The sequence below is a fragment of the Kogia breviceps genome, chromosome 7, assembly GCF_026419965.1.
Source record: "Kogia breviceps isolate mKogBre1 chromosome 7, mKogBre1 haplotype 1, whole genome shotgun sequence".
NCBI lineage: Eukaryota > Metazoa > Chordata > Mammalia > Artiodactyla > Physeteridae > Kogia > Kogia breviceps.
In genome coordinates this window covers 77,663,131-77,724,893 of record NC_081316.1, presented here as the reverse complement: position 1 = coordinate 77,724,893, position 61,763 = coordinate 77,663,131, and the positions used below count along the sequence as shown (strand labels likewise).

The window sequence follows — 61,763 nt, the reverse complement described above, 5'->3', positions numbered from 1 at the left end:
CTCCCTCTAACACCCCACCCCGAATCTCCCTGTCCACATGACAGCCATTCAGCTAATAACAGCAATAATCATAATCGTATCTAACGTTAATTGAGGGGCTACTATGTGCCACACACAGTACGAGGGACCTATTATGCACCACCTCATTTAGTCTTCCTAATATCCCTGTGAGGTAAGTGAGATTTTGAGGCACAGACATGTGACGTAACCTAGGCAAGGTCACTGATGAAAGTAACAGCACCAGACACCAAACCCCACTTGGCCAGACACCACTTTTGACAACTCTACTCTCCAGACAGGAACACCATGGCCCGGAGGCTGTTCTTCTGTGGTTAACAAGCTCAGTTGCTGAGAACTCCCGGGTGGTCCAGTGGTTAGGACTCTGTGCTTCCACTGCAGGGGCTCAGGTTCGATACCTGGTCAGGGAACTGAGATCCTGCAAGCCGCTTGGTGTGGCAAAACAAACAAACAAACAAAACCTCCCCATAAAAACAAAACAAAACAAACAAACAAACAAACAAGCTCAGTTGCTGCAGATGCTCCTCATCTAGCAAGGTCTCCCTTCTCCCTGCCGTCCTGGACCTCCTTTCCAATGTCCAAAGCACAGAGGTGGTCTGGCCAGGAGAGAGCAGTGTGAACCCATAACCTTCCACATTTTAGACACTATATTGTGTTAATGCAGCCTAGCTGGCAATAAGTTCTTAGCAAGGGGTCCCATTCATCCCAACACCTCCTATCCTCCAAGTTTCAGATTCATCGTTTTGAAAAGGAGCCAAAAAGAATAAAGACACCAGAAATAGGGCGGGCCCCAAGTATGTACTTCCAGCAGCTTAATGAAGCCATCAAGGACATAGGGGTTTCCATTCCTCCATTCTGCCTTCCTGCGTGTCAGCTTCATTCTAAGGCTGGTTCCTTTGCGGTCATAAGATGCTTCCAGTGGCAAACAGAGCTTCCTGAAGACAACTTGTATACCTGCCCACTCTGGGCCAATTATAGGGGCCAGGTGTACTCTTTTGATTTAGACTGATCATCTGTGGGGTGGAGGTTGGGAGTCAACCAAACGTCCACCATATAGGGTGTCTCAGGGAGCTGCTCCCTTGTTCCTGTGGGAGAGAAAAAGATGTTCAAGCTTTGGCTCTACTTCAGTCTCTCAACCAGACATACGCTGCCTCTTCCTGGATTTACCTAAGAGGAATTCACCACTGCAACAAAGCTGATTCTCACCAGAGGAATGCATATTCCTCCTAATAACCTGATTTTTATTTCTCTCCAATAATTATGACCTGGAATTATTGTACTAAGGAAGTGTCTGACTCATTTCTGATCCTGCTTTCACAGGCTCCTCCATTCACGTAAAATGCTCCCCACTGAGTCATTTGGGATATTGGCACCGTTCTCAATTCCTTTCTCTGTAAGCCCCTAATGTCTTCCCTGGTAATAGGGGGTTGTACTGAGGAGGTGGCCACAGTCCATCTCAACTCATAAAATATTGTCTACCCAGTATGAACACCGTTCCTTTGGCTATTTTATTCTCTGTGCTTGCAGAAGCCCTAGGAGCAGAACATGGGTAAAAGTCCTTGGGAGGAGATATGGGAAGCTGGGTTTTCTGAAAAGGGAAAAAGCAGACCTGAGAGGCTATGGCAGGTAGAGCATTTCACCTCTGCATCCCTAGGAGGCTTCTAGTATATGGTTTTTGAATGGGTATAAAAATAAAAAATCCCAGCAGGGGCCCATGAGAAGCAAGTTATGCAAAACTCATTTCTCACCTGGGCAATTGAAACTGCAGGTGTCCCCACCCCTGGTGTCTGCTCCCCCTGATTCACCCTTTATATCACCCAGAGTGATCTTTCAAAGAGTACAAATCTGATCATGTCCTTGTTCCATTTACAAAGCTGTGACATTTCCCTGTTGCTTCAAGGATAAAGGCCCATCTCCCCTGCCTGGCATGAGGGCCCCTGCAAGCAGCCTGGCCACTCTGCCCTGGGGCCTCGGTGTTCTGTATTGCAGGCACACCAAGCTCCTGGACACCCTCCACCCAAGCCCACTCTCTCCCACTTCTGGGCCTTTACCTACTGCCTGCCGTGCTCATCCTCCCTTGTTTGATGGTTCAAGTGTCCTTTCCTCAGAAACCCTCCTGTTTCCCAGGCTGAGTTAGTCACCTTCTCTCCCTTCTTTCTGAAGCTCTATCGTGACACCGACAACTCTGAGTTATGACTTTTATCCCTGGCTGGCTCCTGACTCCCCTCCTTTCTGTGAGAGTTTCTGAGGGCAGGGACTTTGCTCTATTTCTTTTGTATCTCTTGCCTTATCCTACATTAGATGCTCAACATGTATTGGATAGATAGGAAAGTGGATGGAAGGAGGAATGGAAAGAGGGAAGGATGGATGCAGGAGTTAAACCAACCTCACTCTTTTCTGCCTATGTCACTAGACAGCTATCAGGGATGATTTGTGAGGTCTGTACTTCAGATAAATTCCTTCACAACCTCATCCGTGCCTGTGATGGAAAATTGTGTGACATGGTACTACTCAGCTCTTTGAAGAACTGCCCCCAAAGAGCACCAAATAATGGCAGCCTGATAGGAGGTGCCTGGTGACCAGCCACAGAACTCTGTCCTAGGCCACGTCATGCCCAAGTTTTAGCCAAGAGAGTGATCATCTCTGCTTGCAATTAGCATTATTACCCCTCGGGAGAGGCAGTGTTTAAAAATAACACCCCATGGTGCTGAGCTCTGCCACCTGTTGAACACTTCTGGTCTATCAGACCTCAGAGTCCTCCCCAGTAAAGGGCACCCCCTGACCCGAATCATGAGCCTTGTTCCCCAAGCCAGACACCATCCAGTATCTCTGTGAACTGTAGCTCTCTACTTCTAGCCTACTTCCCTATGTGCCATGTGTCCTGCTCAGGAACCTACTATAGCTCTCTATTGCCTTGTACATAAAGGCAAAAACTCTTCTGAATTTCTTGTCTCCCATGTCAACTCCAAACGCATTCTACCTCCCCATGTCCCGTCTTCTGTCTCAACCAGTCAACTTCCCCCTGTATCTGTAAGGGCTTCCCTCATATTTCTAGCTATTCTTTCTGTAAGAAGCAACTCTGTATCCACCTCGTCTCAGGTATTTTTTTTTAGCCACACCCCCTCTTCAGAGTTCTCACAACTTGAAACTCATTCATTCATCCTCAGCGTGGATGGCTTATATTGATGATGTATGCCTGAGGAACCACAGAGCAGGCGTCCTGCCCCAAGATACAGAAGAGCTGACTTCTAGTCCCTCCTCTGCGCCACTTGGCCACATTACAATGTCTTTTATTTCCTCACCTGTAAAATGCGCATATGAACCTGTGCTCTCCCAGGGAGGTTGTTAGACAAATACAGCAATGGAGGGGACATGGATTTAATAAGCAGAGGCATTTCCATTATGGGGAGTTGTCATTTGCACTGTTGGGTGGATAAGTTCCCAGAGGGTATAGGCCTGTGACCTCAGGAAGGTAGACGGTCCACAGGGAACAAGGGCCTCTAAAGTCTCTTCAGGCCTAAGGGCATTATTTTGCTGGACAAAGGGGCTACTGGTGAGCAGTGGGGGTAGGTAGAAATGTGAGCATTCCTTTAGGGAATAAAGGCAACCAGAAGTTGCCTTTATAAGTAATGGGGATCTGCTCATCATCCAGGTGGGGTCAGGAGCCCGGAATTTACACGTTTTGTGGGACTCTGGGATCTGTGCCTCTTCCTCTGTGTGGAGCTTTTATCCTTGCCTGTTTTCCTGAAAAAATCAGAAGGCGAAGCTTGAAGGTGTACAGGACTGGTACAGTAGAGGATGGGGGGTTAGGAATACGATGCTTCACTCTTCAAAGTGCTGCTGGTGGTGAGGGTCACAAGAGACAAAGCCAGTGGTGGAAGGTAGAGTCTGACCCCTGCTTGGCCTGAGGCAGGGCTTGCACTGTGGAGGCTTGGGGGTCCCCAGCAGGACAGGCCATGACACTTTTTTTCTTATATTCCCACTTTAACAGGTTATGGGCTAAACGTTGGTGGACATCTACTGCCGGTGGTGCTGGGAAGAGAGCATGCAGTGACAGCCTACCACCACATGTTCTTTGACAGGGGACTCAAGGGCTCCCAGAATGTGGGAGGGGAGGGACCTCTAGGATTATGTAACAAATCCCCCAGTGAACACAGGGGAGCAGAGCCAGATGGAGTTGGGAGCCCAAGTTAGAGGCCCTAAATTAAGGAAACAATGTTAGGGCATCCCCATATATGATTTAAAATAAATATAATATCTAAAGTGCAGAAGAAAATTGTATTTTTGAAATGAAACAAACTTACATATATGACAAAATTAAGATTGCCCCTTGGGACTTCCCTGGCGGTCCAGTGGTTAGGACTCTGTGCTTCCACTGCAGGGGGCCCAGGTTTAATCCCTGGTCGGGGAACTAATCCCGCAAGCCACGTGGCATGGCCAAAAAAAAAAAAAAAAAAAGATTGCCCTTTTTTAGTTTGCTTTTCCACCTTGCAGGTCCCAGACATGAGGCAGAGGGGAAGAAGACAGGTCACAATGAAGGGCCCTGTTGGCATCATTTCCTGGAGTTAGAGGGGCCTAAACAGGGGCCTCCCTTAGAATCTAGCTGCTTCTGGAGGCAGTGAGCTCCTGTCTTCCTGACGAAGCCCACATCGTAATACTTGGAGGTGCTTTCCACCACGCCTTCCACTCTGCGGCTGATTGAGGACCAAAGGGCTTGGCCTCAAAAAGTTCAGGACCACGGAGAGCTCCAGGAGCTCCACAGCCCTAATCCCATTCTCCCTTCTACAGGGCCTGTTCAAGCCTTGCCTTTAAGTAGGGAAATTTTGAAGCTCCAGAGGGGATGATAGCCACAATTCAGCACTGGTTTTCCCTTTACCCCTCCTCCTCAACACCTTCTCTTCATCCAACCCTACCAGTTCGGGCCCATCCTGCCCAGTCTCCTCCAAGCTCAGCCTTCCTGAACTCACTGGGGCATCTGCCTGGAGGGAGAGGATCCTCTGATGATGCTTCCGCTGAGTCCCTGCCCAACAGCCTGGAGGCTTCTGTAAAAAGCCACAGCCTGAGGCTGGGTGGGAGGACAAGGAGCGGGCCCCTCTTCAGATGGGAAGTGGTAGTAATTAGCCTTAACAGGGAGGGAAGGATAGCCCGTTTCATTACAGGAAAATGAGATTTTTTAATCCCATTTTAAGGGCCATGTCAGCTCTAAAATGGCCTGTGGTGGGGCCTCAGAGCGGTTAGTAATCAGCTCTCTTGTTTCTAATGAAAGCAGAGGGGCGGGAGGAGGGGTCACTTAATGAACACAGGGATTAGCTTCCAAACAGGCCCTAAATAAGAAGACAGGTGCAGGGCAGGGCGTGAAGGCCAGGCCAGGCCAGGCCAGCTGGGCCCCAGGCTGAGGGGCAGCCAGCTTGTGGGAAGTTGGAGAAGGGGGTCCAGGGTCTCCTGAGCCTCACGGAGCCAGGGTCCACCACAGCCGAACTTTATGCCAAGTCCCCCTCAGTTCTTCACTGTGAGAGGGTAGGGGTGGATGGTCGCCTGGTGTCCCCAGACTAGAAGAAGCAAGGGGCTCTGGTGTTAGCTGGATTCTGGAAATCCATGGCCCTGCATGAAAGGCCAGGATGAAGGAGGAGGGGTGTCCACAGGAGCCAGACAAAACAACCCTTCCTCCGGGGGGCACCTGATGGGGTGCACTGTTGTCAGCAGCAGGGGTCCCCAGCCTCATCTCTGTGATGCACAGCTAAGAGAAACCCACCTGCCCTGGCCCCTCTCTGGGCCAGGAACCCTGAGGCTGAGCCTCAACCTGGACCTCCTGCCCTCAGAACAGACCAGCCAGGCTGAGGGTGGTGAGGTCTGGAGAAGAGGAAAAGGAGGATTGGTCATGCTGGTCCCATTGTCCTGTGGCCCTCTGTGCATTGCCAATTCCTGCTTTTACAGCAAATCTTTTCCCCTGGAAAACTGGTCATGCAGAGTCTGCAGAGAAATCTACTTTCTTGATGCCTCCTCTGTGCAGGGCAGTAATTCCAAGTGTTCAGAACAAGCGGGCTAGAATTCCCCAGAAGCCATGGATCCAGCCAACATGTCCCAAGTTAGTGGTGTTATGGGGCAGGGAGACCTGTGATGGCAGCCAAGAACCCAAGCCCAGTTTCTTGGTATTTTAAGGAAAACTATTTCTTGTTAACCTGGAAAACAAAGGGAGAGAAGCAGCAAGCAGGCATCAGGGCTGAGTGATGCTTTCTCTCCTGCATGCACTGTGTGCCCAAGTAGGATCCTTGGCTGGAATGCAGGTCTCAGGATGCAGGAGACAGAGCCCTGGGCCAGGCTGAGGGCCAGGAGGTCAGCCTTCCAGACCAAGCTGGCTACAGCGTGCCCTAGCCATTGCTTCCTCTCTGGTCCTCAATTTCCCCAAAGTGAGACCTTTGTTTAAGATGGTCCATAAGAATGGGCCAGAAAAGGTCATTCCTTCCCACTCTGTCTAAAGTAGGCCTCCCTCTAGCTACTCAGAACTATATTTAGCTTGTTATTGATCTATTTGTTTATCATCTGTCTCTCCCACTAGGCTATAAACTACACACAGAGAAGGACCCTGTCTGCCTTCTCCACTGGTATTTCCATTCCTCTGCACCCAGCACCATGCCTGGAATGTAGCAGACACTTGATTCATGTCTGCTCACTGGCTGGCAGGCTGGTTCCCTGACTGAATGAATAATGATGCACTGGGGATGGCCTCCCTGAGAAACCTCCAGCTCGAGGATTGGATGACTGAGAAACCTCCAGCTCAGGGACTGGATGACTGAGAAACCTCCAGCTCGGGGATTGGATGACTGAGAAACCTCCAGCTCGGGGATTGGATGACTGAGAAACCTCCAGTTCGGGGATTGGATGACTGAGAAACCTCCAGCTCGGGGATTGGATGACTGAGAAACCTCCAGCTCGGGGATTGGATGACTGAAAAACCTCCAGCTTGGGGATTGGATGACTGAGAAACCTCCAGCCCGGGGATTGGATGACTGAGAAACCTCCAGCCCGGGGGCTGGATGAGCTGCCTGGAATCCCACCGCTGCTCCACCCTGCACTGACTCTGACTCCATCATCTGGGATTGCTCATCCCACTCAGCACCCAGCATAGGCCAGGACCAGTGACAGGCTCAGTTAGGATGTGCAATAAGGGACAGAAGTGCCCAAGGGCCCTCCTTACCCAAGAAACAAGTTGTCAGTTGGGAGATGGTTTGTAGTGAGAAACAGGGGTGGGGCAGGGGGGTCCAGGGGCTCTGCTGTCATGGGTAAAAGCTACTGTGCACTCCTAGATCCTTCCACTGCACAGGGCTGCCTCTAGGTGTCCATTTCACATGAGAATTACCTGTATGGAATCTGGAGTTAGAACAGGTCTGAATTCAGATCGAGGTTCTATTACTTACTAGAATGGCTCTTTGAGCCTCAGTTTCTTCAACGGTGAAATGGGGATGATGATAATAATAGCACCCATAGCAACGGGGGTGATAAAAATAGCACTTCCCTAATAGAGTTACAGAGTGGCTCAAGTGGGTTAGGCGTGTTTTTACTTATGAAAGCCCACTGAGTTTGTCCCACAACTGGTCCCAGGGTGCAGTGCCCTTTCCAGAAAGCACACACTGATGCCCAGGAACAGCCTGTGGGGTGCAGTTAGAGGCTGCTGTGGGGAGCCCAGGCCTCCTGTGGGAGGGTCCCAGGCCTCAGAACAAGTGGACCTAGACCTGGCTGTATATAGTGAATGTTCCAGCAGTGACTACATGTTCTGGTGTTTACCATGAGCCAGTCGCAGTTGTGAGTATGTGCTGTCCATGTGACGACTCAGCTAATGTTCAAGGCAGCCCTGAGAAGTAGGTACCATCAACACACCCCTTGTAAGGATGAGAAAACTCCTCATCTGCAAGATGGGAGCTGAGTAAGCTGACCAAGGCTGTACAGCTGCCAAGCAGAGGAGCTATGATCAGAACCCACGGAATCTGGCTCCTGAGCCACATGCCACCACCATGCCACACTGTCCTTTGCCACCACCCCACGCCTTCCCTGCAGTTAGAAGATTCTTCCAAGACTCTTTGCCCACTCTATCTCCCTTCTCTCCTGCCCTCTGTCTCATCTCTGCCATGTCCCCTTTCTCCTCCTTTTCCTCACTCTCTCCTTTCCTCCTTCCCTGCCCCCTCTCTCATTTCCTCCCTCACCTCTCCCTGTCTCTGTGTTCCTCTGTCTCAGGTAAGTGGTCCCTGATCTGTGCTGGCAGATGGGGAGCGAGGCGGGAGAAGGGGAGCCTGGGTCATTTGGGGGAAGCCTTTGGCCCCCTGTGGGGAGAGCCCCTGTGGTCCCCAAGTGCAGCAGGAGACCAGGTAGAAGGGGAGGTGTGGCCTGGGAACTGCCTCAGTCCCTTTAGCACCTCAGACTCTGGAAGACAGCAGTGCACCTGCCGTCCAGAACTATAGGGAACTCTGGCCACCACAGGGCTTCCCACCGCTCACAGAGCAGACCCAGGAGGTGTGAGTCTGTAAGTCAAGCTGAGGGACGAGGCCCTGGCCCAGCTCTCCTCTGGAATCTGATTGTGCCTGCAAAGAAGGCAGGGGAATGGGGGGATGCAGACCCCCAACCTGGGCGCCACAGGCAGCCAAAGGGCACCTGAGCCCCCGAGGGACTCACGCTATCCCTGCAAAGGCCATAATCTCTGCCAAACCCAGTGCCCGTGGGATAGACTTGGGACTGGGCTGCTTGTCTTGGGCTCTGAGCACGTGAGTTCAGAGAATCGGGGTCTTGGCAGCACCTACTGGAAGCCTTGGGTAGGTGTGCAGCCTGGGGTCTGGAGAGAGGGAGAAACCAGTGTTTTGGGGAACCCAGCAGCACAGAGGGTTTCCATCAGTTCTCAGAAAGACGGACGCTGCCCCAGAATGAAAACCATATTGCAGAGTCCAAAATATTTGAATCCAGGTCTTTTTTCCCCCACTGGAAATAGGTTTTAAAAGCGAATTTCTCTCCCTCCTTTCTGAGGCCTGGCCCAGCTTCTCCCTCTTCCTGCCACAGCAGTTTCATAGTAAAGGGCCTCTCACCTCTGCCCCGCACCCCTGATGAATGCCCTGAGCCCCTAGAGAGGGTCATGAGGGTCTAACCCAGGTAGAAGGAGCCCCAGCGAGGGACATCCCCTGATCCAAGAAGGGGGTGCAGGTGGTGAAAGGGAGAAACCATATGGTGGAAAGAAGTGTGGTGTGAAACTTATTATGTGAGCACTGGACCCAGCCCCGAGGGGAGAGTTGCTGAGTGTGGCCTCACTGGAGCCTCGGGGCTCAACATGGCAGCAGAAACAGAGAGGTGTCGCTAGGTTGCGGGCAGACCCACTGGTTGGAGGGGCTATTGCTGGGTGACGGAAAATGGTCCCAACGGGAGGGAGCTCAGGAACAATCTACTCTGGAGGTACCAAGAGTCTGAAGAGATCTGGACACCCTTCAACCTCGTGTGTGGGGGTAGGAGGTTGCTGCCTTTGCTGGGATAAAGCAGTATGAGAGTCTGCCGCAGGGGCCAGGAGCAGAGATGAAGTTTGCTCATGAGGTGCTGATGAACCAGCACTCTTTTCTGGATTTTAGCTGTGTGTGCACGTGTTTGTGTGTGTGTGTGTGTGTGTGTGTGTGTGTGTGTGTGTGTGTGTGTTTGGTTCATCTGATTGTTTTTTCATGATAAACCAGTCTTGATCAAGTATCTTTCTGGAGCAACTTACCTTCGTATCAGCTCATCTTTATTCATTCATTTTTAGCTAATTATAGTTTGGGAGGTAACATATAGCTAAATATTGACTTGCAGACTGACAGAATTCTCTCACTGGGATTTTCACCAAGAGTGATGCACAGTCACAGCTACAAAGCATCTTTCCTTAACCTACCCTCACCTGGTGGCAGCATCCGCAGATGGGTGGTGCTAGGGATCACTCAGTGCCAGATTTAGTCTGGCCTTGACTATCTCTGACAGCTTTAAGGGAGAGAGCAGTTATCTCCATGTAGAGATGAGATTTCCCAGGCAGGAATTTCACGTGGATTCTACCTGTGGCTCCTACATGTCTCATGATGTGAAGCATGGTTTCTGGGACCAGGCCCAGGAGAAGAGGACCCACATGAGATTCCATGATGGGCCCTGCAGCAGTGTCAAGGTTAGAACCAAACTTCTTTCCAAACACAGCCTATGTGGTCCAGCTTCAGACCAAGGAGCAGGGGCATAAGCAGGTGTCATGTTCCGTGGGTCCCAGGCCCCTTGTTAGAGTATCTCTGACACCAGGGCACTAAGGAAAGCAGGTGGGGAGATGGGGTCCCAGGGGCTGGCTGGGGATGGAGGGGATTTGTGCATAGCTAGTACAAGGCTTTCCACATCCCCACTACCCACAAGCCCCAGGCTGAGGCTTGAGCTGCTACAGCCTCTAATGGTTCACGTTCAGTGCTCCCTGGCTTCCTCAACTTCAATCCTCTGTGGTGAGCTACGGCCTCAAGGAGAACCAGGTCAGGACCATTCATGCCCTACACTTAAACAAGTTTCTCATACACAGTGGCTGGGGAGGCGGGGGAGGTCAGGCTTTTCCTGGGTTTCCTCTGGGGGTTGCAAATCCTCTCCAGGTGCATAATCCCCGGCCCCCAGTAGCCATTCCAGCCCCAGCTTGGTTGCCCTGCTACAGAGAGAGATTGGTCTCCTCTCTGGCTGTCTCCACCGCCCCGCCCCCCCCATTGGTTCTACACCTGCTGAGGCAACGCCTGTGTGGCCTCTTCCTGGGGGCAGCTGTGGACTGCTATGGGTCTTCCTGTGCAAAGGGTTTCCTACTCAGGACCTCATGATATCCAGGATGGTGACCCCCAGCTCATGTAAGCACAGCACTTCACAGTGTAGATCTCAGCCTTGTGGCTGTCCCAGGAAACAGATCATCCCCATTTCCTGGATGAGGATGGTGAGGCAGCAGTAAGTGGAGCCATGATGCTGTACTTGGAACGTTCCATGCCATGTTAGACTGAGGAGGCACCCTGTCAAGGTACGGGGCAAGCAGAGTGGGGCTGGGGTCATCTTAGAAGGCCAGCTCTGCTCTTGGGGGCTTTCAAAGCCCGGCTGCCTGACTGAGTCGATCTCATTGTGAGTGAATTAATTGTTGTGCAACCTAGAGTGTGAGACACGTTAATTACATAATTACTGCAAAATGACACATTATTTCATGGCTACAATACGGTAACTCTGTTGGAAACAATTGTAATTGCCCAGAAACTGCATTTGAGTGTCTCTGTTATCTCTCGATAACCATGTAATTAACTTGTTACAACTTTATCTGCAGCAGACTCCGAAGTTAGGACTTGGGTCCTTGGGATGGGCACAGCCATCCTAGACATAAGGGCCCAGGGAGGGTCTGGCATTGAGGGCTCTGCTACAGTCCAGGGAAATAATGTTCATGTTGAGCGAGAAAAAAACCCCCTCATTACAGACTCCAGCCTCAAGCTCATGTGCTCAAACCCATTCACAATCTCACATGGTCACACACAGACGACAGCTCCCTGGTCTCACCAGACTCACTCAAATATACCCACTGTAGCCTCTCTTTTCTCTCACGTACACGGGTGCAGCTCCTTCATAGGTGGAAGCCCGGAAGTAGAGAACTCCTATGCCAAGATCCCTGGCCCTAAAGATCCCTTCTCACAGACTGGGCCACTGGCCACAAAATCATACCTTGGGGACGTAGCCTCCTCCAAGCGCCCATAAGAGCTCAGCCATCCTCCCGCTTCGCTCAAGAGGAGGAGCAGGCCAGGGGGCAGGTGATGTGAGATGGCAGTGCATCCCCGCTTCGCCCAGGCAGCCAGTTCCCTGCCCAGGAGCAGGCAGAGGTTGAGGCTGCAGGCTGACTCCCATCTGGGCTCTGGTCTGTGGCCAGGATAAAAACTGTCCCTGGGGAAGGGGGAGTGAGTGGCCTGATGGTCAGGGGAGCCCGTCCATATAGCCTTCTCTGTTCAGGCTTTGGACCCAAGGAGCCTCTCTTTTTAATACTGTTCAGGGATACCTTTTCAGTTCCAGGCTATGTGCTCGGCACTATGGCTTCAGCCATGACCCAGACAGCATCCCTGCTGCCCTGGGTGAGCCTAGCTCAGCCGCTGGATGTCTGGCTGTCTTCCGGTCTGAGTACCTGCCGGCTTTCTGTCTGTCCCTACCTATCTCTGCCTACACATCCATCTACTTGTGTGTCCATCTCTCCCGCTTGCCAGTACACGTATGTGTCCGACTGTGCGTCTGTTGACTGGTCTGACTCTGCAGTCGTCACAAACGGTCCCATGTCTGCTGGAGGGAACCAGCCTGTCCCAGGTCTCCCCATGGTGTTCATGCTCACCTTGACGTGCTCTGTTTGTTTTCCCGGCTTTCCCCCTTCTCCTCAAGGGCACGGACCGTGTCCAGTCCATGATTCATCCTTGTGTCTGGTACTTGCAGCGCAGGGCTGAGACAGACAGATTTGCCGACTGAATGAACGAAAACCTCCCGCCTGCGTGGGCTGAGTTAACAGGGAAACAAAAGTGTTCTCACTCATCCAGGGGGGCAGAAAGGCAGGCCCCAGGTTGGGCCCAGGCTGTAAGGAAGAGACAGCAAATGCTGTCCGTCCCCATGAAGGTTAAGAGGGGTTTAAGAATGGTGCTCCCATGGCAGGGAGCTCAGGATGTGGGGGTCCCACCATGGAGGTAGACCAGAGCTGGGTCCCTGTCTGGGCAGCCTGGGGGGTTTCAATGGTGGATGTAACACGGGAGCCCAGGGAAGGGAGGTTTTCCTCTTGGGGGCCAGGGTATATGCTCTACCAGGGGAGGGGGAGGACAGCCTAGCCCCAGCTTCTGGCTGAGGGGGTGCTTGGGGTTGTCCCCTCCCCTCCAGCTTGTTCCCGCTAAAGCCCACCTGGAGCCGCCCTGCCGGCAACGGCATACACTAGAGCCCCGTGTCCTGCTCCAGGGCCCCCTCCCCACCAAGGACCAAGGGGAGGGTCTTGTTTTCCTCCCAAGCCAAGGGGAGGGGCCCCAGGTCTGTGTCAGTCATGTGATCAATGCAGAATAACCTCCCCGGAAACATTCATAAGTTTAATCCACGCCAGTAATAAAATCGCATTACATTTCTCATAAAATAAATGTTCCCATTTATATACAGAAGACAGACTGTACAGGCCCAGCCTGGCCCCAGGAGGGGTCACACACAGACGGGCGGCGGCGGAGGAAGGGCCCTTCCTCCCATCGAGGACAGAGGAGCTCTAATCGGCGGGAGAGTGGCTGGCCAGCCAGGCGGGTGGGCAGGCGGGCAGACGGGCCGGGAGGCCAGGTGGCGGGCGTTACGGAACCTGGGACTCAAAGGTGCCATTGAGTTGCCCCTCCTCATAGTCCATCTGACACAAGATCATGTTGTTCTTCAGGAAGAATTTGTCTCCCACACAAAATCTGGAAAATCCAAGCAGGAGAGAGAGGCCATGGAGGGGTCCCAGTGGGTGGTGGAGGCTCCAGACAGGACCCCACCCGGCCCAGGAAGTGGACGTGTGGGAAGTGAGGTCCCGGGGAGTCTGCCCCTCGAGCTTTCCAGAGGGGGTCCCTGCAAGTCCCATGCAAACCCGGTCAGTCCAGAGGGGATCCCTGAAAGTCTCTCGGCTGGGCCCTGCAGCCTGGGGTGTAAGACAGACAGATAAGCCCGGGCCACAGCCCTTCCACATAGTCAGAGCTCCTGCGGAGGTGGGAGCAGGGGTAGGGTCGGAGGGGAGGTGTAGAAATGATGCACCTCAGTGCCAGAGAGGGAGAAAGAGAGGAGGAACAAAGAAATAGGAAAAGACCAACCGAGGAGAGGGAAGGAGAGAGGCAGAGATGGAGCAGGAGGAAGGGATAAAATGGCTGACTTTTCCAACCCTCTGTTCCCCTCCCCCAGCTTAAGGAAATGGCTCAGTGAAGGGCACTCTTCCTCTAAACAGAATCTGTGGGTTTCCGGGAACATCCTTCCAGGAGGAGGTGACCCTGTCCCACCATCTTCCCTCTAACCCAAAGAAGGCCCTGCTTTGCCTCTCTGCCCCTGCCAGTCCTCCTCAAGCACTGGAGGACTCGGCCCTTCCCCCAAAGACGTGCCCAGGGTGCCTGAGGCCTGTAGTGGGACCCCCGGGTCACAGGCTCAGTCCCAGCAGATCCCACTTCAACCACCAGGTGGCGCTGAGACTTCATCGAGCCCTCCTGGCAGCAGGTCTGGGCAGAGCCCCAGCCAAACCAGCATTCCCTGCAGGTCCCTCCGGACCTCACCCTCTGGGAACACTTGTATGAACTCCTTCCTCACCTGGGGGCTCCTGAGAAAAGGGCCTGCCTTCTGCGGCCCGGCCCCCAGCCAGGGTTGAAGAGCTCTGGCTCCTTAGGTCCCTAGGGTCTCCCATAGGGCTCGGGACACAAAGTAGGGGCCAAAAGACCAGAAACAAGGCTGGGCTGGAACCAGAATCACAGAAGTGAGTGACTATTCCCCAAGAGGATTTCACCCTCCAGGTCTGGGAACACTTTTTCGCTGGAATGTCCATGCATGCTCCTGCATGTAGCACACACACATGGCACAGGACATGCATACCGAACCCTTGTGCACACACATTTAAAACATGCATGCACAGGCATACTCATTTATTATACACACACACACACACACACACACACACACACACACACACACACACACACACACACACACACACCCCCCGTACATGGACATTTAAAAATACATGCATGGGACTCCTCTGGTGGCGCAGTGGTTAAGAATCCGCCTGCCAATGCAGGGGACACAGGTTCAAGCCCTGGTCTGGGAAGATCCCGTATGCCGTGGAGCAACTAAGCCTGTGTGCCGCAACTACTGAGTCTGCACTCTAGAGCACGCAAGCCACAACTACTGAGCCCACATGCCACAACTGCTGAAGCCCGTGTGCCTAGAGCCAGTGCTCTGCAATGAAGAGTAGCTACCACAATGAGAAGCCTGCGCACCGCAACAAAGAGTAGCCCCCACTCGCCACAACTACAGAAAGCCTGCACACAGCAATGAAGACCCAATGTAGCCAAAAATAAATAAATAAATATATATAAAAAAATAAAAAATAAAAATACATGCATGGACACTACACACCCTGCACACAGCTCATGCATGGCCCCGTCCATTACATTTGCAAAGAGCTGTACCCCACAAGCATGTACATGCGGTATTGGAGGGCACACATTTGGCTACAGGGCTCAGGCATACATAAAACACACGCATGAACATACATGCTCACAACAACATGCACACACAGAACCCGCATTTGCATGCATGCCTCCATGGCACTCCTGGTCTGTCAGCTGGGGTCTGCTGAGTGTGTTGAGTCTGTTACAGGCCAGCACTCACCTCTGGTTGCAGAGCTGGCAGGCGAAGCAGTCGAGGTGATATACATTGTCCCGGGCCCGCATCACCATCTCAAAGGCTGGAATCAGCTTGCTGCAGGCGGCGCAGTTTCCTGTGGTGCCGAAGAGCCTGCAGAGGGAAGGGTGCAGAGGGCTCAGGCACCTGTTGGGGTGGTGTGGGGGGCAGGGGAGTTGCCTCCACCCAGGGCCCCACCTGCCCTCCCCCTGGTTCATTCAGCAGGTGGGCCTGGGCAGGAGGGAAGGAGCACAGATGACAGTGTCTAGATTCTGCTAAGAGAGAAGGCTTCAGAGAAATTGGCACATTCACCCAGGAAGGAGACTCTGGGGACCCAGGTGTTGGCTGACACTGCCCGTCCCACGGCTTCACTGACAATGCCCCCTTCCCAGGCTTCCACTGGGGTCCCTCAAGCACCTGAGGTCACCAGAAGAACACTGGGCTGGGCCCTGAGCAAGGACTCCAAACTCACACAATCCTGAATTTAGAGACAGTCTGTTGATCATGGGCTGTGTGTCCTCAGGCAAGTTACTGAGTCTCTCTGAGCCTCATTTATTTCAATGGTAAAATGGGGACCATAATACTTTCTTCACAAGCTTGTTGTGAAAACTGTAACCTCTCAGTCACAGCTCCTTTAGTAAACGCTTATGTAGCGTTTGCTATGTGCCAGGCACTGACTGTTCTCAGGGCTCTCCAAAGACCAACTCATTTACTCTTGACAACAACCCCATGGGGTGGTCTTTTTCTGCTACCAACTCATGGTGTGACTTGCCTAACTCCCTTTTCTTGAACCTCAGTTTATCCTGCTTTAAAATGGGAAGGCTGGACTAGATGATCCTGTTCAAAAGTGCTTCTAAAATAGGACTGATGCCAAAAGGAAGTTCCAAGGCCATCTGGCACAACGCCTCTTTGGGGCAGGCACCCCTCCTCTTAGCTGCTGGTTGCAAAGCTCTAAGGACAGGGAACTCACTCCTTCCCCATGTAGGCCAGTCCTTGGCTGAATGTTCCAGGGGTCTGAGCCAGCCAGGCCTCTGCTCTGCAGACTGGCAGAGCAAGCCCCAAGTGAGGCAAGGGGGCTGAGAGGCGGGCGGGAGGCCCTCTAATCCCTGATTTGTCCAGCTCAAGCTCGGGCGCCTGCAGATGAGCTTGGCTCCATTATTCATCAGCCTGAGCTGCCTGGTGGCTCAGATTAAGGCAGACAAAGGCTGGGCCAACAGCATCTGCTTGCCAAGAGGGGCCTTTCTAGCCACCAGTCCAATGAGAAGCGACTGCAGAGAGGCAGGCTCTGGACAGCCATTCTCTGGGGCTGAGCAGCTCAAGGAAGCCCCATACCCACGCCCACCACGGCCCACTGGCCCACCAGGCCCCGAAGTCTTTCCTGAGCCTCTGCCAGAGTCCAGGAGAATACCTTCAGGCTCCAGTAGCTGGCAGGGCCCAGGATGCTTGTGGATGCATCAGCTCTGTAGATGAGCCCATCCTGTACTGTGTGGTCTTCCCTCTCCAGCTCCTGTGGACTCGTCAGATGGTCTGCCACCTCCCCTCAACCTGGTAGGTTCAGCCCCCAGGTGATGTCCTAAACCTCCAGACTTGGAGACCCTTTCCAGGTTGTCGAGGGGTGAGTCCCCAGAAGCATCCTTAACCCCTCCTCCTGGCCTCAGCATCTCTCCTCCAGCCCCAGTCAGGAGCACTGAGTCACACATCCTGGTTTATAGCACCACTTAAAAAAAAAAAAAAAACTCCTGCAAAGGCAGAAGTTAAAAGAGAAGGTGCAGGCAGGTAAATCTTAGGCTCTTCGGGGAAATAGGGGAGTCTCTGCTGATAAACCCGCCCATCCCCCCGACATGCCCAGTCCTGAGCAGAGGAAGCCCCAGGAAGCCCTGGCCATGAGCTACTAATTAATGCGATGGGCCTTCCTTCCCCGCAAGGCCCTGCTGCCGCCCAGCAGCCTGCATGGGAGCCAAATGCAGATGCTGGGTCTCAGCCAAGGCCCCTGCTTTGTGGCCTCCTTCCAGCCTTGCTGATGTCATAGATGGCCTAAGGGAGGGTTAATTGGGGAGGAGAAGCTCCGAGGAATAGGATCCAGGTTGTGGAGGAGGGTGGGTGAGAGCTCTGAGGCATGCCAGGAGGGGAAGCGTTAGTCTTTTCACCATTCACAGAGGGGTAACCTGAGGTAGGGGAAGAGGTTCAGGACTAGTTCAAACCCAGGTCTTTAAGTTCCAACATCAGCAGCTCTTCTTCTAGGGTCTGGCTACCTACCAGGCTCCCCAGGCGTGGGGGTGTTTAATCCCAGGGCCCACCTGGAAGATGGGGAGCTGGGCCCTGGGGAGATCGACAAGGAGACCATCAGGCCAGAGGGGCCCAGGGAAGTCAGAGCTTCCCCACCTGCTCCTGGAAGCCCCTCCAGGGCGTCCCTTCCCAGATTTCAGGGACGGGGTGAGTCAAAAGCACCTGGCAAAGGCAGGGCCAGAGCCAGACTGGTGCCCTCGGGAAGTTTCTCTAGGGTGCCTCATGGTAACAGATGTGCCTGCCCAGGACCCGTGCTGGGCACTGAGTCCAAGGGGCAGGGCAGGGGTAAGGGTGAGGACAGGCAGGATGCTGGGGCTAGAGCAGGGCAGAGCGGTGCCAGCCTTGGAGGATGGGGCTTTCTGAGCAGAAGGGCTGGGGGGCGGATGGGGTGGGAGGCCGCCCACCTCAGGTAGTCGCGCCGGCACAGGATGAGGTTGGCCTTGGTGTAGAGCGTGGAGCCCACCTCGCCCAGGCGGCAGTCACAGCAGGCGCACTTGAGGCAGTCCTCGTGCCAGTATTTGTCCAGAGCCTTCAGCAGGTAGCGGTCCTTGATCTTGCGGTTGCAGCCTGCGCAGCCCTTCTGCTTCCCTTTGGGCTGGACGGAGAGCATTGGCATACCTGCGGATGGACAGACAGATAGACACGGTGGGCCCTGAGGCTCCCACCTCAGGGTACGTTCCTCTGCTTCTCTCTGCTGCCCCCTTCCAGAAGCCCTCCCTGTCTCGCCAGCAGCTATGTCCCCTGGGCCTGGGTCCCGCCCTGTGTGGGCTGCACGGCACGGCCTCCTCCCCTGCCCCGTGAAGGTCCTCCAGAAGCTGCGGGAGCCCCGCGTCTGCTCTGCTGCAGGGCACCCAGCTAGTCCTCAGGCCCACCTCCCTGAGTTGTTCCTCTCCATCCAGCCACTGTCCCCTGTGCCGTGTGATCCACGGTAGGCCTGAGGCCTCCTCATGCAGCCACCTTCCATTGGCTCTCTCGGCAGCCCTGAGAATGGAATCTCGGGCTTGGGTCCACTAGAACTCCCAGATCTTTTTGCCACCTCAAGACTTCCTCACACTGCTGTGTGCTTGACCATTTTAACCTAACACATCAGGCCACAGCCTCTTGATTGTGGAGGCGTCAAGAAGAAAGTGAGGGCTTCCCTGGTGGCGCAGTGGTTAAGAATCCGCCTGCCAATGCAGGGGACAAGGGTTCGTGCCCTGGTCGGGGAAGATCCCACATGCCGCGGAACAACTGAGCCCGTGCTCCACAACTGCTGAGCCTGCGCTCTAGAGCCTGCAAGTCACAGCTACTGAGCCTGCAAGCCTAGAGCCCCTGCTCTGCAACAAGAGAAGCCACCGCAATGAGAAGCCCGCACACCTCAGCGCAGAGTAGCCCCCGCTCGCCGTGACTAGAGAAAGCCTGCGCGCAGCAACGAAGACCAACGCCGCCAAAAATAAATAAATTTTAAAAAATAAAAAAATAATAAAAGAGAAGAAAGTGAGATGCTCCTGTGATACTCCCAGGGGGTAGCAGGAGCTCTGGAGCTCCTGGTCAGTGCTTGGGGAGGTAGCCAGGCCTGGCCTAGTTGACGCTTTCCTCAGGAATGTTTCTAGCTAGATTCAAACTTCCTACCTGCCCTAGCCTGAGGAAGGGGAGCGTCGGTGCCCCAGCATCCTTGCTCATCCTACCAGGATAATCTTGGAGACACTGGCCCTCTCCCAGGGCCCATATGAGCTTCCCGACATACAAGAAAGTGGTAAGTACAAAAGACAGGAATCGCAGCATGGCCTTGACCGGAGGGAGGGGCAGACCTCCCACCAGGCAAGCATGTACACTCAGGCATACCCCATACACACAGGCAAGGTGTGCAGGCGTGGGCATGTGCGTGCAGAGGCACAGGCTCCTAGCCCCCGGCCCTGAGGCCATAGGGAGGGGCAGTTGAGAAGGAGGTGGGGACAGATGTTGTCTGGGAACCTGGACATCCACGTGGAGTCCTGAGGCTCGAGGGTTGTGAAGACTAGGCTTGGAGGGAAGTGCGCAGAGTCTCAGAGCCCAGCTGGACGGTGGGGTTGCCTTGCACTTGTCTAAGTCTAAGCGACCCTCACAAGGGCTCAGATGGGTTGAGGGGTCACCGCTGGGGGGAACAGCCCATGCCCTCCTGCCTCCTTGGGTTTCCAGCAAGCCCCCGAAGACTCCCCCCACCCCACCTCCGGGCCCGAGGTCTCCAACAGGACCCCTGCACTCCCCAGGGCTCTGGGTTCAGCTCCCATTCCCTGGCATCCCTCCTCTCCCTCCCTCTCCCTCACTGCCCCCAGCCCGGAGTCAGAGCTGCTTCCTTTCCCTTCCCTTTTCTGGGTTGTGACCCTTCCTCAGGCTCCAGGAGAGAACCAGCTTCCAAAGGACCTCAGTCTCAGAATCCACAGATGTCAGGTGAGAGGGGCCCCCAGAGTTCATACAGGCAAATGCTCTCATTCTACAAATGGGGGAAGTGAGGCCCAGCCAGTCCAAAGAGCTAGTGTAAGCCACTGATCAGGCTGGCCTCTGGGGTTCTTCCTCCCTCCTATGCTCTTTCTCAGCCTCGCTGCCTCCTCAGACTTCTCTTGGAGAGGCTGCGGCCCCCCAGCACCCAGGAGCAGCAGGACAGGTGAGGGCAGGAAGGGGGCAGCGCATCCTCCCTCCTCCAGTGCCCGCGGGGCCCATCTGTTAGCTGGGAAGTTTGCTGCCTAATTTCCCTAATGCAGCTCTACAGGTTAATTGGTCTGAGACAGCGATGGGGCTCAGGGCGACTGTGTCCTCAGGCCCACCTGTGTCTCCTCGGACAGGGGCCAGCCCGGTCACAGAGCTCAGGGGAGCCCAGAGAGGCCGCTGGGGGAGCAGGTCCACCCGAGAGCCAAGGGGGGGCCTGAGAGGCTCCTTCCTCGGCCTGGCCTACAGGGATCAAATGGGGGAGGGGTTCAAAGAGCTGGATATGGAAAGGTCTGGGGGCTCCCAGGGTAAAACTACTGTCCCTGGGGCCTGTGGAAGGAGCACGCAGCCAGCATAGCTATGCATATACATTCCAGCTTGGAAAACCCCAGACCAAGCCTCTCTCTAGTCCCCCCACGGCTGATTTTCCCCTCGCTCCCCAGAGCTAGCAGCAGGCCTGGCTCCCTTCCCAGCAGCCCTGAGCCCTCCCAGGGCTCTATACTAGTGCTATCACTGGGAGGGGGGTGAGTGTCTGGAACATCATTACTCAGGGGATACATCTGGCCCACTAAGTTATGCCCCCGAATGAAGGGGGATCCCGGCACTAGGAGCGTCTGTCCTGCTCCACCTTCCATCTGGCCTGGCTCCTAGAGAGGCTGGGCCTGCAGGGCTATGGACCACATGGTCGCCAGTAATTCCATCACCAGTGGGACCGAGTACCTAGAGGATGCAGGGAGGATATGGGGAGCAAAGCCACACGCTGCCCCAGGTCCCCCACCTGGCATACGGCAAGTGCTCTGTAAGGCCTGAATACCCTGCTTTAGGGAGCTGGACTCTGCTTCCTGGGCCCTGGAGAACTCTTTAAGAAGCAACGTGGCTTCTGCCAGTGTCTGATGTCCACTGAGACACAGAAGACCAGGCCCAGCCTGGCTGAGGAGGTCCCAGAGCATCTGGGGACCTTGAGCTTTCTTCGCCTGGGAAGGCTGAGGTCCTGGGAGAAGTCTGACTCACCCCTCCCTTCTTTACCGAGCACCCACCCTGTTTGCTCTCACTGGGCTAGTCCAGGAGACTTGAAAACACTCCTGGAAAAGTGAAGGGGCTTTAAGGGGGGCATCTATAGTCTCCTTCTCCCAAATAGAGCAAGATGTTCCCCAGAGGGTCTGGGTTCTCCCTTCCTGTCCTGCCTCCCCAGCTCCCACCCAGCCTGCCTGTCAGCCCTGCAGACACCTCTTCCCTCCCTCCCTCCCCTGCCGGGCTCTGGGAGCTGAGCCTCGGGCCATGCACTTTCCATTAAGGAGATAGCATCCCTTTGCTGAAGTCCATTTGGGATCCATTTTAGTGTTATCTAAAAATCAAATCTACATGGTAATCCTTTTAATGTACTCCTGACTTTAGAAAAAAAACAGCTTTGTGCTCCTTCAGGAAAGGTTTTAAAGCATTACCCAGTAATTACTACTCACCCATGAAAACACTGATATTTTACAATGGATGATGTTTGCCCCTGCATGCGTGTGTGGGCTCACGCTCGGAGGCACACACGGGACCCAGCAAAATAAACCAATTCACTCAGCCCGTGTGTTCCCCCAAAACTCGGGGTGTGAGGGGGACAACATCTGCGAGGAGATGGGCCAGACTCCTACCCCGCCTCTACCCCGGGCGGGCTGATGGTGGAAGGAGGCAGCCTCGCAGTCTGACTCATCCGGCTGCCAGACACTTACCCTCAGCTCTTTAATCTGGGGAAAAGCCAGACAGTCCGGGTGACCGGGAGGCACTGCCAGAGGTCATTCAGCTCTTCCCGCATCCTCGAGAGTGGTCTGCCAGGCCCGACCCAAGTCCTCAGCAACTCCCACCCACCTATCCCAGGACAGCGTGTCCCTCAGATGGGACTTCTCTAAGGTGCCAAGGCCACCGGCGCCCGGCCCCACCTACGCCTCCAGTTTGGACAGCACACTGAGCCTGGCTGTGGAGCACTCTCTCTGCTTGCAGTGAGCTCCTCTGAGGCAGGTCCTCCTCCCCAGAATGCCCACCCCATCCTGCCCCGTGTCACTCCAGGTCATGCCCTGTGACTCCCCTTCTGGAAGCCACTGTGGCCACCACTGGGAACTCTACCTGGCATTTGAGGCCCCTCCCACATGCCGGCACCTCCTGCCTGGCACTGCTGCCTCTGCTCCCTGTAGAATCCCAGGAATAATATCCCTTTCCACCCTGCAAATGAATCTCATTTGCTTCTGCCCTAGAGCCTTCCCTCCGCCATTGCTCCAGGAAGAAATGCCTTGTCCTGCCTGCCCCACTTTTCCCCAAAGGTCAGAGTCAATGGTGGAGTTGAGGCTAAGAGCACAGACTTTGAACTCAGAGAACCTACTTTCCAATCTGGGAACTGCCCCAAGCAGCTGGAGGGCTTGGCACAAACCCCTTTACCTTTCCAACTGTCATCTGTGAAATGGGGCCATACTAGTCTCCTTCCACCCGACTATAGTGAGGGTAGAATAAGGTTCTGCAGAGGAAGCCACAGCACAGGGTCTGGCAGCCAGCTGAGACCAACAAACAGGAATTGGTATATTGTTAACATGCACCCTGGGATGCCTTTCCTGTTCTGACACTTGTTTTTTTGCTCTTTTAACTTTTTATCTTGACATTCCAAACTTCCAGATTTTGCAAGAATAGAAAGAATTCCTGTATACCCTTTACCCCGATTCTCTAAATATGAACATTTTGCCATATTTGCTTTATCCTTCTCTGTGTATCTATCCATCTCCCTCCCTCCCTCCCTCCCTTTCTTTAATTCTTTTCCTGACTCATCTGAGAGTTGGTTTTAGACATGAAGCCCCTATACCCCTAAATACTTTGGTTTGATTTCCTGAGAGCAAGGACATTCTCTCACGTAACTCCAGTACAATGATCAAAACCAGGAAATTATCATTGATCTAATACTATTATCTATCCATTCAGATTTAGTCAGTTCCCCCAATATCTTTTATGGCAAAATAAAAGTCTGGATCACACATTTCATTCAGCTGTCAAGTTCAGTCTACTTAAATCTGGAAGAATTCCTAAGCCTTTCTTTGTGTTTCAAGACACTAGCATTTTTGAAGAGTATGGGCCAGTTATTATGGAGTTTCCTTCACTTGGGGTTTATCTGACACCTTTGGCTATATGACCTTAACTCCTCTGTACCTTTTTGTTATAAAATGAATATGAGAATAGCCCTCATAGAGTTTCCGTGAGGAATCCAGGAGCTAATATGTGTGAAGTGCTCAAAAGTTAGCTCCGATTGGTGTCACGCCATTCAGCACACGGGGAAGGATGACCTTAGTCACAGCTCCATCTCAGGCCGCTACAACAGTGATGGGCACGTTTGGAGGAGAATTACCTGATTTGAAAGTGCAACCATGGTTAAAGTCATGCAGGCACTGGTTAGAGTCCAGCCTTACCCAAAGGATAGTCTAGTGGCCACTGCAAATGTGTACAGGAGGTCAACCCCATCTGTCCCACAGGCTGCTTCAGGGACCAGTCAGAGGAGAAGGGGGCTGTGGCAGCTCAGGGGGTGACAGTTCAGGGCAGGTCCCTCTGTGTGCCCTGGGAGGCCTGGGGCACAGGCAGGTGTAGGCTTGGGATTTCTCATCATCTCTCCATACGCCTCAGTACTGTTCCAAATCCGTGCCCACATGGCAAAACACAGCTGCCCAGCACAGTGCTGGAGCTTCCTTTTCTCACACTGGAGGACAAGCAGGAAGCCTAGGCTGGACTCTTCTGGGGGCTAAGGGCATTCTGCAGGGAGATATCACTGACTGAACACTGAGCAGTGCTCAGCTCACAACTGCTTTATGAGACGGGTACCATGCAGGCCCCATTCCTGTCTACTGTTGACACGTTTTCCCCCCCTGAGTCTGTCCTAGGCTCTGCTGGTGGCGTGGGGCACCTGCCCCTCCTGCAGGCAGATAGAGCAGGGGCTCCATGGATCAGCTCCTGTCCGGCCTCCTGTGTGGAGCCCTGTTCTTGATCCTGGATAAATCACTGTGGCTCTCAAGGCCTGTCTGCCTCCCCACCTGCACAGTGGGAATGATTCTAGCATGTACTTCTAAGGATGTCCTCATGCGTATGTAGGATGAGACCTTGCATTAAATGCACCTCTTTCATCACAGAAACCAGCAAATACCCTTCCAGATGAAACCTATTCCCATTTTAACAATGGGAAAACTAAGGCACAAGAAAGGTTGTGGCTTGTCATGGGTCACACAGAATGAGACAGAGCTGGGATTTGAACCCTGGCAGGCTGTCCTCAGGGCCCGAGCACTGGAGACAACTGCTCTGATGCCAGGCGGGGTGCTGCTTACCTTGAGATGCTAGTAGACCATGGAGGGAGACATCACAGAGATTAGGAGACACAGAAGGTGTGCACATGCAGGTCACACGTGCAAACATACACAGCTGCACACATACTTTCACACATACGTGTAATCACACACATGCGTACAAGGTCCACGAGAGGCGGGACCGTGTCTGCTTATTCTCCCCAGAACAGCTTCATTCCAGGCTCCAGCACAGCGCTAGCATACAGTAGGTGCTCAGTAAGTTGCATGAAAAGACACACCCCTGCATCCAAGGATACGGATGCATGGGTGTCACATAAAAATATACACACATATGCCTGAGCAGTCACATGCACATTTACTGCCTTTTAAAAAACTACACTTCCAAAAAGTGGATCGTAGCTATAAATCAACCTCTGATTTGAACAAAACCCACGAATGAGAGGCCTGGTGCTCTGTTTTTAATTCCACTTTCCCCAGGAAATTGAGGAGCACAAGCCCTGAGGTTTCGCCCACATGGACCCATGCAAAGCAGGGGAAATTATCCAGAAGTGATCAGTCCCACAATCATCACACCCATGTCAGCTGCTGGAGGGGTAGGGTCTGGGTCCCTGCCACCTGCAAGGTGCTTGTACCCAGCAGGGCCCACACCCGGGCCTGGAACTGCAGAGTAGGATCCCAAACAGAGCCAGCCAGCGGCCCCTCCTCGGCATCAATCCTGTTTAATAAGGAAATTTGAAAGTGTAATCTAATTTTGCAGAATCTCTTTAAATCTCGTTTTCTCAGAAGTAACTTCATTTCGCACGGACACATCCAGCCTCGTGCGAAGGCCTCCATTTCACACCAGTTTTATCTCCACAATTTCTCGTCTCACTGCACTCCTATCCCGGGGCCTTGCCATGCACCAGGCGAGGCCTGAACTAATAGCATTTCCTACTCATTTGGAATCAAAAGCCAACGAGAACAACTGTTGAAGCGCACGGCTACAGCCACCTAGAGCGTGCTCTTTACTGCCCTGTGCACAACCCCTCGCCGGTAGCTGCTCATTGGATTTGATGAGGGAGGGAAGTGGGGTTCCTGTGGCCTCCAACTCCCCTAGGGGTTGGGGGGCTCAGCTCCCGGGATGGCGGTCAGCGCTGCGGGGGGACGGACCCCTTTGACTCTAGCAGCGCCCCTCAAGGGGCTCCGAGAGAAGAGGCAGGCAGGTACAACTGACGGTGGTCCCTGCAGACAAGATGGCCTCAGCTGGAATTCTGACTCGATCACTCCCCAGCTCTGCCTCAATATACTCACCTGCTAAATGAGAACAGACTACTTTAAAGGATTATTTGGAGGACTGAATTAGATAATGGACATGAAATACTTATAACAATGTTGGACACAGTAGCTTAAAAAAAAATCAACAAAGAAAACTTATGCACATCTGATGACCCCCTAATTCTCTTTCTAGGTATGCGCCCAACAGAAATGAGAGCTTATATCCACCAAAAGAGACGTACGACGATGTTCGTAGCAGTTTTCTTCATAATAGCCCCAAACTGAAAGCTACACAGATGTCCATCAACAGTCAAATGGATAATAAATTACGCAATGGTCATACAATAGAATAGTACACAGCAATGATAAAGAATGGATCACCAATACACACCACAATATGCTTTAATCAGACAATATAATGTGGAACAAAAGAAGCCAGACACAGAAAGGTAGATACTGTATCATTCTATTTATAGGTAATTCCCAAACAGAAAACCGATCCATGGTGATCAATGTCAGAATAATGGGGTGTATCATCACCTGGCAGGAGGTGTGAGGAAGCCTGCTGAGGTCCTGGAAATGTCCCTTATCTTGATCTGGGTGGTGTCTAAATGGGTGCATACATACAGAAAACTTCACTGAACTGAACATTTGAGATTTGTGCCTTTTACGGCATATATATGATACCTCAGCAACAACAAAAAAACTAAGAAGGAGACCCCTCAGTCTCTGTCAAGACTTTTTATGGCTCTTCGTAAAACCTACCACTTACCCACTGTTCACTACATCTGTTGTCTCAGTGAATCCTCATTTTAACCCTGAGGCACTAAATGATTACCCCACTCAACAGAGGCCCAGAGAGGTTCAGGCCATTACCCAAGTTCACATAGCTGACAGGTGGCAGGGGGAGGACTGGAGTCCGGGCCCGCCAGAATCCAGAGTTCCGTTTCTCACCCAGAACACACCCCGTGGCCTCCCTGAACAGCCCAGGTGAAGAAGGTTTGCTGGGGCAGCATCTGGGTTCTCCTGTGCAGCCTGGACACAGGTGATGCTAGGGCGGGACTCTGGGAGGCAAGCTTAGAGCAGGGCCCGGACTAAGACCAGGAGGAATGACAGGCAGTGCACTGTCTCCAGGCTCTGGTGGGTCACAGGCTATTGCTTCTCACCTGTTGTTCCTTCAGAAGCTATTGCTGCTGTAGGATCTTGAAAGGGCTTCTGGCAGGGCCAGAAAGGGGACACAGACCAGAATCTAAGGACAAAGACAGCACAGGGGCTGGGAAGGGAGCAGGAAGGCCATGCGGAGGCAGAGCAGAGATGTTTGCATCGCAGCCTTGAGAGAGGTGAAGAAGCCTCATTGGGGAGAGCTGAGCTGTGAGGGGAGAGCTGGTGGCTCCAGACCCAGAGCCACAAGAGTCGGGAAGCCTCAGTCGACAGCCAGGGGCTCTGTGTGAATGAGGGGAGAGGGGAGGGTGTGGGGGGGAGCTGGAGAGGGGCCCGGTCGAAGGTAAGAAATGTAAAGGGGGGTCCAGCAAACGCTTGCCGTCTCTGAAGTGCCAAGTTCCTCCTGGTCTCCACAGATCACCACAGTAGAGGATGAAGGAAAGCACTGTCCAGTCCCATCCCCAAACAACTGCGGCCTTTGACCACATGACAACACCTCGCACCGAAAGCCTACTACCGGCCAAATGCTTTATATTCGTTAACGCTCTTTCTCATCATGCCCCTGGGAAATCACACAAGCGGCCCAGGGGCATCCTGTGAGTGGCCAAGCAGGGCTTTGGACCCAGGCTGCTGGCCAGGAAGTACCCAACCCCCTTCCTGCTCTCTCTAGAGGCAGCATCGTGTCATTTTTTTCCTAAGCGATGGGGTAAGTGAATTTCTGCTTGGACCCAAACTGGGCCCTGACAAAAGAAGGCAGCTCTGAAACACACACCTGACAGGGACAAATCAGGGAAGGATGGGCCTCTGGTCCCCAGTATCCCCCCAGAGGACCCATTTCCTATGCAGCAGTCCGAAGCAGCAGGCATTTCTGCAGCAGGTTCTGGCAGAGACAAACATCCTGAGGAATGGTGGGTCCAGAAGCCTAAGCCCACGGGGACCTTCCAGTGTGGAGGGATGGAGGGGCTGAGGAGTTTCCACACAGACCTCACGGGTCTTCCTTGCTGAGGGAAGCTGAACCCAGCACAGCCTGCTAAGCCGTTGGGCAACGGCTTTAGGGGACCCAGTCGATAACTTGAAGGGGACCTGCACAACGCACCGAGAGACATGGGAGCAGCTGCAAACAGAATCTGAGGGGCACTTTGAAACATCAGAAGCTGCATGTGCTCTTTGGAGTTTGTCACAGGGAATGATGCCTACGTTAACTGCATAGTTATCTGCAATGTGTGCTCCTCCGGCACGGGTGTAGGCCTTCTCTTCTCATCCTCAGTTTGTCCCTTTAAAGCCCCAGACACATCTAGAAAGCAACAGATCCAAAATAGGACTCTAGATCTCCTCCCCCAAAACCTGTACCCTTACTCAGGGCTTCCCCACACAGTCCTAACACCATCATCCAGCCAGGTGCTCAGGCCAGAAACTCAGAGTCATCTTCAGATCTTCCGTCATCCTCATCCCCTATTCCTTGCTTGGTCCCCACCCTGTCTCACCTGCTTCTTTCCATTTCCAGAGCCACCACTATCTTTCACTGCACTATCAACTAAGCACCCCACCAGCTTCTTGTTTAGTATCTCCAATCCAGCTTCAAACAGCAGCTGGAGAAATCTTTCAAAACAAAGTAGGTCAGGTCACTGCTCAGCTTGAAACCCTTCCTTAACTTCCAGTGGGCTGGGAATATCATCCACACTCTTCATTAAGCCCATGATATCCTTATGTGGTCTGGCCTCTGCTCCTCCACCTGCAATGTGCTTCAGCTACACTCCAGATCTCCCTTCTGCCTCAGGGCCTTTGCACCTGCTGTTTCCCTCTTCCCAGAACACCCTTCCTTGTCTCTTCATGTGCTTGGCTCCTCATTTGGGGGCTTCAGCTTAAATATCATCTCGGAGAGGCCAGCCTTGATCTCTTTATTTCCTTATTTAAATGACTCCCTGGTCATTTCCTTCTCAGTTTTTTTACCACAATCTGTAATTGCTTTACTTTCTTGTGATTTTACCTAAGAAAATGTTTAAGAATTTTTTTAATAAGAATGTAAGCCCCATGAAGGCCTATTTGGGGGCCTCTGTCTTGTTCACCACTGTGTCCCCAGGGCTGAACCCCATAGCGGTCACTTTTTAACCAGTTTTTTAATCAATTCGGTTAATGAATGAAGAGACTGAACGGAATCTATCCAGATACTACTGGCAAGAGTCTGCTGGGCAGAGTGTGCTGACGCAGACAGGCAGGCTTCCCAGAGATGCGAGCCTTAATCTGGCTCGGTGCTGCCCCGTACCACACACCTGTAGCTACGCAGCTCTAAGAAACAAATGCAGATTCAACTGTGGCAGTGCCTAGGTCCTGCCTGCCACTATCTGGAATTTGAATAGGCCCACCCCTGGGCTCTAGCTGAGAAATGATTGCTCCTGTGCAAATATAAACCCTCTACTCCTTAGATAAAGGGGCAGCAATCCTGTCCTTCAGCCCTGCAGACCCATGAGGAATGAAGCCCCCCTCAGTGCCTCTCCTCATGCGTAAATACTACATCCCAACTCCTGGTTGCAGTGGAGTCCTGGAGCTCAGGCATCTGTGTAAGCTTGGCAGTTCAGTCTTTCCCTTTGTACCTGTGGCCAGGGCACCACTCCTCCCTGGCATAGACCTATAGCCCCCGCAACTCTCCACTTGAGGGTCCTTTTGGCTTTAACGATGTAACCCACTCCCCGCAGCCCACCTAGTGTGAGCCTCTGAGGACCAGTAGGAGGAAAAAGCCCCTGAAGTTTGCTACAGAAAATCCCCAGGTCCCAAGTCTTTCTCTATCTGTAGCCTCCTCCAAGCCCCATCCCGTCCTGGGCTGCTGGAGCCAGCCCCCAGAGCCCTTGGCAGGATGCTGCTTGGAGCTGCACAGCTATGGGAACCAGCGGGAAGCGTCTGGAAGCTGCATATTCCCCAGACAGCAACTCAGCTGCTCCCTGGGCACCCGGAAAGCCCACCACACCCATCTAATGAAACATGGCTCTCAAGGGGCCTGCAGTCTCCACAGAGGAGGAGGAGGGCACTGATTCTCAGAGGAGTCTCAATTTCACAGCAACAGAGACGCGAGCACCAATGCGCTGAACCAGAAAACGAGAGTCTGGCGGGAGCTGCAGACACACCGTGAGCGCCAGGGGATCGGAGATTAGGGCCCTTCAAAATCAATTTTGAATTCAAACTTTTAAATGTGTTCTCTAGACACAAGGAGGGGACCCTCCAGGCAGGCTTGGTCTAGCCAGCTGCTGGGTCCTGGTTGCTTCTCAAAGCAGCCGGGGCCCACCTGCTAGCCACTGGGCTGCGTGAGGGAGGGAAAGGTGAGGGAGCGCCTTCGGCTCTTGTGGACCCAGCACGACCTCGGGGTACTTGCCTGAGGTGCTGTCCTGGGGCTACCTGCTGAGGCCTTGGGGGCTGCTCCCCCCTGCTTTGCAGACCCGGATGAAAAGAGCCGAAGGCAAGGCCCACGTGAGCTAGATCCCCGCGCACCCCCAACCTGGCTGAGGAGGCTCATGGGGCCCCAGTGGATGAAGCTGTTCAGAACATGAGCTTTGGCGTCAGACAGGCAGGGATTTGTATCCTGGAGCAGCCATGGGCTCTTAGGGAGAAGGTATTGGTTCAGAAGTGAATTTCCCTTCAAGAAACCTGGTGGGAGAAAGCCTGCTGTGAGGGTCTTGGAGTGCAGGCCCTGGGAAGTGAGAGTGGTCTGAAGCGCCCAGTGCAAAGGGAGAGAAAGCATTACAGGGTAGCCAGGCTGCTGGGAAGGCTGCTGTGGCCACAGGCTGCATGATCTGAGGCATGGTATCTGTAGCCAGGGAGCTGACAATCACGCTGCCTGTCACCTGTCAGACCATGCATGGCATCCTGAGCACCATCCTGGCCCTGCACTGCGAGGTGGGTGGGGACACACGGGGCAGCAGGCCTCAGCAGGAAGCGGAGCAGAACAGACTGCTCCAGCCAAACCTAGGAGGAGGGCCTTGGGACGCCTGCAGGTAGAGGATGCTCCTGGCAGCCCCTGTTCTTGCCGGGGTTCCTGCTAAGCCACGTTGGTTCCTCTAAGCGTACGATCAGCCTACCACCGATGCCTTCCCATCTCCGGGTGGGGAAGCTGGTCCACAGAAAGCCTGTATGACCTCAATGTCTCACAGCCCCTGCCCCTCGGTTCTCCAAACCCGAGGCTAAACCCCCAACTGTAAGCCATGCTCCCGAGAGAGAAACACGATCGACTGTGAACCACCCTCCCTCTGAGAGGAACCAGGAAGGTAGGTCAAGGCCTTGGGCCTGCAGAGACCTCAAGGGGCCCCTTCTGGAATGAGCAGCCCTGGGAAAGGTCTGGGGGCGAGGAGGCAGGGACTCCCCAACCCCTGCCACCCCCTGGCTTGGGAGTGGGCTGCCAGCTCCGTAAGGAAATTACAACATGGGCCTGGGTAATGCTCTTTTAGTTACAGCGTAAACTGCGGCAATAAAGTGTACCTGGGGAATGTTTAGAGAAAGCACTAATGATTTCTTCCCCAGTGGTTAATAAATTCACTTCCAGATCAATTTGTTCGCGATAGAGCCCGGAGAGCGGAACCTGCGTGGCGGGCACAGCCGACTGTGTCTTTTTCAGTATAAATGATTTATTACGATGATTAGCAGCACATAAACAATTTAAAATACAACGCTAATTAGTTTGGGGAAGAAAGGAGGGGAAAAGCCACCCTGCCTCTCTCCCCATTATGTTCTACTTCCCTAAGTGTGTACTTTTTAATTAAATCCAAATGTCACAATAAATTTAAAGTGTTTTCTTACCATTTGGGTTAACTTAGGCAGTCACGCAAGCCCCCCTCTCAGGCAGCTGTGGGCTAGGCTGGCGGTGAGGACTGCTGGTGCCAGCAGGGCCTGTCTACAAGCTCTCCTGGAGACGGGAGGTTTCTGTGAGACGCCTGGAAACCCCTCCTGGTTTCTGGCAGCCCCAGGCTGGAGAACACTGGCACAGCCCACTTTCTCTCACCTTCCCTCACCTTCCCTCCCTAACACCGGCTCTGACCAGCCCAGCATCCAGCCGCTTCTCCTCAAAGGTCCCGCAGCACTCTGCACCCTCTTCTGGCCCTCCTCGGGTGTTCTATAACCTAACACCTTCTCCCTGCCTGGCATCGTGCTTGGCATTTCCTATACAACATCTTACCATGTTCCACTTCCAGTGCTATGAGTAATAATTACTGTTTCAATCTTGTGGGTGGGGAAATTGAGGCTCAGAGAGGTGGAGCAACTTATCCAAAGTCACACAGGTAAAAGGGGACTTTTGCAAAGTCCTGATTCCTAGAGCACCATTCTGCCTCAGAGCCCACACCTTGCCACACCTTGCCACATCTGGGCGCTGACTTCCCAGCACCCAGGATGGAGAATAGAACGTGATGGTTGCTCAGACAGGGATCTCCCTTGCATAATGCCCTGCTTTGCCCAGAGACACAGGTGAGACAGGAGTTCAGGCCAGGGACCTGAACTCTGATGAGTCTGGGTTCAAGTTCAGGTTCTGCCATTAACCCACAATGTAAACTCAGTCAAGTTCTTTAGCCTCTCTGAGCTTCAGCTTCCCCATCAGCAAAACTCGAGTAATAATACCCAAACTGTGGGGCCAAAGAAGCAAAGCAGCTAAAACAAGCGGAGTGCTTTGCAATCCTTGACACGCTATGTAAGTAGTAATCACTAACAAAAGTCCTTGAGGCGAGCAGGGATCCAAAAGAAACCCATTTCACTGATCAGAAAACTGAAGCCAGCAGGGGAAAGGACTTACCCAAGGTTCCACTGACCCTTAGGAGCCCGGGGGACCAGGCTGCAGGCAACCTCCTTTCCCAAAGCTCAGACAGCCAGGGATGGTTTCTCTCCTAAACACTCTTGTACTGTTTATTTAAAGTGAAAAACAAATATCCCTAAACATAGAATTACCATATGACTCAGCAATTCCACTCCTAAATATATACCCAAGAAAAATGAAAACATATGTCCACACCAAAACTTGTATATGAATGTTCATAGCAGCATTATTCACAATAGCTAAAAGGAGAAACAACTCAAATGCCCATAAACTGATGAATGGATAAATAAAATGTAGTATATACATATAATGGAATATTATGGGGCAATGAAAAGAAATGAAGTATTGAGACATGCTGCAACATGGATGAACCTTGGAAACATTATGCTAGGGAAAAAGTCAGCCACAAAGACCACAGCTTGTATGATTCCATTTATATGAAATATCCAGAACAGGTAAATCCATAGAGACAGAAAGTAAATTAGTGGTTGCCAGGGAGGAGGGGAATGGGGAGTGACTGCTGATGAATATGGAGTCTCTTTTTAGGGTGATGAAAATGTTCTGGAATTAGATAATGGTGACGGTCACACAATTCTAAATATACTGAAAACCACTGAAATGCACATTTTTAAAAGGTTAATTTGGTGGCATACAAATTATTCTCAATAAAGTTGTCATAAAGAAAGGCAAAACAGGGCTTCCCTGGAGGCGCAGCGGTTGAGAATCTGCCTGCCGATGCAGGGGACACGGGTTCGTGCCCTGGTTGGGGAAGATCCCACATGCCGCGGAGCGGCTGGGCCCGTGAGCCATGGCCACTGAGCCTGCGTGTCCGTAGCCTGTGCTCCGCAATGGGAGAGGCCACAACAGTGAGAGGCCCACGTACCGGAAAAAAAAAAAAAAAAAAAAAAAAGGCAAAACAAACAAACAACAAAACAAATACTCCTTTGAGAACAGGAGAAACCAGTTCATAAAAAATTAAGTCCTGGGGTCGGGAGAGGGGTCCTGGGAGGTCCAGCAGCCAGCCCTCAGAGAGGCTGGGCCCTAGTCACTCTACCTCACCCCAGCTACTTCATAGGGAAGGGCTCCAGAGCACCCCCTTGCTTCCCTCCCCAGTCCCTCCCATCCAGAAATCTGACTCTGCCCATTCTTCCAGCCCTGCTCCTAGGCAACTCAGACCCTACTGGATCCATCACTCTCCTCTGACCCATTTGCTTCCAGGACTACACTCGTGTTTTGTCTTCCTAGATCTCTCTTTGTTGAAATTTCTGCATCCTCCGAGAACTATGCCCCACCTGCAAACTGGGCACACTCTTGGGGAGGGCCCCTGTTTTAGACCCCAAGCTTGTCCTACATCGGGTACCACAAGTTACAGTAAATGCAGTATGAATAGGATCAGAGTGAGGTCCTCCAGGCCCCCAGCCAAGGTTCAGTAAAGAGTGCTATCCTCTCCCAGGGCCTGAGAGCCCCGCCCAAGACAGGGTGTGCAAGCTCAGATCCAGGCCACGTAGGCCAGGAAGGAAGGCAACAAGGCTGCCTTTGGGTCAAATGAAAACTGCGGGAGGGACAGAGTTCAGTGCCCAGGCTAGGGCAGCATGCTTTGTGGCTAATCTGAGAGGGTGACTCAAGATGAAGCGTGTGGCCAGCAGAGTGAGTCAGGCCTACGCTGTGGCAGGGTGCACCCAGCTGCCCCTGAATCTGGGGTCTGGACGGATGCTACTGGGGTTTCTCTCCTCTTAAGGGAAAGAATCCAAAGCCTTCACCCTGGAAGGGAAGGCAGAGCACCTGGGAATGTGAGCCATGGGGAGAAGAGTGTGGCCAGTGTGGAATGGGCTGGGTGGCTCTCTAGGCTCTGGACAGCCAGGCAGGTGTGGTGCTGCACACAGATGCCCCGAGGGACAGTTCACTGCCGAGGCAGGGCCTTAGACTCAGCTCCCCACGGAAGTGCTCTTAGACACAGGTTCTGCTCTTCTCGGGCCAGTCCTACTCACATATCTAATCAGGGGGCGGACTGTATTAGACACAGATAAGGGTAGGGAGACTTAGCTCTTTCCCAGAATGAGGAGCTTTCGTGGAAGCCAGTCTGAGAAAGAAAACCGGCCCGGAGCTGGGAAGGCCACGAAACATTTTACAGACAGATCACATGAGATCACAGGAGTTCGGAAGTGGGTAGCTGGGCAGGTCTGGACTTGCTGTTTCCCTGCTCTGGTGTGCTCCCGCCTGCCTCAGGCCTACAGGCTTTGGCTCACTGCTTTGGAGTCTGGAAAGCCAGGATCTTGGTCCAGTCACAGGGCAGCCACAGAAGAGGACCTGTAGGGGCTGCGGAAGCCTCAGGCCAAAGCTGGGCAGGGCCAGCAGGGGCCTCCGGGACAAGAGTGGGTAAGGACAGGCTTGCAGTCAGAGCCCGCCTTCCCTGGGGCTCAACTCCAGAAACTCAGGCCCTGCTGCTGGTAGCTGAGACGCTCTAGCCAAGATCTTGACCACCAGGAGACCTCAGAGGAGCCCCCCACATTCCCAAGGCCACAGCTCTAGGCATGCCCTCCACCATTTCTTTCCTGGACTTCAACTGCCTCCTCTCTGACCATCTGGACCCCCATCTGCATCCCCCCGCCACTGCCCCAGACCCAGACTGCAAGCTTGGAAGGAAGGAGACTGCAGGAAGGAGCAGGGGGCAGTCTGAGGCTGGAGGTCACACTACAGTGGTCACACTATAAAGCTCCAAAGGAAGAACACTTCCCTTCTACATCATGGCTGTTTTTTATTTTTATTTTCAGCCCCTAGTTTTATCCCCTCCAATTATTCTCCACAGAGTAGATGTAGTATAAAAATATATTTGGTCTTTGTTCCAGGTTCCTGGCACAGAGCTCCTAAAAACCTCGGAATTTCCTGAGTGATAGGAGTATCTTTTGTTATTCATAAGGAGTCCCTTTTGAGCACCTCTGAGTTTATGCTAATGAGGTGACTTAGGGTGAGGGCCCTAGGTAGCCTCAGGATGGGGCTGGTCACCAGAAAGACCAAATAAATGATCAGAGGGTTAGAACTTTCTGCCTCACCCACTCACTTCCAGGAAAGGCTGGGGAGTGGCCAGTGATGAAGTTCTATACAAAGTCTTGAACAAGATTTGATAAGGTCTGTGTTGGTGAACATGTCCACATGTACCCCAACTCCACAGGGACAGACGCTGCTGCTGTGCTCAGGACCCTTCCAGACCTCACCCTATATACCTCTTCATCTACCTGTTCATCTGTATCCTTTATCATTTCCTTAGAGTAAACTGGTAAAAGTAAGTCAATGTTCCCCTGAGCTTTGTAAGCCATTCTAGGAAACTATCTCACCTGAGGAGGAGGTGAACCCTGATGTAGTGTGTTGGTCAGAAGTACAGGTGACAACCTGGACTTGCGATTGGCCTCTGAAGTGGAAGCAGTCTGGTGGGACTGAGCCCTTCACCAACCTGTCATCTCTAGGTGGATAGTGTCAGAATTGAGTTAAATCTGTAGGACACACAGTTGATGACCATTGAGAATTGGAGAATAGCTTGGTGGTGTTGAAAAACATTCCAGAGTAGCCCAAATAATCTTAATAAAATGGAAATGTGCCCTCTCTCTGGGATAAAGGAACTCTTATGATTCTCTCTGCTTTCCTCCCACCCTCCTCCATATGTTAACTCATTTATTCACAGGTCACTCAACACATATTTACTAAACATCTACTAGGGGCTAGCCCCTAACACCTATATGTTAATAAGAATTATATCAACATTGATGATTTTTCATCAAGAAAGTAGTTCTTAGGGACCTTCATTAAGTCAGTTCAATGCCTTGATCAATTTTCTATTCACTAGAGTTAAACCATTTCTTCCTCTTTCTCCATTTTCATTTTATTGAAATTATTTTCAATGGGGTAAATTATTTTTTAATTTTTAAGTGACTATTTGGTTTATGACCAGCTTTGGGCTCAAATCAAATCTTACAAATTAGAACTTCCTACCAGAAAATTATTTCTACCAGAAAATATTTCCTGAGCCAACTTTGGCAGATAGATTTTATCAGGAAGATTTGATTCCTCTGTCAATTTTTAGTCAATAACATATTTTGCCAGGTGCAGTCTTAGCTGTTGCCAGTTTTGCTTTGTGTTAATTATTTCAACCAACTTAAGTTTTTTCCTGGATCATTTTGTTCCTTTACATTTTCAGTAATACTAATGAGATGTTATTTTCGTTATATAAGGCATATTTTAGCACCGCTCTGATAAAGCATTCTGAGGATCAAAGAGTAGCGTGAACACATCCTCGGGGCGAAAAGGCAGGTCAAAACATCACACTCTGCACTTGGGCTGAGTACCAGGTCAGGACCTGGTGCCTGAGGTAGCCCTGCCCACTGCCCTCTGCTCCTCCGGAGCCCTAGCCCCTGCCAAGATGCCTGGCAGTTGGGAAACAGCTTCTGGCTGGGGTGAGAGCAGCCACCTGTAAGACAGAGCCTCTGATTGACAGGCAAAGAGATGGGGTTCAGCCCTGATGTCCCATCCCAGGTTGGATGCAGCCTCTGCTGGGCCCCAGACTTTTCTACTCAGAAAGTATCTCAGCTGAGATTTCAGCTGAGTATCTCAATGTCAGCTGAGAGAGGAAATAGATGCTTCTTGGTGCCTCAGTCCCCACACCCCCCAACCATCGATAAAAGGAGATAATTGACCAGGGTCCTCACAGGTCTGAGGCTGTGACTTACTCACTGGCCTCCAGGCTTTGGGCCTACTCCAAGGGTCCCCTCTGCCTCCTAGTTGAGGCTCTGCCTGGGAACAGCCAGGGATGGAACCATCCACCTGGATTCAAATACGGCTAGACCAAGTATGGAGGGCCGGAGGCCACAAATGCTCTCACCTGGGATCTCTACTTCTCCTGACCCCAGGAGACCAAAGAAAGACACAGAAACGTCAATGGGGTGGTTCTTTCTCCTGGCCTTGGCCTCACCCCACCCGTACCCCACCCGTGGTCATGTCTCCATGCACAGTACCACTAGGCGTCAAGCAGCCAGCGACCCTTGAAACATCAGTGGGAAAACGTAAACCCAGAGAGGAAAAGAGGCCTGCCCAGGGACGTACTGGGATGTTCCCAAGGAACGTGAGCTGGTGGCAGAGCCAGGCTGAGGATGCATGAGTTCTGGTCCCAGCTCAAAGGAGAGCCTCCTTCAGCCCTGTTCCCATGTGAGGAACTGCTGAAGTGGCCTCTGCCCAGGCCACCTCAAAGACGCTGTCTCCACCTGGCCCGGCAATAGCCAGCGAGGGTTTGAGGCCCTCAGTCCAACAGCTGTGGGGAGGCTGGCTCAGGAAGGAAGCACCCTCGCCTCCTCTGAGTCAGAAGAGAGGCTCTGGAGTAACGGATGGCTGCTTTGCAAGCTTGCGCTCTCTGGGCATAACTTACTCTTCTGCAAAATGGGGGTAGTGTTTGATCTCCAGCCTCCCAAAGGTGCCATGAAGATGAAATAAAAGGCTTTGAGACATCTGTGGCCTTCCCTGGGGTGAGGTGATGCAGGAAACAGAGGTACCAGGCCTCCCGATACCTTGGACACCTTGGGGCCTAAGATGCTGTTCCAGAGGCTGACCTCTCACAGTAGGCCAGTTCCTAAAATGGTCCTAATGATCCTCTGTTACACAGGGTCTTCATACCCTGTGTAACCCGCACCCCCCGCCCCACTGCCTTGAGTATGAGCTGGACCTAGAGACTTGCTCCCAAGGAAGAAAATACAGCAAAACTGATGGAATGTCACATCTATGATTACATGTGTCACATCTTATAAAAGACTGTGACTTCCTGCTTGCTAGCAGACACTCTCTCTTGATGGCTTTAGGAAGCAAGCTGCCCTAATGGGGAAGCCCATGAGGCATGGAACCGAGGGCAGCCTCTGATCAGCCATCAGTGAGGAATGGAGGCCCTCAGTCCAGCAGCCCATGTGGAACGGAATCCCACCAACAACCACATGAGTGAGCTTGAAAGCTCACTCCCACGGATGAACCTTCAGACGAGACCACAGCCCTGGCCAGCGTGTTGATCATCGTCTGTGAGAGACCCTGAGCAGAGGACCCAGCTAAGCTGTACCTGGACTCCTGACCCACAGATGCTGTGAGATTAAAAAATGGGTGTTGCTTTAAGCTGCTAAATTGTGAAATACTTTGTTACGCAGCAGGAGATAACTAATACACCACCACACTGGCATACACACACAGGACAGTAGGGACCTTTCTTCAGGCCAGAGAGACAGAGCCTGTGGACAGATCTCTGCCCCACAACCCCTGCTGCTGTGAGCTTCCTTCTGGAGCCCCATCCTTGCTGTGTAGTGTTGTAAGGAGAGGACAGAGGACAGCAGGCTCCCTGCTCTCCACTGGGCAGACCAGGAAAGTGGGTGGAGCTGACCCACTTCCTCGTGGAGCCATCACCCTGGGTCCTCTCCAAAGAACAGTCCTGCCAGAGCTCTGAACCCCAGGCATGTCTGGAGCAGAGTAAATGTTCCAAAGCATACCCACATCCGCTTTCTCCCTTGCTCCTCCTAAAACCCTAGGAAGGGTAGGGAGACCGCACCAACCATCTCTAAGATCAACAAGAGATGTGCCGGGTGAAGGCTCAACAGACCTAAAAGGTGTTCGTGATCATACCCATTTTACCAGTAAGAATTACTATTCAGTTTACTATCTAGAATTATGCAGTGGCCGAGGCGGGATTTGAACCCAGGCTGTCTGACTCAAAGCCTGAGCCAGTTCCACTTGTTTTACAAATGGGAAAACTGAGAAACAGAGAGTTTAAGAATTCATGATGGCACCCACAGGCAGCCCCCTCCCCCACCCCAAATCCTTCCTGGACAATCTGTTACCAAGGGATCAGGCATTGGAGTTTTTAAAGATTCAGGGGAGAGGAAAAACAGGATGGAGCGGGTGCTCGTGGGAGTCACCAGAGCCCAGACCAGAGCTGCTCCACTTACCCGAGAAGAATTGGCCTCCCTCCCCTTCTCTATCAAGTCACTGTGCCAACCAGCAAAGTTGAATTATTAAAACTCCCTTCTGGGGTACCACACGGATTTTTCTCCACTGAGACTCAGAGCGGAAGGGTGGCCACTCCTACCACACAATATTAAAATGTCAGGAGTTTAAGGCTTGCGTTGGTTGAGTCATAAGTTATCAGCACCCAGTGAGGGCCGACAGAATGCCTCCCTTAAATTATTAAGCAGAAAGCGTCAGACTGTAATATTTTGCTAAACCAAAGTACAGACACAGACAAAGATGTCATTTCAATATTTGAAACCAGCAAGTTTAATTTAAAATAAGAGCAAACCAATAAGCTCAGAACATAGCGGCGTATGAGAGGAAAATTATACTGAGAGAGGAAAAAAAGTGGAAGGACTTAAGAAATTTATAAAAGTAATCTCCAAGTGGAAATTAGAAATCAAGGCCTAGAAACAGAATAACACAAAAGAAATATTACTGTCCACTTTCTAAATCAATATAACACTGCTCCACGCTGGAATTACCATGGTAACTCGAGTAAAAAGAATCAAGCAATTCTTATTATTTCAAAATAAAATCACAGCCTGAAGCCTGGGTTTTATTACAACCACTGATAGATCGCTGGCTTGTATTTATCTGAAATATTGCTTTTCAATCAGCTGGTTTATGAATGTACACGGGCCTCTCACCAGCCCACCTACTGTCCTACTTTGAGGCAAGGGGCTAACCAATGAATTGATTCTCTCCGGGCTGCATCTGCATGTATGTCCAGGTTTCAATCAGCTTCTGGGAACCACGGAGCTTCACGCCCCTTCTAACCAATGGGTGGCTTTGCAGGACAGAGGAAAAGCCAGAGAAGGCAGCAGGGACTGACCTCACTGTGGTCCCCCTCCAGGCTCGCCCATGGAGGAATGGGCCAGGGCTCTGATGTCAGCCCCCAACAAGTGCCCCAACAGCAAGCCTCCCTCACCCCCACCCCAAGTCATCCTCTTACTGGCTCCACCCCTCTCCCATGAGCTCCCCCTACCCTGAGTGTCCTTCTCCCCCATCCCCAAGCCTGTCAGCCACAACAGGGGAGCTGGGAGCCGGCAGAGCACAGAGGAGAGCACATGGCCTGGGTTCCCAGTCCAGCCCTGGACTTGCGAGTTGTGAGACCTGCACATGGCACCACATCTCTACCTCTTCCCCTATCCACTCCCTTTGCAATGTGACTTTTCACCTCCTTCCTTCAAGGATAGAATCTGTTTCCCCATCCCTTGAACTTGGGCTGGGCTTGTGATTTATTTTGGCCAACAGAATGTAACGTGACAACATCCCAGAGCCAAGCCTAGGTCTCAAGAAGACTTGCGTCCATTCTCTCTCTTGGGCCTGCCTCCAGCCTGAGAACAATCTGGAAGAGCCTGCTGGATGATGAGGGACATAGTCTTGTTACCCCCAGAATCCAGTTTGATCAGCCATCTCCCAGGTATGAGTGAGTCTAGCCGAGACCCGAAAAACCGCTTAGCCAAGCCCAGCCTGCATCACTGACCCACAGGTTTGAAAGCTAAATAGATGCTTATTGTTTTGAGCCTCTGAGTTTTGGGGTGGTTGGTTATGTAGCAATAACTAACTGATACACATGCACAGTACAATGCTCACTTTTAACTAAGGGTTCACTGAAACAAGAACTGTTGTGTAAAGACTGAGAGGCCGAAGCCAAAGAGATCATCCTGTAGCTGTATAGAGGGCACTGTTACTTCACATAGGCGTGAGGCTTCCAGTCCTATCAAGTGTGTACATGGACATTAGGTGTCAATTAGGTGTTGCTCCCATTGTAGAGATGTGAAAACTGAGGCTCAGGAAGTTGTCTGAAGTCACACAGCAGTCAGCTGGGACTAGAAGCCAGGTCTCCTGACTCATGCTAGCAGGCTACACCTGAAGACAGTAGGCCATTCAAGAAAGCCCACTTAGGAAGGGGCAGGAGGCAGAGCTAGGGGCCCAATCTGACCCGGTAGGCCTGCACTCTGGGGCATCTGCCTCGGCTTCCTGGACCAGCCTGCTTACTCTTCTCCACCATCTGCTTTTAATTTGCCCCCAGTTATGTCAGCCACTGTAGGCTCCTGCCTTAGCCAGAACACAAAATAAACATACTCCAACCAATGAGAGATGAGCTTGTTGCTAGGTTGGGTGGATGTGACTCTGAGGAGGACCTGGAATGGTCTGTAAGAGGCTTTGACTGCCTGTAGGCTCCTACGAGGCCAACCAAAGGGGAGAGGATGTGGCAAGGGGACAAAATGAGCAAGGGTATAGAGGCAAATGCCAGGTCTGCATGGGACACAAAACCAGAGTGGACATATTAGACCTGCCCAGCTTAGTGTGGCAGCAGGTCTCAGGCAGAATGTCAGGGTAGCAGAGGCTGGGTCCTCCGAAAGGAGGTAGATGGGATGGGAGAAGGGTGGTGGCAGAACAGAAAGAGCTGGGTCCAGAGTCCCAGATGAATGCAATCCATTGGTGTGCTGACAAATATCTCACAACTGATTCTCTGGGGGAAAAAACCCTTGATTCGTAGTGTTTGCCAATTTCTGCGGTGTTCATACTTCCACCATGGCTGATGTCAAGCTACCCATGTGATATCACTGAACTCAGAGCTGGGAAGAGATGTGCAAAATCAGCTCTTGCAAGCCAGTGCAAGTTGACTCCCCTGGTATAGTCCTATCTTGAGCACAGACCTACCAGGAAAACTCACTCTAGCAGCACCACGAAAAGTTCAGCCTGACGGGGGAAGGATGCCCTGTGTGCCTCAATGTCTTTCAACTCCAGGTAGGGCAGGCAGGCAGCAAGGGCTACAGGCCACATGCACCTCTGGGGCTTCTCCAGTCCGTGAAGGCTCAGGCCGTGTTAGCAACCATCAACACCTGCCAGGAGGACCTACATCTGAGGACAGAACCATGTGCCCTGGGCTGTTAGTAGGGCCATGAGAAGGATGCCCAGACACATGGCCTTGGTCCAACTGACACTTCTCCTCAACGGAGATTTCTACCATTCAGCCTTATCATGTTTTGGGTATAGGCAGAAGGCATGGAAGCCGGGCATGGAACACTGAAAGATGCAGAAGCTCTGGGCTCTAACTCCCTACATAACCCTGGGCAACTCTCTTGCCCACTTTGAGCCTCAGCCATGCCCGTATAAACGGAAGGGCTTGCAAAGAGTGATTTTAGAACCTTCTTCCCACGGTGCTACCCGCCTTGGAAATCTGGACAGTGGTGAGTAGTGAGTCTACCCTGCTTCCTGGACAGTGGTGACTGATGGCCATTATGGATAAACCAGAAGAGGGAGAGTTAGGCCCCAGTGCCTGGCAGTGAGCAAGGCACTGAACTGGGCACAGGACTATTTCAGATCATATTGTGGCTGTGTAGAGAGCACTGTCACTTCACACATGCATGAGGCTTCCTGGTTTATCAAGGGTGTACATGGACATTATCTCATTTAATCCTGATAACAATCATGCCGGTTAGATGTGGTTGTTCTCACTGTAGAGATGAGAAGGCATAGAGGCAAAGCAATCTCAACATTGGGTGGGCACAGAACACAGAACTACAGTGGATGTACTGGACCTGCACAGTTTAGCACTATAGTAGCTAAACCAGTCCCAGTCCCATGGTACTTGCCACACTGGGGTACCCAGGTCCTTTTTTCTACTTTGTTCCCTAACTCCTTCCAAACTTCCTAATGTGTCTGATCGGGGTTCCTGGGAGGCCCTCTGGACCCTGGAGATGGACCCCAACTACAGCTTTGGCCTCCTGGCTACATGCGGGCAGCTCTGCCCTGTGTCGATGCAGCTCTGGAGGGGGCCTGCATCTGCTGAGAACCCCAGTCTGGCTTGGGTCACTCCCCCATCAGCCTCTCCATCTCTGTCTTCTGCTCAGAAGGCCCAGCCAGGACTACTTCCCAGGTCCAGCAGCCTTGCTTGCCCCAGCAGCGCAGCTGCACTGACGCTAAACCTCGTGTCTCCTTCGGCCACAGAAGGTCGGCCGCCAATGCTTGCTGGCAATCATCCACCTGTTCCAAGGGGGAGAGACCAAAATAGACCTCCCCTTGGTCCTACTCTCAGATAGGGTCTACTGAGTGGTTCCTTAAATGGAAGTGGGTGGGGCAGCCGCCCCATCTGACTCTGGGACCTGGAGTGGGGTAGGAAATCAATTCTCAGGAGGGACGAGAGGCAGGCCCCGGCTCTAGGAAAATGAACATTTCCATGTGCTAAAAGCATCACTGTGGGACGAGAGAGAGAGAGAGAGAGAGAGAGAGAGAGAGAGAGAGAGAGAGAGAGAGAGAGGCAGTTCCTATGGCCACAGAGGCCAAGTGAGTGGCCAGGGCAGCACTGAGCCCCAGCATGCAAAGGGTGAAGCTTTTAGGCGAGCAGCGGCCAGTGATCTCAGCTTCCCCCAGTCCTAATGCTCCCAAAAGGCTCTCTCCCACTCCCTGTAATTGGGCATCAGTAGTTAATGCAGTATTGACTGCATTACACGCTCCCGTGCCTCCCCTTGCTAATGCCAATTGCATCACCTTGTACAGTCACTGGCTTGCTTAGCCAATAGCCGTTAAAAGCAATCCAAATCATGAATCATATGGGAAACTTTTAGCAAGACACTGCCATCCGAGGAGACAATTTACAGTTGAGTTAATCTGGGTACATTAGCGAGACACGGATTCTGGACGACAGACCAATTTATGTTGTTTCCCTGTCCCCCCCGCCCCCCAGTGCTCTGCGTAGGCAGATGAATGGAAGAGCAGGGAACAGACAGAAGCACCTGCTTTTTCACCCCAGGCTCTGGGAGCGGGTGGGGGAGACCCATCTCTACAGGCTCCCCGCCTGGCTGAGTTTAGGCAGGAAGGGGACATGGCTGTACGTGCTGCTCAGGTTTTGTGATGCCTTGTTTCCCTGTAGTGAGGAGGTGGCTGCAGCCTGGGCTGGACTGGTAGGTGCAGATGGAGACCTTCCTCTTCTAGGCATACAGTGGGTGCCAGGCCTGGCCCCTACCCTGCCAGCCTCACAAGGCCTTTGCCAGCCCTCAGCAGGCAGCAGTGTCCACTGGGCTCTGCCGTCCTGCTGATGGGCTGGGATCTGTGGTGTGGAACAGCATCAGGGCCCACTCCCTGCCTTCCCCCCAGGGCTGTGGAGGTCCTGGCCACAGGAGAGGCTGCCAGTACCCTCTGTGGCCCAGAGCATGATGGGATATTCTAGGAGGTCCCGCTGGTCAGTACCCAAGCACAGCTGAGAGCCTGCCCTCGTGGATCAACTGAGTCAGCTGTGGACGCTGCACTCATAGTAGTCGTTAACAACTGAAGGTGCACTGTCTGGTCCTCCTCAGCCCAGCTCCAATATCTTTAGGTGTTTTTAACTTATTAAAAATGCCCTAGGAATTATGTCTGACGTTTACTTCCACAGCCTGCCTGCTGCTTCCTGTGGTCACCCCAGCCCTCCTGCTGGGCCTCTGCAGAGGCAGCTTACACCCGGACCTGTCCTTCTGCAGCACGCACCTGGGGACACCCCTTGCGGGTGCCCTTGGCATCCTCCCCTGCCCAGTCCCTCACAACCCAAGGCTCTCACAGTTCTTGGGGCTGCTCAGACCCTCTGCTGCCTGCCCCTGCTCAAGGGCTTTTTCTCCCACAGCGTGAGGGCTAATTTGACTCTCAGGACTCAGGGCTATAACTCCCCCTGCTCCCCTGGGGCTGCAAACCTCCCCGGAAAGCCCACAGCCTGGTGCCAGCCGAAGAGCAGGTGCCAGGGGAAGAAGGGCTGTTTCTTCAGGCAAGTTGGAGCTGCGCTTCCGTTGCTGACAGGCAGGCCCGACGGTGTGTAGAAAGGCAGGACCCTGAGTTCCAGTAAAGTGGAGCTGCCTAGGCCAAGAGCAAGCATCCAAATGAAAGCAATTAATCTTAAAACCTGAAGTTTAACAGTTTGCAAAACAGATCTTTCCTCTCTGTGGTGGCCCTTCACTGCTCGACCTAATGGATTACTTTATTAATAATGCACTGTGCTTAAAAGCAAAAAAAAAAAAAAAAAAAAAAATTTTTCTGACGATTCAATACTTCAGAAAGTCTCTTAAACCCGTTGCTACGGCAAAGCGATTGATATTTTATTATCTTTCAGAAGTGCAACATGAAAGCCCTGCAGCCCAGCAGAGCAAGAGCTTTGGTCCTCAGCAGCTGTCGGACCTGACTTCAACCAGAGGAGCCCCGGCCTCTTCCGACAAGATGCTGTCAGGTGGAGAAAAGGCATTGGGGGTGGTTAATAGGAGCCTGAGTTCACGCTGCAGCCAGACAAAGGGTGCAGTCCTCAGCCCTGAGGAACACACCCCTTGGGGGCCCTGGGGACCAGTGCTGACTCCCAGCCCAGACGGCCACCTGCTGGGAGGGCATAAGTGCAAGGAAGGATTTAGGCAGCAGGTGTGGGGGGAGGTTGAGTATATCTGGAGCCTTTCTCCCTCCCCCAACTGAAGGTACCACCTTCAAGGTTTCCTGGAACCAGGAGATGCTAGACTCCAATGGGGAGTGGAGGGTAGATTTTATGAGCAGAAAGGTTGCTTTTGGAAGACAGCTCTAGGCTGAGCAGGACAAGAATGAAATGGCTCCTCAGGACCTAAGCCAGCCTTCTTCCTTGTGTTGTGATGTGTCCCAGAGCTCAGTGACATCAACAGTACAGAGCACCATATGGTTTAGACTGGACAGGGTGGGGGACTTGTGGGGCAGTGCGAGCTCTCCTCCACAGGTCTGGTGAAGACTAGGGAAAATACATATGCCCAGGGTGTAGGCAGGAGATGGGCTAAAATGACCTCCAGAGAGCCATTCCCATTCAGGGCTCATCTGGAAACCTCCAGTATCACAAAGCCCGGGGCACTCTGGGTGCCTGCACAGAGTGCAAGACCCGAGGTGGTGGTGGTGTCGTCGTCTTATTGGCAGGAGACCAGTCTCCCCGCCTGAGGCTGCCCACGTATAGGGCCTGGGTCTTCTGGATTTCTGGCTTGGACCTGGGGAGCCAAGCATGCCAAACAATCTCGGCTAAAGACATAACCTGATTTCCACATGCTCCCCACGGCGGGAGTTCCTCCAAACACCAAGGAAGGACCTTCTGCCCTGGCTCCTCATTTTACCAAGAGGGAAAGTGAAGAGATGGGCATGACTGGTCTGAGATTACACAGGGAGTTAGTGGAGAAAGGAGCTAAATCAGGGTCTCCTCCCTCCTTATCTGGCCTGACCCCAGACCCCTTCTTCTCTTTCTCAATCTGTACACAACGGCACCAGCCCAGCCCTCTGATGGCCCACATGGGGCTCCAGGGGAGGGGTCCATGAAGAGAGAAAAGCACACAGGAGACGAATGTCACACCCCAGCCAGACCCTGGACAATGGATTCTTTAGACCAGAGCATTTAGTTCCCCCTCCCTCTCTTTCCACACTCACGCTGAGAAATGGCCTTGCAGGCCACAGGGCTCCCGCACATGCCACCCCCAGGCCAGATATTTTAAATGTCCCTCCCTGCTGGAGGTCTCAGAAGGTGGGAGGGGAGGCTAGGGGCATCAGTACGTGGTGGCAGCAAAGTGAACATCCTGTGTGACCTTAAGTCACTTACCTTCAGACTTTCACCAAGTGACCATGTCAGTGACACCCCTGACTTGGAGGGCAAGAGGGCACAGACCTCTACTACTCACTAGTATAGGTCAGAAGATGTCACTCTAAGAGGATTCCCGCTGACTCACAGAAAACCCGCCTTTCTCAGTTCCTTACCAGCAGAACCCAGGTGATGGCGTGGGTGCTAACAATTACATTCACATCTCCCTCCCGACAACACTAACAAACTTAACAAACCAGTTAACCCTCACCTACAGGGCAGGAGGGCCTGGGACAGCCAGGGAACGGCCACTCTTGACCCTGAGGGCTGCCCTTGGGTCACAGGGCACCCCTGGTTTTACCCTCAAGGGGACTGGGTTCTCCAACCTCTCCTGCACATGCCAGGACAATTACTGCAGGGCACTCCCAGTCAGGAGGGCTTTGGGGTGTGTGGGACCACCATGGGTCTCTCTGTTCTGACCTCTCGGGCGCAGCGAGGCTCTTGACCAGGGCAAGTCCATGCCGCTCCTGCACTCGTGCTACTGGCCAGGAGCGGGACACTTTCTTCCTCTGGGCCAAACTCCTGCCTCCGATATCAAGAGACAGGGAGACAGTGGGAATCACAGGAGGCAGCCCTTTTTCTCACCGAGCTTTCGGGCAGCTGTCTCCCCGAGGGTCCGGCCGGCCTTTCCCCTCGCCTGCCGGGCACCCGGCGGCCACCGTCTTTCCGCGCGCCCGCTCGCCGCAAGCTCTGGAGTCCGATTTCCCGAAGCCACTGATTTGCTCAGCGCTCAGCGCCTCTCGGGTTACGCGGGCGGCGCGAGGCTGATGGCTGCGGTGAGACGAGCAGCCGCAAAGACGAAAACGCTCTACGTGAACCACCGCTGCGCCGAGATCGGAGGGCAGCCGGAGCCTCCACGCGGCCCCGCAGAGCATCACACGGCCGGCGCACAGCTCACCCTCCCGCGGTTCGGTCCGGCCTGTCCCGGCCCCGGGGCCGCGCAGCCCGGGGCTCCCTCATCTCCCCACGCCAGTCCCACTCGATCCTCCCCCCGCCCCAGGCTCCAGCCCCAGCCCCCTGCGGACCGCCCGCCCGGCAAGCCTGGCACAGCCCGGCGTGTGCGCGCCGGTGTCCTGGCGTGTGTGTTCCCGCGCGCCGCGGCGGGGGGCGCGGGTGTGCGGGGAGTCGGGACCCCCGCCCGCCACCTACCGTCCTCCTTGTCCAGCACCATCATCTCGGGCGCTCCGTGTCCAGCCGCAGCTCGGCTCGGCCGGGAGAAGGGCGCCGGCTCCGGGCGCGCTTCGGCGGGGCGGCCGGTCCTCGGGCAGCGAGCGGGCTCTAATTACCCGCTTGCCCGGCTCTTAACCTAGATTGCACTCAGCTAGAATTACATTCAGGAGTGAAGCACTTCGCAGATACAAAAGCAGTCTCACCTACTTTTGTGCCTCAGAATTGCAAGGAACTATGAACTGCAATTTAGAGAGAGAGAGGGAAAGGGGGAGGGAGAGAGAAGGGGGAAGAGAGGATCAGAGCCGTTTCTTTGATTCTCACCTTCTAAATGGCTCAATTTGCCCAGTATAATCTGTCTTAATGTAATTGCATTTGATAGCTCATAACCCTGGCTCTGGCAACGACACAGCTTTCAGCCTCATAAAGTGTTTTCCCCTCGGATTTAATCTGAATCTCAATCTAAAATTATATTCAAAGAGATGGGGGATCTCGGCGGCCGTCTCCCGCTGCCTTTCTCCCTCAATGTATGAGGTTTGCACTCCTGCTACTGAATAAATGCACACATTTCCCGAGGCCCCCCTCCCTCCCGGGTTAATGGGGAGCGGAGACGCGCGTCTGCCTGGCTCCGCAGCGCCGCCTGGAGGCCTCTCGGCCCCAACTCGGCGTGTGGCTCTGCTCAGGACCCAGGGTCCTCATCCCCAGTAAAGTGCCTTGTGGACAACACCTGTCTGTCACTCCCAGCCCCCTCAGCCTTGATTTTTGCCCCCCTCCCACGGGGCAATCTTTCTCTGACCTCGTGCCCTCCCTTCCTACTTCCTCTGCCCGAGGTTTCTGGTTGCTTCCTGGATTGTTTGGCAAAATTAACCCTCTGCAGGGCACAAATTTTCCCACTGTGTGTCTTACAGCACCACCTTTACCTCAGCAGCCCCTCCCAAGAGCATCCTGATTCCATAGAGAATGGGATCCTGTCTCAACTTCTCTCTGAGCAAGCACAGCATGGCCTTAAAGGTTTTTTTTTCATTCCACAACTATTTATTGAGCATATACTATGCACCAAGCACTATTCTAAGGCCCTGGGGATATAGCAGTGAAAACAAAGATTCCTGCTATTGCAGAGTTGACAATTCTTGCTCTGTAACTCAGGAGGCAGGAAGGGAGACAGTGTTCATCTCCTCTCCCTCTGAACCCTGCTTCTCTCCCAGAGCCCTGGGTCTGGTGCCCAGGCTGCCTACTCCAGGAAGGCCACTCTTCAATATCAAGAGCATTATTTTCTTGACAGTACAGAGTTCCAGGATGGCATGAAAATCTTAATGGCTTTTCTCCAGACAGATGTGTCAGAGGCTTATCCCCGCAGTCACTTCTGAGAGGACTAGACCCAGGCAAGGAGAAGGAAGCTGAAGTCCCTGGAGGGGTAAAGGGCCACCAGTTGAGACTTCATCCCATCTCTGCCTATTACCAACAGTGGACCACAGCAAGTCATTTTCTCTCCCCAGGCCTCAGTTTCCCTGTTTGTGAAGTGGGAGACCTGCTCTGCTATCTCCAAGGTTGCTGTGGGGATCAGAGGAGATAATGCATGTGAATGTGCTTTGTGAACGGTGGCACCCCAGACAATGGAAGGGGATGCAGTGGGCACAAAGGAGACTTGGAGGCCAGGTCATGCCCCTTAAGCCCTGGGAGGCCCCAGTGCAGGGTGCTTGACTGGGGAGGGGGATGGGGGAGTGGTGCTGCAGCCTATGGTCCCCTATCGTAAGCAGGAAAGTCAAGCTTTGAGAAAACAGAAGAGAGGCTGCTTCTAATGAGCTGCTTCATCCGCAGCTCAGAGAGTTTCGCTTTCCCCTTCATCTTGAATACTTAATCCTAATAGTCCTTGAGTATATTTGATGTTAAATATATCATTTTGCTCAGACTCACCATCCCTCAGGACTGCAAGCTTGATCTCTCCCCTGTCACTGCAGCTGAACTGTACCCTGAGGGTCTGAGGGAGGCTTTGGCACTGCTGCCGCCGGCACATTTAGTGCCAGCCCCTCACCCCAGCCTGAGTGAGGGGGCCAGACAGTGTAGCAAGCACAGGGCCTGACAGGCTGGCAAGGGGTAGCTTCTTGCTGTAGACACCTCTGTGCTACCTGGAGGTATTCACTCCACAAGGGCTGCAGCTCTACTCCTGACCTCCAGGGCTGCTTCTCCTGACTTTCAGGGTCTGGCCCTGATCCCACAAACCTGGACTCCATGAGCTGGGGCCACTTGCTCACTCTTTCCTCCATGTGTTGTGCTCGGGACTCTGTCCCAACACCAGCTCTCCCCAGCCCCCAGGGTGCCCAGTTAGCAGCCACACAGCCAGCCTCCCTGTAGGGAGTCAGGGGCCTTGCATGCCATGCCAGGGACTGGTGCAGCCTTGGGGTACTGAGCAGGGGATCAGTGCTGTGTGTGAAGGGCTGGCTACTTGTGCCCACGGGCAGCTCTCTCTGCAGCCCCAGTGGTGAGCACTGAGTTCCCACACTCACCTGGAGAAGTGCCTCTGCAGAGGCCTTCTGCTTCACAGAGCTACCCAGCAAGCCTTGGACAGTTTGGGTGACTTGAGCTCCCAGGCAGGAAGAGGCCTGCTGGGTTTACAAACCCAGACACGAGCCTGGCTCATCCAGCAGCCTCCCTCTCAGCTTATGTGTAATTGCTGTGCAGGCAGGTAACTCCTATGCCTCCGGGTCCAGGGGCACGCCCACAACACCAGGGTGCAGTCCTCGGATCCCCTGGGGCTGGGGGAGGTTGTCTGCACCTGACACATTCCACAGGTGATGAGCATATACTCTCACTTCCATACGGCCAAGAGTGCTCCAAAATGCCCTTGAAATGCCTCTGGGGACGGCAGGGGGAGGCCAGTTGATCAGTCCCCTAGGTTGCGGTGAGGGAAGAGGGGGTGCTCCTGGCTGCTTTACAAAGTTTTGGGCAGGTCCTAGCAGTTTGTCCTTGTACCTGGCGGTAAAATCCTGAGGAAGGATTCCTGCATCGGGGTTGGGGGTTGGGGGGGAGGTTGGAGACTTGGTGCCCGAGGGCCCAGGCAGACCAGATATTCCAGAACTCTTCAGTAGAGCCTGTCAGATGTGCCTCAGCCTGAGGGCCCTGCTCCCAACACAGTGCAGCTGTCTCCAAGATGGGGTTACAAGCTGGCCTCACAGGTGACACTCAAAGGGGTATTTGGAGTGACAAAGCCCACTTCCCTGTGGCCGCCATGTTTGACGGGACAGGGTGAATCTACAGACTTTGCAGAACAATCAGGATGCCTGCTGGCCAAGTTCAGATGCCCTGCCCTGCCCTCCCCCCTACTCACACAAAAGCAGCCCATGCACAGAGATTTGCAACCAGCTAGAGTGGAGAAGCACACGGTTGGCAAACTTTTCCTCTTTTGGTTTCTGGAAGCCCTGGACAGGCCTTCTAGGAAGCTGCAGTTATAGCTTATTAGGCTTTGTGGGTGCCTAGGCAAAATCTGCACTCCAGAAAACAAGTCTCCCCACTCACTTGATGAAGTCCAATCCACCCCTGCACAACAGCCCAGAGAAGGTTGTCAATATAGGCTGTCGACCAAATGTCCTAGTTTGCCCTGGGACTGAGGGGTTTCCAGGACCCAGGACTGTCAGTGATAAAACAGGGACGGTCCTGGGCAAACCAGGACAGTTAATCACCGTAGTGGGATGTGGTAGGGTGGGACAAGGGACTAGTGGGGCCGGAGAGAAAGGCCAGGCAGCCAGATCCTTCCCTGCAGACCAGCAGCTGCCTCCCAACCCCAAATTTCCCAGCCTCCTGCCTCAGGGCTCCATCTCCTGGACACCAAAGAACTCCCTAGCAACTGGCAATGCTCCTTGGGCCAGCAGCACTGTGAGTCCTCCTGAGACACTGGCAGTTAGAATGGGAAGGGTGTGAGTTGGATCCAGGGGTGGTCCAGATTTTGGGAGAGCCAAGCTTCCTTATGCAACTGGGGCGGGGGTGTTTTAAGAAAGGAACAGTAGATCACTAATACAAATTACAACAGAAGGACTCTGAAGCTTAAAATTCATTAGCTTCACGGTGAATCCGGCCCTGATATCTTGGATATATGGCCCATGAACGGGCCCTAGCCAGCGGAGCACCTCCCAACACGCTGGACTGGGGGAGCGGATGGCGAGCGTCCTCCCCAGCCCTGCCAGGGGTGAAGCAATGTCACCCATCCCGCAGCTATGAAGTTCCAGACCTGAGGGACCCCAGAAAAGTGCCAGGTTCTCTGGGCATCCCCTTGCGGGAGCCGTTCCGCAGTCGGTGCAGAAGGGGGAGGGCATGCAGATACCCAAGCGGGAGGCGGGGAGACTGGGGCCAGCGGGCCCTGCGGGGAAGCCCGCGGCGCGGATCGGAGAGGCGCTCCTGTGTCTGCGAGGCGACAAGAGCCAGTGAGAAAGTTCCCGGCCCAAGCGTGCAGGGCTGGCGGGCTCGGGGTGGCAGGTGTGACTTCCTAATCCCTCTGAGAAGCCTCGGGGGCTGAACCCGGCACCCCGACACCCACCCGCGCGCACCTCCACCGCCCGGCTTCCGGGAAGCAGCCCAGCGGCCCGAGGCAGCCGGGAGCCGTTGGCGCTGCCGCCGTGCAGGGTGGCCTCAGCCGGGCCCGCGCTGCCGCCCCCACCCTGCGGCCCGCGGGCCCCCAGGCACCTACCGTCCTCCTGGTCCAACACCATGGTTCCCACCCCCGGGCCGAGGACGCGGAGGTGCGGGCGGCTCGGACTCCGCCGCCGCCCGCCTGCGCTGCTCCCGTCGGCCCAGCGCGGGCTCCGCGCCCGGCTAGCGCTGTCGCGGACGGGGGCGGACGGACGGGGGCTGACGGACGGGCGCCAGGAGCTGAGCCCAGCGGACAGGGAGCTCGCGCTGGCGGGCTCAACCCGGGGGCGGGGCGGGGCGGGGCGGGGCTGGGGCGCGTCCGCCGGGCAGGGATCGCAGAGCGGATCCGGCAGCCGCTGCCCGAGCCGGGCCGCCGCCGCCGCCGCCGCGCGCCCTTCTCTGCGCGCTGGCAGCGCTCGCGCAGCCGAGTGAAGCCTGTGTTTCCCAGGGCCCCTCAGATTCCCCTGTTAATTAAATCAATTCATTATGCTCAGATCTGATTAGCGGCCCTTCCCCCCTTTGAATCAATTATTCAATACACAAACATAATTGCTTGGGCCAGAGGTGCCCGCCATTAGCTTATTTAACTCCAAGGACACTAATTACCCGCAGGGCACGGGAACTTTTCTCATTAATTCTGACAAAACACAAAAGCACAGCCAGAGAGTGTGTGCGTGTGAGGGACTCTGTGTGTGTGTGTGTGTGTGTGTGTGTGTGTGTGTGTGTGTGATCACATGCCAGAGTGTGGGCTGTGTGGGGTGGTGAGCCACTGTGTGAGCTTCAGCTGGGACTTGGGGGTGGCGGAATGTGTGTGATTTCGGGTGGGAGTGTATGGGGTGTCGTTATGAGTCTGTGACCCTGTCCTTGTGAGTGTGGGACTCCACGTGTGCGACTGTGAGTGCGTCGGGCTGGGTGTGGCTCTGAGTCTGGGGACTGAGGGCGAGGGTCCGAGCCCCAGCGCAGGAATGTATGAGATTGTGCGAGTGCTTCTCTGTGTGGCTGTGAATGTGACTCCCTGGCTCCTGTGGTAGGCACCCATCCCCTTTCCTTTTCGCCTAATTGCCTGGCCATTGCCCACTGCACGCTCAAACCCACAAGGGCAAGGGCAGACCACACAAGAGAAACCGGAAGAATCAGGAGGCGGTGCCCAGGCTGGGGCAGTGTCCCCCTCCCCCCATCACCGGTTTGTGCACCGACTGGACTATGCTCCCCCCCCCCCCAGTTATAAACCTCAGGTTCCCATCATCCCCTTCCCTCGCCCTCTCACTGCACATCCCTATACTTCCCCCATTCTCCAGCGTTTATTCCAAAGCCCTCCTGAGTCCCAGCTCGCCCCCTCCCATTTCCACAAGTGCTTGATATCTAGGCACCCCCCCCCCCAAGTCCACAAACCTTACTTCTTTGCCTCCTGTCTGTAAGGCTGAACGTAGGGTGTGCCCATGGTCGACCAACTTCTCCACATTTTACCTCCCAGGAAATCTCTATTGAGAGAGAGCCAGTGAGAGAGCACACAGAGGCAGGGACACAGAGAGTAATTGATTCCCCCAAATTAGGTTTCTGCTTTCTAAAGACCGGTATTGTTCCTGTTCTCAATGTGCACAGAGGTATTGAAGATTTCCTTTTTGTTTCCTCGGGCAATGAATGAGCTTAATCCATTTGGCTTTATAAATCAGGAAACTAATATTCGCTCCTTCCATAGCTGCTTTTTAAAAAATTTAATTGGTGGGGGAGGCACAGCTTGTCACCCTTATGCTGTCCCCAAGCCCCCACTTATCAAAACACATTCTGATTGAGGAGTGGAGAGGGGGCTGGGGGGAAGGGAGGGCTCATCCTGATTCCTCCTGCTCTCCTGCATCCCCGCCCATGGACTCACGCTGTTCATATTGGGAAAAGTTTGTGAAATGACTGAATTAATTATATTCAGTTCAGTAAAGAAAAGCGGACTGTTCAGAGGTGCTCTTCAGGATGATCTCCCAAATCTGCTGCTCTCAGTCTCCCATGAGCACTGAACATAGCCATGCCATGACTAGGTCTGGCAAATCCTCCTCCTCACCATCCAGCACAAGCTGCTAGAGTCATCTTCCTGGTGCCAAGACCTGACCCTGCTACTCTCCTGCTCAAAAAGCTTCCATGGCTCCCCTTTGTCCATAAGACAAAGCCCTAACTACTTATCCTATCGTTTCAGGCCCTTCAGGAGATCTGGGGAAGCCTTTGTAACAACCACTGCCCTTCACTTCAATTCAATTGCTATCTATTGATCTCCAACAACAATCTCACACTCCTGCCCCTCTGGACTGCTTTACTGTAATTGAACACACCCTGCAGGTTCTTGCTCTAGTGATTCTTCTCATGGCATCTCTCTGCTTGGAAAGCCCTTGCCCACATCTCAAAGCCCTCTAAAGAAACATCTCCCCTACGTTTCTCTGAGTGAGTGTCTCTATGTGAAGTCTGGATTACTGAGTGGTATGTGGATTATTCCATTGAGCCCTGGAGTATAAGGTCAGCCCTTGAGGGCATAGTTTCAGCTCTCCTCTGGAGTGGAAGGACAGATATTGTATGTAGAGTCTACACTGGGTCACTGGAGAAAATGGGAGCTGCAGAGGCAGGGGAGGGATTCAGATATAAGAATGGAGGCTCAGAAGGAGAGAACCTTGGGTACCATCTTTCCTCCCTCCCCAGGATCTCAGATGGCATGGGACCAGAACCCAGGTGCATGCTTCCTCTGGATCTAGTATTTGGATCTCCATGCCGGGCATGGAGATCTCTGTGTTGCTGGGCATGGCCACTGCCTGGATTGGCGCCGGCTGTTCCTGGCACTAGGGCATCTGGCCAACAGGACAAGAGGGGCCTGAAATTCTGCCCTCTCTCTGCTCTCCAAGCCATGTGCCTGACATGGGCTGCACCCACCAAAAGAGGGCACTTTTTGCTAATTTGCACAGAAGCACCATGTGGACTAGCGTGGCCCTGCAATTGAGTGATCTGCTTGGCCAGATCTGACAGTCAAAGAGGCCGGCCTGAAGGGTTGAGCACCCAGCCTCCTCTGCCCCCACCCTCACTCACACCAAGGGCCTGTGTGGACTCTTAGAAGACCAGCCTCCTGGTTTTCATAGAGGAAGAGAAAATTCAGAGAGCTTAACCATGATGGGTGGCCAGGGGTACCGAAACAGATGCCCAGCCCATCTTTGAATTTATATGGGCCCCAAGCAGTGGTGAAGGACACTGAACTCAGTCCATCCCTGAGATTTAGACATGGACAGACCTACTGTAAGGATCAAGGTCCCCAACAGAAACCACGCTGGAGGAGAGACAGTGAGCTTCCTGAAAGGAGATCCTCATGGGCATCTAGACTGAGTAGCAAGGCCTGGAGTTTGGAGGGGCAACAATTCCAGGTATGGCGCAAAGCTAGGCCTGACCCACTTCCACCCGGCACTCCCACAGGAAGAGGGCCGTGGTGCAGATGAGGAAGCAAGTCACTAACGGCTTTACTATTGAAGTCTCCTCTGAAAGAGCTGGTCACTAGGAACAGAAGGTAACTGTAGAGACGGACAAGAGCAACTGGGTCAGCATGTGGCAGCACATGCATGCAATGGACGACAAGACAGCAAGAGTATTGGGGAGCAGCTCTAGTTATATGGGAGGCATCTGTATCCCTAGCCCATCAACCCTACCTCCCAACCCTGGGACTGTTAGAGAGAAAATGGCTTTATCCAGAACACCAAATCTGATAGTGTCCAGAGGGCATTTGGATAACACATGTAAGCAATTCATCAGAGAAAACAAATAATGGATGGTACTACTATCTGAATAGCCAGTTCTCTAAGGAAGATATACAAATAAGACAATAGGCACCTGAAAAGATACTCAACACCATTGGAAATGCACACCAAACCACAACAAGATACCACTTCACACCCGCTAAGAAGCTAAAATCAAAAAGTCAGATAATAGGGGCTTCCCTGGTGGCGCAGTGGTTGAGAATCCGCCTGCCGATGCAGGGGACACGGGTTCGTGCCCCGGTCCGGGAAGATCCCACATGCCACAGAGCGGCTGGGCCTGTGAGCCATGGCCGCTGAGCCTGCGCGTCCGGAGCCTGTGCTCTGCAACAGGAGAGGCCACAACAGTGAGAGGCCCGCGTACCACAAAAAAAAAAAAAAAAAAAAAAAAAAGTCAGATAATAACAAATGTTGCTGAAGATGTGGAGAAACTGGAACTCATAACTGCTGGTGGGAATGTGAAATGGTGCAGCCACTTTGGAAAATAGCCTGGTAATTCCTCAAAAGCTAAACATGGAATCACCATATGACCCATTAATTCCACTTCTAGGTATATAGACAAGAGAACTGAAAACAGGTCCACACAAAAATTTGTACAGTGATGTTTATAGCAGCGTTATTTATAATAGCCAAAAGGTGGGAAAAAACCAAATGTCCATCAACTGACAAATGGACATTACTGGGCAATAAAAAGGAATGAAGTACTGATACACGCCACAAAATGGATGAGCCTTTAAAATGTTATGCTGTGTGAAAGAAGGCAGTCACCAAAGTCTACATGTTATGTGAGTCCATTCATTCAAAATGTCAAGAGTAGGCAAGTCAGTAGAGACAGAAAGCAGATGAGTGGGGGTAATAGTGGGTTGACAGCTAAAAGGTACAGGGTTTCTTTTTGAGGTAATGAAAGGTTCTAAAGTTGACTGTGGTGATTCACCCATCTATAAATATACTAAAATGCATTATATTGTACACTTTAAATGGGTAAATTGTATGGTATGTGAATTATATCTCAATAAAGCTATTTTTTTAAATGGTGCTACCATAATTGGTTATCCATCTGGAAGAAACAAATGGGATCTCTACCCACTCCCATAAAGATTATGTTCCAAATGGGTTAGAGATTTTAATACAAAAATGAAACAATGAAAATATTAGAAGAAATTTAAAGGAAAAATGGAATAGATTTGGATAATGAAAACATGAGTAAATTTGGTGGGGGATATCTGCAAGAGTAGCAAAAGAAAGGATAGACGTTATACTAAGTTAATTTTTAAAACTTTGATGGCAAAAGATACCATAAACAAAGAAAAAAGACAAATGATTTACCAGAAAAATATATGCAAAATATTAAACAGTAAAAGGGAAAATGTCGTATATACAAAGAGTTTCTATAAATTGTAAAGAAAAAGACAAATGCCCCAAAGAAAAATGGAAATAGGGTATGAGCAGGCTGTTGTGGGAAGAGGAAATCTAAATGGCCAATAAAATGCTTTTACCCCATTATTGTTTAGGAAAATGCAAATTAAAGCAAAATAAGTTTTCATTACTTTAATTCATCAGATTGGAAAAAAAATTAAGAGTAAATTTAAGGCCTGTTAGAAATGTGAGAAAACGGGTGCTCTCATTTGTTGCTGAGCAAGTAATCGGGCAGTATCTGTTACAATTTGGGGCAAGTAACCTGGTGCTATTGATTAAAATTAGAAATGCACATACCTTTTGACCCAGAAATTCTCCTTCTGGGAGTATATCTTATGGAGGGAAATCACCCGTATTTAAGGCTAGCCTTCTAATTTCAGCATTGTTTGTGGTGGCAGGAAACTGGAAACTATCTGACATCAATGTCACTCAATGATCAAATAAACTGTCGAACAGCCCAGCTGTAGAACATCGTGCAGCTGTTAAAACGGGAGTTAGACCTACAGCTATGGAATTGCGAAGGGTGTCTCTGATGTACTGTTAAGCGAGAAAAGTAGGTTGCAGAGTAAGTAGCAAGTAATATCCCATTTAAAAGAAAACCTCTCTCTGCTTAGATGAACACAAAGGCAAGATGTGCAAGGCTGCTCCTGTTCAGGCTGTCAGCAGGGTGGCCTTAGCAGGTGAGAGTGGAAGGCGGGAGTTAAGGGCAAAGTACCAACTTTCTTCATTGTGTACCTTTAGAATCTTTTCATTACTTATAATGAATTAGTAACTTGTAATTTTAAAAAATTTAGAAATAAATTGGAGTCATTTTTGACACTCCCTCTAATCACATCGTCACCATGTCTGCACTAGCCTGAGGGACCATTATCTTTTGCATGCTGCTGCAAGAGCTTCCTGCTAGCCTCCCTGCATCCACCCTGAGGCCCACTAATACAGCCTCCATACCCCGTATGCAGCCAGGAGATGCCTTCAAAATGCAGATCAGATTTTGTCGACCAACCGTCAGCGCTGTAATGGCTCCCCGTTGCTCTCCACAGAAAGGCCCCGTCCCCAGCCTGTCCCCTGGCTCTGCACAAGTAGGGTCTCCTGAAGCATCTCCCATCACGGGCACCCACCACTTGCTCCTGCCTGCAGTTTTTGCCCTTGTCATTGTCTGAACCACTGCTTGCCTCAGGGCCTACAGGCTCCTTGTTTCGTCTACATGGAACGTTCTTCATTTGGACCACCTCTTGCTCACCCCGTGGGTCTGGGATTTAACATCACTCTCTTCATCAGGGTGGCCTCTCCCCTCCAGACTAGGTTAGATCGCCCTCTTACAGTCCGGCAGGGCCCTCTGCTTTTCCTCCATAGCTCTTATCACAACCATCTAGTCAATTACATAGTTATATACTTATTTGTGTGACAGGGATCAAAGAAAAACTGTTAAGTTGTTAAGTGTTTGCATCTTCTCTTCCAAGCCCCTGCTTTGGGGGAGAAATGGGTCAGACAAGGAGGCCCAGGGGTCTAACCCAACTCTGAGATTCTGAACTTGTCCTTGCCCTTCTCACAGCCACCACCCTAACCACAGTTGGGAGAATTTGTCTCCTCAAATATTTCCCTCCACTCTTTTATTTATCTAGTCATCTAGATTGTTCTGAGCACTGGTGATGACAGGGCCCTCTGCGGTGCTGGTGAGCTTGCAGGCTTCCCCGGCAGTTCGAATGCGGCACACTCAGTCTCCAAATGGCTTTCTTTTTCTCACCACGGGGGCGTCCTGAAGCCCCGCTGTCCCCTCTGAGGCCACAGCCACCCCAGCAACCAAGCTCCAGCCTGATCGGCAGCTTCAGAATCCCAATCCCATGGGCTTCCTTGGTGGCGCAATGGTTGAGAATCTGCCTGCCAATGCAGGGGACACGGGTTTGAGCCCTGGTCCGGGAAGATCCCACATGCCGCGGAGCAACTAAGCCCGTGCGCCACAACTACTGAGCCCGCGAGCCACAGCTACTGAAGCCCGCGCGCCTAGAGCCCATGCTCCGCAACAAGAGAAGCCTCCGCAATAAGAAGCCCGCGCACTGCAACAATGAGCAGTCCCCGCTTGCTGCAACTAGAGAAAGCCCGCGCGCAGCAACGAAGACCCAACACAACCAAAAATAAATAAATTATTAAAAAAAAAAAAAAAAGAAGAATCTCAATCCCAATCAGAATCCCGAATAATCATCCTGCATGATTAGGGTCCTCTGCTCCCTTTCCCGTCCTCCTAATCACCTGTCCACCGATGACTGAAGACCTGGAGTGATCCTGGGCTGGGTCTCTGAAGCCGGGCATTCCCATGTACTCATGGGGCTGGGGCTGGTCCCAGAGCTTCATGGACTCCTGTCGACCGGCCCGTGGGCTAAGCACTGTGACTCAGTCCCAGAGAACAGACAGTTTCCCAACAAGCTTACCAGAGTGAACACACCCACGTGCAGGTGGTCCCCTTGGAGCTACAGCCGCATGTCCCAACAGCACACGCATCCCAGAGGCCGTCCTCCCGATGCTGCAAGCAGGGGGCCAAGGTATGTGAGGCTGATGGTGAAGCGCTCCTGGTCTGCTTCCTCCAGGCTCTATCTAGTGGGGTCGTTCTGTCCTACCCCTGCCCCCAAATCAAAGAGGCCCAAGGGGTTCTTTGTCACGCTCAGCCTGTCTGAGAGGCCCCACCAGCTCCCAAATGATACAAGTTTGGAGAAAAACCCATCACCCTGGAAGCACATAGTCCTCTACGGCTGCTGCTACCCAGGACCTGCCTGGGTTTCCCCAAGCCAGGCACTGAGCCCTCACACTTGGGCCCCTTCTGTGGTCAGTCATAGAAATATCTGAGTCCTGTCAGGGCTGGAGGTCACAGTCAGACACTACTCAGGGCCTGCACTAAATATGCCCCAGCCCAGCAGACTGAGTCACCCACAGCCTGGAGACCGGCTGCTAATCAGACCCTCAAAGAGCCTGTGGTGCTGCCCTGAGGCCTCTCAGACTTGGTGGTGACTGCTCAGGCCTGGATCCTGATTCAGGTTCGAACACTACTTCACGCAGATCTCAGGCGACTTCCCCTTCCTGAGCGTGGGCGACTGCTGTTGGTGTCCCCAGCCTCCGTTCTCCGCTCCCTCCAGGGCAACTGCCCAACTGGAGACTATCTTTCCCAGCTTCCCTTGCAAATAGGTGTAAACAACTTACTATTCTCATCTGTAGGCAGGAGAGATATGAGCTACTTTTCCCTCTCTTGTGTACAAGGACGTTGCTTATCCAGGGCTTCCTGTCTTCCC

The 61,763-nt window shown here is 52.8% G+C and overlaps 1 protein-coding gene across 3 annotated transcripts; it reads right to left on the bottom strand.

Moving 5' to 3' along the window:
• Positions 1-1,074: 1,074 nt before the first annotated feature.
• On the bottom strand, positions 1,075-53,538 carry LMO1 (LIM domain only 1). Of its 3 annotated transcripts, XM_067039471.1 has the most exons (6): positions 53,355-53,470; positions 48,659-48,918; positions 18,105-18,318; positions 15,403-15,528; positions 12,374-12,478; positions 1,075-1,103 (listed from the first exon to the last, which is right to left on the bottom strand). In XM_067039471.1, exons 2-6 carry the CDS (start codon positions 48,681-48,683, stop codon positions 1,082-1,084), a joined length of 492 nt encoding a protein of 163 aa, XP_066895572.1. In that variant the 5' UTR covers positions 48,684-48,918; positions 53,355-53,470; the 3' UTR covers positions 1,075-1,081. The 3 variants fall into 3 exon arrangements, with proteins under 3 accessions (XP_066895572.1, XP_066895573.1, XP_058926127.1); XM_067039472.1 differs by lacking the exon at positions 48,659-48,918; XM_059070144.2 differs by lacking the exons at positions 1,075-1,103; positions 12,374-12,478 and adding an exon at positions 13,085-13,454 and having other exon boundaries at positions 53,355-53,538.
• Between the last annotated feature and the right edge of the window lie 8,225 nt (positions 53,539-61,763).

Excerpts from the sequence above, each read along its gene's own strand:
- LMO1 (XM_067039471.1), bottom strand. The coding sequence starts at position 48,683 with ATGATGGTGCTGGACAAGGAGGACG. Across the intron at positions 15,529-18,104 it reads TGCCGGCGCGACTACCTGAG|GCTCTTCGGCACCACAGGAA; the intron begins GTGGGCGGCCTC and ends TTCCCTCTGCAG. Across the intron at positions 12,479-15,402 it reads TGCCAGCTCTGCAACCAGAG|CCCTGCGCTGCAAGTACCAG; the intron begins GTGAGTGCTGGC and ends TGTCTGTCTCAG.